Raw genomic sequence first — 72,089 nt, forward strand, 5'->3', positions numbered from 1 at the left:
CTCTTGATTTCAGTTCTGGTCATGATCTCATGGTTGTGGGATCGAGCCCTGATGGACTCTGTGCTGGGCATGGAGCCTACTTGGGATTCTCTCTCCCTCTCCCTCTGCCCCTCCCCTGCTCATGCATGGTCTCTCAAAAAAAAAAAAAAAAAAAAATTACAGGAAACCTATAGATCAATATCTCTCATGAATATAGATGCAAAAATCCTCAATAAAATATTAGCAAATGTATAAAAACAACTTTTACCAATGTAAAAGTTGTGTGTTATACACCACAACTCAAGAGGATTTATCCCAAGTATGCAAGGCTGATCCAACATTCAAAAATCAATTAATGTAATCAATCACATCAACAGGCTACAAAAGAAAATTCACATGATCATTATTAACAGATGCAAAAAAGCAATCTACAAAGTCTAACATCAATTCACGATTAAAAAAAAAACAACTAAGAATAAAGGGGAACTTCAACTTAATAAAGAATATCTATAAAAAAAACATACAGCTAACTAACATCATAGTTAATGCTATGAAACTTGAAGCTTTCCCACTAAGATCAGAAACAAGGCAAGGAAGTCCCTTCACCACTCCTTTCAATAGCATATTGGAAGTGCTAGCTAATGCAAGATAAGAAGGGAGCCTGGTTAGCTCAGGTAGATGAAGAGCATGTGACTCTTGATCTCGGGGTTCTAAGCTGCAGCTCCATACTGGGTATAGAAATTACTTTAAAAACCAAACCAAACCAAACCAAACCAAAACAAAAAGAAGAAACAAAGGTATGCATATTGGGAGGGAATAAATAAACAGTCTTGTTTGCAGATGATATGATCATCTATGTAGAAGACCCAAAAGAACCAAAAACTCCTGGAACTAATAAACAATTATAGAAAGGTTGCAGGATACAAGGTTAATATACAAAAGTCCATCATTGTCCTATATAATAGCAATAGACAAGTGGAATTTGAAATTAAAAAAACACAATACCATTTACATTAGCACCCTCAAAAATTAAATAATTGGGAATAAACCTCATAATATATATATGAGGTCTATATGAAAAAAACTACAAAACTCTGATGAAAAAAATCAAGGAAGAATAAATGGAGAAATATTCCAGTCATGGATAGGAAGACTCAATATTGTCAAAATGTCAGTTCTTCCCAACTTGATCTACTAACTGAATGTAATCCCAATCAAAATCGCAGCAAGTTTTCTTATGGTTATTGACAAACCAATTCTAAGGTTTATATGGAAAGGAAAAAATACCAAGAGTCAACACAGTATTGAAGAAGACAAAGTTGGAGAATTGATACTATCCAACTTTAAGACCTACTATAAAGTGACAGCAATCAAGACAGCATGGTATTGGTGAGGGGATAAACAAACTTTGTTAATTCTTCACAAAAATTAACTCAAAGTGGATCACAAATCTAAATGTAATGTAAACCGCAAAATGGTAAAACTCTAGAAGATAACACAGCAAGAAACAGATGACCTTGGGTGTGGTGATGACTTTTCAGCACGATCCATTTAAGAAATAATTGACAAGCTGGAGAACATTAAGATTAAAGACTTCTGCTCTGTGAGAGACAATATCAAGAAAATGAGAAGACAACTGAATGAGAAAAAAATATTTGCAAAGATATCTGATAAAGGACTGCTATCCAAAATACACAAAGAATTCTTAAAACTTAACCTTAAGAAAACAAACCACCCAATCTAAAAAATAAACCAAAGACATTTAACCAAAGATGGTATCAGTTGGCAAGTAAGCATATTAAAAGATGCTCCACATCATGTGTCAGCCGGAAAATGCAAAATAAAAAAACAATGAGATACCACTATTGGAATGGCCAAAATCTGGAATCCTGACAACACCAAATGCTGGCGAGGTCGTGGGGCAACAGGAACCCTCATTCACTGCTGGAAGGAATGCAAAATGGTACAGCCACTTTGGAAGACAGTTTGGCAGTTTCCTAACTGCCAAACTAAACATACTCTTTACATACAATCCATCAAACATGCTCCTTGGTATTTACACAAAAGAGTTGAAAACTTACGTCCACACAAAAACCTGCACACAGATTATAGCAGCTTTATTCGTAATTGTCAAAATTTGGAAGCAATCAAGATGACCTTCAGTAGCTGGATGGATGAACTGCAGTACATACACATAATGGAATATCATTAGGCACTGAAAAGACCTGGAAGAACCTTTTTTTTTTTTTATGTTTGTTTATTTTTGAGAGAGACTGAGCACAAGCGGGGAAGGGGCAGAGAAAGAGGGAGACACAGAATCCAAAGTGGGCTTCAGGCTCCGAGCTGTCTGCACAGAGCTAATGCGGGGCTCAAACTCACGAACTGTTCGATCATGACCTGAGCCAAAGTCGGACGCCCAACCGACTGAGACACCCAGGTGCCCCTGGAGGAACCTTTTCTAAGTGAAAGAAATTAATGTGAAAAGGTTACCAACTGTACAACTCCCAACTACATGGTGTTCTGGAAAAGGCAAAACTATCGACACAATAAAATCAGTGGTTGCCAAGGGATTATGGGGTAGGGGTGGGATGAATAGGAGGAGCACAGAGAATTTTTAGAGCCATGAAAATTCTCTGTATTCTCATTATACATTTGTCCAAATGCACAGAACGTACACCAGCAAGAATGAACTGTAATGTAAGCTACGGACTTCAGACAACTATTACGGTGTACCAATGTAGGTTCATTAAATTTAAGAAATGTACCAATCTGGTGGGGGATGTTGATAATAGGGGAGATGGTGCATGTGTGAAGGCAAAGGCTATATGGGAAATCTCTGCACCTTCCCCTCAATTTTTCTGTGAACCTAAAACTGATCTAAAAAAGATCTAAAAAAGTCTATTGAGGGGCACCTGGGTGGCTCAGTCCATTGAATGTCCAACTCTTGGTTTCAGCCCAGGTCATGATCTCACAGTTTGTGAGATCGAGCCCGAGTCAGGCTCTGCACTAACAGAGTCAGGCTCTGCACTGAGCCTGCTTGGGATTCTCTCCCTCTCTTTTTCTCTCTGCCCCTCCCCTGCTCACGCTCTCTCTCAAAACAAATAAACTTAAAAAAAAAAAAAAAAGTCTAATGAAATCTAAAAAAAGAAAAGATAAGATGGAGGGAGAATGTATTAGATTTAGTCCCAAAGATTCTAAGACTACATTGGTAATTACCAATTACCCAGCAAGTCATACACTGAGGGCACGCCCTATACAACTTATACCACAGAAGCCAGCATGATACTCTAAACACCAAAAACAATCAGTATTATGAAGAATCAAAGGGAGAATTAAAAGAACCAGTGCAGCTCTAAAACTCTGGACTGTATCAGTGCCATAAAGCAATCAGGAAATCTATTTTAGAATTCAAACCCTTTGGAATTTTCTTCTTGAAGACTCTTGTGTCTTCCCTTAACTCAATTTTTTTAAAGTGTTTTGCTGCCACACCAGCAGTGCATTATCTTAAAGAAAATAACCATACATTTTTTTACATTTTAGTGTCATTTTATGCTACAAAGCTTTATTTACATAGTTCTTCAGAATATATTTCAGTTGTCCATCCACTATTCTAAGTGTGGTATGATATCAAATAGAGTAGATTTGCAGGAAAGCATAAAAGAGAGAGAACAATTCTACAACTTAATATATATAGTATCATTAGTGGTTATTATTTTTACAGTTTTCTTTTGAGAATAATCCACTGAATTTTTCTGCCATTGACATTTCAGGATTAAGCTGTCCTTAAGAGCAGTTTCCACAGAGAATCAAGAGTATAACAGTCCAATATATTTTTACAGTTGATATTTGACAGTTTGTGAGTAGGTGCAAATCATTTTTTCTCCCATTTTTTTTCAAAAGTCTTGGATGATGAAGAGGAATCATGACCTTCACCATTACTATATCGGTCATATAAAGTCTGAAATTAAAAACACACACCTGTTTTGTAACTTTTTAAATTCAATGGATTATCAGATTAATAAAGATAACTAAACATATTCTGACATGAAATGAATTTCTCTCTTGTTCTTATAACTACAAAATTATTTTATAAACTATTGAAGATAATTAAGAATTGTAAATTCCTAGCTTGGCCTAAAAATCTATCATAAGATACAGCTCAATATTTCTGTAAAAGAAATGTACCATAGCTACTAATAAGCATACATATGCACCTTCAAGCCCTTTTTAGTCTCCCGTATTTTTTTTTAAATAAAGCTAGTCTTAGATAAATTGCTACACTTTAAAATAGCCTCATCAGGAAATAGACTATCAGATGATATTTCAACTAATAAACAGATGACATTAAAAAAAATAATACAAATTATTATATAAATAGGCATAATCAGCTATATTAAAATCTACATATTTCTTAAAGGATTCAAGACTAAACCAACATTTAATTTATGAAGATGACAGACATCTCTGTCTTGGAGAACACATAACCTTAGTGATAAAGGAAACTAATTCATCTCTATTTATAAAAGGCTCTAAATAATACACTGGTAGAAATTTAAAACATGAAGATGTTATTACTGAAATAAATAATTAGTAACTGCTTGGTTAACTAAACCAGTGGGCAATAAACATACATAGGGTTCTAGAAATGACAAGGTGTTTGATGGCAATGAGATCCAAAAAATGGTGGCATAGACATAAACCAACACTGGGAGGCTGAAAGGTTTGAGGCATTCACTTTGAGAAGTGGTCTGACTGCTGTACATAGCTGTAAGTCATTACATGTAACAAATACTGAGACTTCTCCAAGATGGTTTAAGAAAAAAATGGCTAGAAGAAATGAATTCAAAAGCTGTGTTAAGAATATTGTTGATTCAAAAGACAGGTTGCTTTTTAAATTTATCCAGTTGAGACCTGACTGCAATCTTAGGTATGCACCTTGTATGACAATTCACTTTCAATTGTGCTATCTGTACAATAAGAATGTAAATCAAGTAAGTCTATTTTGTCAAAAAGCACAAGTATCTAAATGTCGAAATATATTTCATAGTTGTCTTATGATTGGACCAAGTTTTCTTTGGAGTACCTGTTTAAGCATCTAATTCACTAAACTATACAAAACAATTAAAAGTAATGTAGATAGAGAACAGACATTCTTACTTTAGCAGCTTTCAAAATGGAGTTAGGAGAATTCAGACCAACGAGTTGGCCCAGAACATATTTCATTTCTTCAGTGGTGCCCTTAGCCATCTGATTACCTGTAATAAAAATATAATCAATAACCTACTGGTACCATTAAAAAAATATAAAATACACAAATGCATTCTGTTTAACAGCACAATGGCTGGCTTTATGTAATTTATCATTGATCAAAGCTACTTACCAAGGGTAAGTGAAAATGAATGCAAGTAAAAAAAAAAAGGCGATTTCATTTATTTTAGTATTTTAGAATAAAAGAAACTTCCTTAAGGAAGGAGGAAATCTGGAAGGAGCCCATTCAAATTCTGGTTTTGTTATAGCTAAAAGTCTGTTTATATTAGTAATTAGCATAATTACTTAGTATAATTAGTGTAATTACTTAGTAATGAATTAGTAATCTAATAAACTGATTTTCAAAGAAATACCTGGATGAGTTTGAATTTGAACATATGGATGCACCAGAAGCTCAGGAATGGATATCCTCTGTTTAGGGTCCCTTATTAAACAACACTATAAAAATAAGGATTAATTTTTTTAAAAATCAAGTTTTCTTATGTAATATTGATATAAAGTGTTTTTCAAGATTGCACCATACTACAAAAGTTGCTTTCTAGATAGCCCACTCAGAAATGACAAGATTCCATAAGTCATTCTTGCAAAATTCCCAAGTATTCATAAGCTTTTTAAAAATACCTTCAAAATAAACTTAACATGACTTAAAAAGCTAAGTCATTCAATAATTCCCTCCAATAGACTAGTTATATCTACCTAAGCCAGATTTCAATGATTTCTTCTAAGCAAACAATTTAAGTATATGAAATCATTTTTCTATATCCATATACTATTAATGTTACCTTTAACACATCTTGAAGATCTTTCTCTGGGATATCAGGAAATTCGATTTCATGATTAGGGTCAATTATGGCATGTAATTTAGAAATCTGATTAATTATATGTTGAAATGGTGTCTTCCCATAAGTCATATAGTACAAAATGCATCCTAAGGACCAAACGTCACTTTTGGGGCTTATCTAATTCAGAAGAAAAAAAAAAAAATTATTTTAACATAAAATTAAATGTAAGAGTATTTTATATACACACATGTAAACATATATTCCCTGCCATTTAAAATCATAACTAAACCTCAAGGAATGTGCAAGTACTAGATTAAGTTTACATAAAAAAAAATCTTTCTCTAGTTTTTGCTATATTTGGTTATTTTACCAAGAAATGAGCTTTAAGTCTCTCAACAAACTTGTAATTAAAATATTTCAACCAAAACATATATTACGTTCTTGTCAGCTTGCGACAATATAAACTAAAAAACATTAACTGCAAATTTTAAATTTATTTTTCTCCAAAATTATTTTATTATAATAAATTTGTATATAAAATTAATAATATGTAAATATGCATAGATTTCAAAAATGTTAAGTTGAACTATCCTAAACCCAAGAATACAAATTATAGAGCCAGGCTGGGCTGCATTTGAATCCTGGCCTTATCATTAGCTAATTCTATGTATCTCCATTTCCTCACCCCTAAAACAGAAATAATAAAAGTACATTGTCATGGGCATTAAATGATGTAACCATGAGATATGGGTAAGCATAAAGAATAATTTCCGGTTATAGTAAGTTCTCAAAAATATTACTTATCATAACATGTTCTTTGTATTAAACAATCTCATTAGAAACAATGCAGTATTATAACATAATTACCATTTTGACTTTAAGAGAGAGAAAGAAAAAAAGAAAGCAGAATAGCAGTGTTGACATTAGGAAAGGAGAACAAGAACATAACAAAATACTTTTAACAGAAGAAAGAAAGGCATTTTATAATGATAAGAGGTACAACCAACCAAGAAGATGGTCATGAACTTCTTTGCACTGAAACTACATTTAATAGAACTATATTGAGTAAAAACTACAATAAATTCTTTTGGTTGGAAGGGTAGAGAGATTTTAGCACACCTTTCAGAAAACGGCAGATAAAACAGACCCCATTGCTGAACACAAAGAAAACTAAAAATTAATGAAAATACTCCTCTTCCTCCAACTTAACCATCTGGAAATTAAATCCGTTTCTACATAAATCATGGATTAAAAAAGGATTTCAGATTCTAGAAAAATAGCAGTGGCTGTGGCAGCATAGTTTTTCTTATTTATTTTTTTAATTAATTTTTTTTCAACGTTTTTTATTTTATTTTTGGGACAGAGAGAGACAGAGCATGAACGGGGGAGGGACAGAGAGAGAGGGAGACACAGAATCGGAAACAGGCTCCAGGCTCCGAGCCATCAGCCCAGAGCCTGACGCGGGGCTCGAACTCACGGACCGCGAGATCGTGACCTGGCTCAAGTCGGACGCTTAACCGACTGCGCCACCCAGGCGCCCCTTTATTTATTTTTTTTTTAATTAAAGTATAGCTGACACAATGTTACATTAGTTTCAGGTGTGCAACATAGTGACTTGACAATTCAATACACTATGCTATGCTCACCACAAGTATAGCTACTGTCTGTCACTACACAACACTATTACAGTACCATTGACTAGATTCCCTATGCTGCACCTTCCATCCCATGACTTACTCATTCCAGAGCTGGAGGCCTGTACCTCCCACTCCTCTTTTGGAGATCTATTTTGCCAGATCTCTTACCCACCTCCCCCCACTCTGGCAACCATCAGTTTGTTCTCTGTATTTAGGAGTCTGTTTCTGCTTTTTATTTGTTTTGCATTTTAGATTGCAGCACAGTTTTTCAGTCTGTCCAAATCCCCAGATAAGACAGACAGAGAAGCCTGTAGCAAAACCATAGACATATGGAGAAGATTTACAACAAAACAAAGTGAAAAGCCATACCCCAAAACCCCAGAATACGAAGGGACACAAACTACCAACAGCCACAAGTCGTGTATAGTAGAGGCATTTGAAACAGAAAGCAGAGGGAAATAGTGAATGTGCCCAATAGACCTCAGAATAGAAACTCCAAATAGCCAACAGATGTTCATTGGAAAGTAATTTGCAAACAGAGCTAGACTGGGAAGGGTTTGAGCTTTTCACAAGCAGGGATTATCTCACATGGTGGGATAAAAAATTTGTCTTCTGTTCAGAATCATGAAGGCCACTGTTTAGCAGGTGATTACATCGAATGGAGATTTACCCATAATATTAAAGCACTGAGTTGAAAACTGAAAAAATCTGAACTCTACAAGCAATTCAAAATAAATCTTATTTCAAAGTATTTTAAAACTGCAACTGAAAACTTTAGAGTTAACGAAAATTAATACTACAAAAAAGTGGAAGTAGAAGTTAAAGTAAAACTCAGTGAAATTCAGTTTTAATGTTTTCATTAAGAAAGAATACAAAAATTAAATTGGCAATTATCTAAATCCAGAAACTAGAAAAAAAAGAAACCTAAAGGAAATACAATTAATAAAGATAAAAGCAGAAATTAGAGAGCAAATGAAAACAGAATTAATAAATGAAGACTTGGTTCTTTAAAATTAACAAAACCTTGGAAAGTCTAACCAAGAAAAAGAAAAAAGACAACAAATCTAAGTATTAAAAGAAAAGGGGAAGCTAAACAAATAATAAAAAGAATTTTATAAGAGACTATTTGACATAATGTTATGTCAGTTATTTGAGAAGAAATTTAGAAGCCACAATTTTCTAGGAAGGAAAATATAATTAGTAAATAAGCACATATTTATCAAGCAATTATTTAGGGCTAGACAATGTATTAAGTGATTTATATTCTTTATCATTTAATCCTCACCTTTAAAACAGGTACTGTTTATAAGCTGAATTTATAGATGAAGAAACCAGGCAAGTTAATTCATAAAGATGGTTGTTAACAAAGAGGCAGGTCTATTACTTGAATGCAGGTCCCTGGACAACAATGTAATGCTTGCATGCACTTGGTTACACTGCTATAGAGCAACGAAGGATTAGCTTGGGAGCCAGAGGCATCCAGGCAAGCAAAATGAGCCCAAGAAGAGACACCAATGAGGCTAACACAAAGTTCACTGAGGTGGTAAAATAAGGCAAGTGGGAAAGTAGCTGTGGCAGGCTGGGAAAAAACTGCCTATTAGAATTGTACTTGGAAATGTAGAATTCACAAATGAATAAATGGTAAGAGATAAAATGTAAGAACCAAAGAGGAAACAAAAGACTTCAAAGATCATTTTAATGTGCTTAACTCTGAGCTAATTTAGTCTTAATTTCTACCTTTCATTTTGAAACTGAAAAAAAATACCCTGGTTACGTTTTTTGTTAGAGCACATTGTTGAGACATCCCGTATTAAAAGAACAATATTAAAAGAACAGTCTCAAATCAATAACTGTAAAACTGAATCCCATGACCATTTGCCAAAGAAAGCAAGGTCTCTAAAATGGCCTAAAAAGTTTTAGAACTTAAGCAACTTTCAGTTATCTGTTAGGTTTAATCAGAGAATAGTCCATTCCCTTCTGATGCCAGATAAATGGGATCTAAATAACCTTCATAATACCTTTGACTTGGATTTCCCATTCTCTCTTGAGGAAGACATATCTTTGATTGCTTCTGGTGGCATATAATTAACTGTACCAACCTGTATGCCAAAGCACAGAAAACACTAATCAATGAAAATATTTTATTCTGCTTTAGATTTTTTAAAACACAAATGTCAGATTCTTAGAAACTTGAATAATTACATATTTCAGTAATATATTTTAAAAAATCAAGTAACTGACAATGATATTAGGACATAAGTTTCTTCACAACTCCAGAAAAATAAATTGGGTCCATAATCAGAAAAGTTATTCCTTTCAGAATGCTAAGCTTTTTCTATGATTATGATGGGCAACTACCATAAAACTGTAGAGGCTAAAATTATATTAATGGCCATAAACTTGAGGAATTGATATCACTCATTTCTCTGTGCTGGAACAGGCCTAGAATGCTTTAAAAAAAAAAAAAAAAAAAATCAACCAACCAACCAACCAATCAAAAATCTAGCTATGTCTCCAAGTATTCCCTGGGCCCATGTCCAGAGTGAGATGGGGCAGGAATCTAAATCATGCAAGAGTTTTCACAGTCAGATTATGCCAACCTTAAAAGGCATTTATTTTAGTCTAAAATTAGTGGTTCTGTTTTCAAACACTGAATACCTGTACTTTAGGGCCTTGCCATAGAGGGAATCTTCAAGTTGATTTACAATTACATGTTCAGCCATATTTTTGATACAAAGAGAAGTTATTATCAAATAGAATTATTTCAAAGGCATGCTGTTCATCTATTCCTCCTAAAAATAGTCTAGTTTTACTTCTAGGATTACGGCACATCCACACCAAAAATCTGCATACATAGAACACATCATCTTGACTTCAAGCAGGATTATTTTTAGTTATTCTTTGGTGTTATCACCTCAGTTTTTATGGAGACAAATTTATTGTTTGTAACTGCATATCCTATTAGAAAAAGGCAGTAGAGTACAATATTATGGTTGTTTCCAATATGAAGGCCCACTTAATTTTTTTTCAAATGCAAGTGATAGGAAAAGCTTTACTTCTCCAGAAGAATGAAATAATCTTACCTCATGGACAATAAAAAAAACATGTAACTGCAATTCCCTCTTTGGTTGCTACCAGGAATCTCTGAGACAAAGTTTCAGGTGAACTCAAGATCATGACAAAGGTGATTTCCAAGACAGGCATTATGCTTCTCTACCTCAGCTATAGGAAAATCATTTAAAAGTGCCAGATTTATTTCTACCTGATCTTGACTCTCTAAAGTGTATTAAATATGGTTTTTATTCTTATAGTATCTATTCTTAATACAAAGGTTTCAAATCCTTTGAAGAATGAGGTAGGAAAAATAAAATCCCCATTAGCAAAATACTTTACAGGTGAAATGGAACTGAACCGTAGTGGGTAGTAACCAACCATTCGTTAAGTCTTACCTGAGAGTCTTTAACAATACTTGTTGTATCTGGTTGCATTTGATTTGCAATCCCAAAATCAATTAGTTTTAGCATTCCATCAACTATCAGAAAGTTAGCAGGTTTCAGATCACTGTGAACGATGCCTTCAAAATAAAAATCCATTGTAATATCAGACAATGTAAAACATTCTAAGTATAAAAGAAATTTCACAATGGGCTACCTAGGTGGCTCAGTCGGTTGAGTGTCCGACTTCTGCTCATGTCATGATCTCACGGCTCGTGAGTTAGAGCCCTGCATCGGGCTCTGTACTGACAGCTCGGAGCCTGGAGCCTGCTTTGGATTCTGTGTCTCCTCTCTCTGCCCCTCCCCCACTCACTCTGTCTCTCTCTCTCTCTCTCAAAAATCAATAAATGTTAAAAAAAAAAAAGAAATTTCACAATCTACTGGCCTAGTTGATTCCTTTGGTCAAAGTAAATGCTCATGTATAATATTTTTTTAATGTTTATTTATCTTGAGAGCGAGAAGAGAGCATGTGAGTTGGGGAGGGGCAGAAAGAGAATCCCAAGCAGGCTCCATACTGTCAGCTCAGAGCCCGACGCAAGGCTCATCTCAACCAACCGTGAGATCATGACCTGAGCCGAAACCAAGAGTCAAACACTTAACCAACTGAGCCACTCAGGAGCCCCTCATTTTTAATATTTTCTAAAAAGATATAGTACCGGCAATGTACCAAGCACTATTCTAAGTTTGCTGCTTATCTTGAATCATTTAATCCTCACACCAGAACTGGGGTAATTACTATACTAATATTATCCTTTTAAGTGAAAAAACTAAGGCACAGAGATTAAGTAATTTGCTCAAGGTCATAAAACCTAAGTGACAGGGCCACGACTTGACCCAGGCACTCTGGCTTCAGAGTTTATGATCTTCACCACCCACTAGATAACATCATAAATTATATTGTCAGATGGAAGACCCTAATGCTCCTGACACCTCTATCCCTACAGCCCTGATCTTAATCACTGAATTATCTTTTAACTTGTAGGGAGACATGAGGAGAAAAATTACAATTGATCTAGGTTAGCAGTTATTTTTTAAAAAGGATAAGGTAAAGGCAGAGAAGCCCTAAAAGAACCAAGTCCAAGTAACAAAAAAAAACAACCTAGGGCTAACAATTGAAAAAGAATAAAACCAACTCCCACACAAGGGACACAATACAAAACGACTATCATAATGAGCACAATAAACATCTCAGATCTTTGGGATGCCTGAACCCCTAAGTCTCAGATCTGCTATAACTGAACTATTTGGAGACACAGGATAATGGACTATGTTAATACTAATAAAGATATGGTATATTTTGCACTATGGATGCATTATGGCTGTGGGGACTTGAGTTCATGCACTATATCCTTTGGTTAACGGTGTTTTAAAGAAATGTTTTTTGTGCCTTCATCTTTAAATGAGCGTCCAAATATTTAGTTTATCTAGTCTAGAGGTGCCAATAACAAATACCTAAAAATCGTAAGATGACACTATTAATGATTATTGTAACTCAGCATATAATGAGTTTTAAAATACCATGTTGATGAATTGTGTAAACTGCCTCCAACATATTTTTCCAGTAACTTTTACGTTCCCATGGATTGATGGATTTTTTCTTTTTGAGCCAACTATTAAGATCTATATTTCCACATTCCATTACCATGTAAATGTACTGGTCCGTGATTTCACTGCCATTAAAAACAAAAACAACAACAAAAAAATACATGGTTAGCTTACACTATTAAGACTAAGTATTTATCTTCTTTATCTGTAGAATTATAGCAAAAATAGTGTTTTTTTTTTTTAATTTTTTTTTTTTAACGTTTATTTATTTTTGAGACAGAGAGAGACAGAGCATGAACAGGGGAGGGGCAGAGAGAGAGGGAGACACAGAATCGGAAACAGGCTCCAGGCTCGGAGCTGTCAGCACAGAGCCCGACGCGGGGCTCGAACTCAGGGACCACGAGATCGTGACCTGAGCCAAAGTCGGACGCTTAACTGACCGAGCCACCCAGGCGCCCCTGTTCTTTTTATATTAAAAAAAAATCCTTACTAATCATAAAGTCGGATGATCTTATCACTGTGTTGTTGTAGTTTATTCAAATAAGCAATTTCATTCCGATAACTATCGATTGTTTGATTATCTGCTTCTTCTAAGTTCACATACTTTATAGCATGTATCTGTTTCTTTTCATTCAATACCTGGAATACCTATATAGAACAAAAGAAAAAGTTTAGAATGCACTACTTTTACACTATCACAATATCTCTAAATTTATTAGAATTTTAGGTTGAGAAATACCGATATGAATAATTAAACGTGTCTGGGCTTATTTTGAGTATTGAAGGGAAAAAAAATATGTTAGGAGAGTTAACAGACCATTCTCAACTACCTATGACAATGGGCATTCAATAACACAAAGACATAAACATAAAAAGTTTTTATAACAACATATAAGAAAGATTATTTAAATTTCATATCTATTCATAACACTGTTGGGTTGCCCTGACCAAAAAAATAACCTAAAGCAAAAGACATTCAAAAATGTTAAGAGGGGTGCCTGGGTGGCTTAATTGGTTGAGTGTCTGACTCTTGATTTTGGCTCAGGTCGTGATCCCAAAGCCACGGGATGGAGCTCAGCAGGGAATGTGAAGCCTGCTTAAGATTTTCTCTCTCCCACCACTGCTGCCCCCTTCTCTGTTTGCACTCATGCACATGCTCTCTCTTTCATAAATAAATGAATTAAATAAATAAATAAATAAATAATTCAATAAAATGTTAAGAACTACTAAGGCTTTCATAAAGAGTCAATTCATTTCACAGATGGTGTTTTTTCCACTGTGACTGGAATTGGCATCTCATTCATGCGGTATTTTAAAATATGTAATAATTGTAAGCTATTTGTATATTCAGTTGTGAAAAGTAGATTAGATCAAAGTTTATGAATTTTTCTTTAAGTAGGCTTCACACCCAGCTCAGAGCACAATGTGGGGTTTGAACTCACACCCTGAGATCAAAACCTGAGCTCAGATCAAGAATCTGTAGCTTAACTGACTGAGCCACCCAGGCGCCCCAGATTAGGTCCCATTTTCAAAGTCAAGTTGACAAGAACAAGATGTTCCTATAAGCCCACTGTCAGGTATGGGTCAAACAGCTCTGGCTATAATGACAGTCAACTTCTAAGCAATAGGGCAGATAATAAATACATTTTGAAAAGTAGAAAATACTGTTAACGTGTCCAACTTTCAGAAAACATGCAAGAGGCATGAGGCTTCTAAAATGCAAGTATACAAATACAAATGCCATTATAAGCAAGAAAAATTACATTCATTCATCCCTTTTGACAAAATGAAGTAAAATATCATTTATTTAAAAACCATTTAACCTTGACCAGGTCGGGGCAAGGATAAGAAGAGAACGAATGTGTATATGAGATTCATGCATTTACAACTGTACTAATAAGGACAGTCTATCAAGCAGTCAGGTGTAGTTACTTTAAAATTTTAAATATAAAACTAACAAAGTATTACTGGTTTTATTTGCACACACAGCAAATTAGACAAAGAGGGGCAAGAGACCGCAGAAAAGAGCAAAGGATGATAAAAGGAATTTTAAAACAGTGTAAAGCCACTTTGTATATGGTAAACAGCCTTCTAAACCTCAGAGAATTGAGAGTACCTACCACTCTAGTAGAATTAAAATGTTGTTAGTAGTTCCTACCACACAGGGTTGGAAGGATGACCAAGATGGATGTGTCTGGAATGTAGCAAAGTTAGCTACCATCATTAAGGACAATTAGGACAGAATGGACATTTTAAAACCTATTAAAGTTGTCAGGTATACCAGAAAAAGAGATTTGCAAGATATTAAAACTATATATTAAGATCTCAAAGTTTTGAAGGAAATAAAAACTTTTCAATCAACTTTTTGCACGTATGTGCTTTTACTCCCCTACTGCCCCTCTTCTGGGGCAAAATTCTTGCAATAACTGATGATTAGATAGCCTCTACTTCCATCTCATAGAGATAGTATCAGAGTTATAATTTTCAGTTTCATGGGAAGTTGGTGAAAGAACTAGACAGGCTAGTATCATGACTATTCCTATTAGCCTCCATGACCTTCCTAAATGTTCTTAATACTTTATAAATTGGCCACTGCCTAAACTCTAGAATAGAGCATAAATGGTTAGTTTCACAAAGCATGTTACCCTCTTTCCTTGAGGTACATTGATTTTGTCAACTCCACCATAATAATTAAATTAAAAAATGATAATATAATCACACTAAAAAAAATATGGGCCAGTCGTGTCTTTATCATCTGACCCTTCACTTAAGCTAACATCTTCCATTATGCTCCAAGGAAAAAATGTATAAAACACCGTCAAGATTATTTTACATCCTCTGAAAACATGCCACTAAATAAGTATCTCACCTGGACACTATTCAACTATAGCTAAAGTAATAAAGGTTAACAAAAGAATTTCTATTAAAGCAACTAAATCAGATAATTCAAATATATTGATAAAAATCAATTGTCCCTTTATTCCCATGCCTGAAACCTGAGACAAGGGAAAGAAGAAAATGTATACAAAAAAGGAATGAATATTATTGAACTGCTACTCATAGTAATGTACACACCTTTTTATAATAAGTTAACAAGACCATCTTAAACAAATCTAGCTATTGTTAGTTGGCTTAGAAAATACAGTAAAACTTAAACCCAACAGGCTGTGCTTCATACATCATCCTTAACAACTTATAACAGCAAAGCAGTTGAGGAGGGACATTCATTCAACAAATAACTTCACTCTGTCATGTTCTAGGAGGTACTCTAGATAACAGAGCAAACACTATTGAGCAAATCAGACAAACATCCTTATCTTGATGCAACTATATTCAAGTTCAGGAAGACACAAACAACAAACCAAATAAGTAAATTACAAAGCACAGAGGATGGGCTACAGAGAAAAATAAAGAAGGAAATGGAGCTCACCAGTGACTGGAAGGTTAAGAGTTGTGGTACTAAAGAGCATGGCCAAGGAAGGCCTGATTGAGAAGATATTTGAGCAAAGACATGAGGAGATCTAGAGGAAAACGGACTCTTACGTTAAAATACACCAGGAAAGCAAGGATTAAATCAATGAAACTAGGGATACGGCTGTTATAATAATCCAGGTGAAAAGATGGCAGTTGTTTTGAACAAAATGATAGTAGTGGAGGTGGTGAGAAATAGGCAAATGTTAGATATGCTCTGAGGTAGAACCAACAAGATTTACCAACTGACTGGGTGTATGTGTGAGAGAAAGTGAGGTCAGTTATGATTTCAGAGTTTTTGGCCTAGTTAGTGGAAGAATGAAGTTGCCATTTACTGAACTGGAAAAGACTATGGAGCCAGAGTTATGTTTGGGACATATTAAGTTTTAAATATCTAGTAGACACCCAAGGAGAGATAGTGAACAATGAGACTGGATATACAAGTCTGGAATTCAAGTCGGAGGTCTAAGCTAGAAAGATGTTTAAGAACTGTCAGCATATACATGGTATCTAAAACCATGAGTCTGGACAACACCAAAGGAGTGAAGTGAGTTTAGAAAGAGAAGAAAAGAGGTCAAGGACTAAACCCTGGGGCACTGCACCATTAGGATGGGGGACAAGAACACTTAAAAGGAATGGCCAATTGGAGAAGAGGAAAACTGAGGGAGGCCAAGTGGGAATAAAAAAAAAGTTCCAATAAGAAAAGAACAATCAACTCTCCCAAATGCTAAGTAACCCAAATTAAAGCAAAGAATTAGATTTAATAAAAACATTGAGATCACTGGTGATCTTGATAGCAATTGTTTTGCTAAGTGATAAAGGTAAAAATCTGACTGAAGTGGATTTAAGAGAACCGAATGAGAAGAACTAAAGATGGTAAGTTTAGACAGATCTTTTGAGATGCCTTCCACCCAGAAAAGCAGAGCCATGTAAATTTAGAGCTCAAATACATTTAGAAAATGATCTAGTCTAATTCCAGAAACTCTCATTACTAAACTGTTTTGAAATGAAAAACTCAAAAAACTCAAAATATTAATCATATATCTTGCTGAATCATCCTAAAATATTATTTACAATATGCCCTACCTGATGTTTAGAAAGATTCTTTTATGATAAAACATAGCTTCATTTGCCACCCCAAATCCATGTTAATGTCATTTAGAGAAGAAATCTAGAGGCATAGGACATCAGAGGGAAGAACAGAGAATTAGAATTAGGAGATAGGTCTAAAGAGATATGTCATTTGTTGGAAAGAGGGAATGGGAGCAGGGGATAAGGATATTTTTGGCTCAAAAGCAATATGGGCCCCTAGATGTTAAGAAAAAAGAGCCCCAAAGGGTAAAAAGACAAAGAAAGGAAAGCTGAAAATATTTTTCTTTCTTAAATATTTAAGATACTTACCTTACTTGAGCCTCCACTTCCTATCTGCTTCAATATGGAATAAATTCTTCCTTTAACTGAAATGCATTCATTTGTTGAAGAGGATGCTGAAATCTAAATAATTAAAATATATAAAGATTCAAAGGTGCAAAGAATATGCCTGAGAAACTAGCTTGCATTTAGTACAGTGAAATGCTTCCAATTTTTAAATTATCTTAAATTTCAAGTAATTAGATATTAGTCACAATATTTTAAAGAGGAAGTTTACATATTTTAGTCAAATTAATAAACTTATTAATACATAGATAGACTTCCAAGGTCTCCCTCTAACTTGCCTTTACTTAATTTAAAAAAAAATTTTTTAATTTAAGTATAGTTGACATACAATGTTCACCTTTACTTCTTAACATAAATAAATAGAAGATACAGGGGAGAAAACACTTAATGCCAATACACAAACTCACAAGCTATTACTTTTCACCTTATTCTTTTTTCTTATATATCCCTCTTCACTTACATACATGCATAAATAATTATATCTAAATTCTTTTTCCTCATTTAGCACTACATTATAAGGGAAGCAGTATGCTAGCTCCAGAGTCAATCAGACAAATGCAAATTTCAGCAATGCCCCCTTTCTGCTGAGTGATGTTCAACAAGTTAGTTAATTTGAACTTCAGCATCTACCTTGGCAAACTTGTAGCTGATGTACTATTGCAACAGACCCCATTTCCCTTCCCTTATGCCAGAGCTCTCAGAGGATCTATAAATGCTTTGTACAGATGGAGTGCAGTGAGAGGACCCATTCCAAGCTGACAAGAAAGCTGAAGACACAAAGCGCATCTGATTAGCTGATTTACTAAGTTGAAACGGGTCTGTCTGAATAAACCTCAATTTAACCAAGTCCTGCTTTAAATCCCAAATGGTAGAACTCTCTCATGTAATCTCTTTCTTTACCTTTTAACCTCAGGGGTTAAAAAACACTATTGAGTCATGAAATATGTTTTCTGTAAGAAAGTATTAGGCTTTGAAATATGTACCTGTTATTTTTCATTCAGTTATAATTTCAGAAAGGCTTTTCACTACCTACTCCCACCCCTCTTCCTTTTGGAGCATCTTCTCGCACTTAAACTGAAAACTTCTGAGAGAGAAGAAAGCAGTTCAATGTTTTTGCCCCCTAACTGCTGACAGTTGTTAGAGTAAGTAATTCTGACTTATTTCTGACTCAATACTAGTGTGAAGTTCAGTTTCCTACATAGGACATTCCACATCCCCCTTAGCCCATCCTCCTCACTGTGGCCAGAGTAATTTATTTCAAAATGCAAATAAGATCACTTCACTTTCCTGCTCCAACCTGTTACACAGCTTCTTATCCCTCTTGGGGTAAAGTTCAAAGGGCCCAGAGGAACCCTAAGGATTACCTCGTCCCTCTTGGACTCTTTTTAGTTTCCTCCTGACACTGGCCTTTTCTAGAAGGCTCCTGGCCCATTCATGTGGTCATGACTTGACTTCTAGATATCAACTCAAACAGGGTCTGACATGAGGAAGAGTTCAACAAATGTTTTGAATCAATGTATGGACAAACCTGATCATCTTTTTCTCCTTAGTAATTTATTATTCTGCTTCAATCTTCAAAATACTATTTCTCTTTCCATAGGATAATCTATTGTCAGCTTTTCTTTGTTCTTTATTAATTGCAAAATATACATAACAAAAATTTGCATTTTACTCTACACCCATTAAACAGTAACTCCTCATTCCTCCCTCCCTCTAGACACTGGTGACCATTGTTCCACTTTTTGTTAGCTAATTTTTTTTTTAATCTCTCAATATGTAATAGCTAATTACCTGTTTGTGTGTGTGTGTGTGTGTGTTTTGCTGTTTTATTTAAATAACAATTGCTGCTATCTTTTCTCTACTAAGTAGCAGGCTCTGCTGTACAAGTTCCATATATGTTAACTAATTTAATCTTCACAATTATCCTCTATGGTAGGTATCTTTATTATCCCCACCTTATAGATGATGAAATGGCCACAGAAAATTTAAGTAACTTACAAAAGGTCACACAGTTGGTAAGTAGTGAGGCCAAGATTCATGGCCAGAAAGCCTCTCTTCAAAGTTCATGCTTTCCACCAGTATTTAGTGGCCACTCAGATAGTTATTAGAAACTAATTTTAATAGTATTGATATCAGGAGTATTTTTTCTCCAGATGACAATACAATTGCCTCACCAGCAAAAATTTTCCTATTTTTATAATTACTTTATATTTTAGTAGCATCTTATATTGCTATTCTGATATTCTTGAAAACTTAACTGCATATTAATCAGCCAGTGAAATGAGGCTGCACAGTTAATAGTAGGCTTAAGTAGTGAAACAGAATAAAAAGTTACCTAAATTACAAGACAAATTTTGCCTAGCTCTTCAAACTGGATCTTTTGGCCTAGTTCATGAAAAAGCTTCATTAGCTTCTTCAATAACTAACCTCTCAAAGTCACAAGGCACCCTTAATAGGTTTTCCCTATTAAGAGTTTTGCCTAAGAATGGACAAGTTCTTAAGGCCTTTCCTAACAACTAGATGCTATGAAAATAAAATCTTTGGATCATACCTTAAACATATACCATCATAAATAAAATTTATCAAACCTGTAAAGTTTGAAGTGGAGTAACAGGTATTTGCTGTTGCTGCTGCTGGAAACAGGCGAGTTGGCTATAAGGTGTTGACAACTGACAAGCAGGTGGAAAGTCATTCTTTACAACTGGAGTTCTAAAACTAGGAAAGAAATGGTTTTAATCTAAAACATGAAAAATGTAGAAACAAGATTCTGACTCAATGTTTGTGTGATTTTAAAAGATGCATATAAACTTAAATGTATTACATCAAACAGAATCCACATCAGTTTTCATAATATAGCTAAGTTATTTATTCTAGATATACTATCACCAGAAATTTCATTTTGAGGAAATTCTTTCTGAAAGTAATTTTTTGTCCCTAGACAAGAAATCCTTACTAGTAAAATTAAAAAGATGGCATTTAAAAGTGAAGTTGGGGTTATTTTAGAAGAATTTAGCCAATGCAAAGGTCAGCCTATGGCATACGAGTGCTTTTTAACAATAGCGCTCTACAACAGCATGCTAGAAATATCAGAAAGCCAATTACATTACAGGAGTTTGGACTTTTCAGATTAAAGCTGTTGAGTTCACATTTGTGTTTTGCTTATCTTATTCACTATCACATCCTCAACACCTAGAAGAGTGCCTGGCACAAAGGAGTTCAAATACTTGTTGACAATATATAACCTAACTTCACAAAAAATAACTATATCACTATTCTAGTTATCAACTTTCTTTAAAATATTCCACATATGGGGTGTCTAGGTGGCACAATAGGTCAAGTACCCAATTCTTGGCTTCAGCTCAGGTCATGATCTCGCAGCAGTTCATGAGTTCAAGCCCCACATCAGGCTCTGTAGAGAGCCTGCTTGGGATCCCCCTCTCTCCTTTTCTCTGTTCCTCCCCTGCTCTCTCTCTCTCTCTCTCTCAAAATAAATAAATAAACTTAAAAAAAAATTAAAATATTCCACATATAATAAAATGAAGTAATATATAGCAAAACTATATTAAATTGGTAAGAGCCCAGGTTATAAAACTTCTAAGGCCAGTTCTAATTAAAATCAAAGATTACATTATGAAAATTAAAAACAAAAGGCATCATGGACTTAAGTTATCCTCTAAGACATTAAAAACATAGCTACTAGTTGGATGATATGATATGCCACATTCCTTTTTCTTTCTTTGAAATGTCATTAATTTGCTTTTGCAATATCCCTGTGTTTCCTATCAATCAGCAATGACCATCCAATTTCTTTACTCATCCCTCATTCCCATACACTCAAGTCTTTTACCTTTGAACACTCCCAGAACTATGTGACCTATACAACCAACTTCTTTCAGAAACTATCACATTCCAATTAAAAACCCTCCTTTGCTATAAAATGTAGCTACCCTTTATCATGTATAAGAATGCTAACCTTTAAAATACCTCTCTCAGTTACACAAAGATATCCATGTAGCAATGTGTAACTACCAAGAAGTTTTACATATTTAGAGTATTTATAGATTGTAGGTACAAATTACAATAGGACAGACTTTCAAAACAATCCTTAAAAATGTATTGTAGCCACCTTCCCCTCCCCTTTCACAGGTGAAATAACTGATGCTCAGCAAAATAATATAAATTTGGAAACTCTTTAAAGTAACAGAGCAGGATTCAACTTCAGATCTATTTAACCCCGAAGCCCATGTTATTTCCACTGTGCCAAACTAGAATGCCAAAAGTAATTACCAGCTCATGTAATCATCCAAGGCACTGCTACTGGGTGTCTTACAAACAGATTTTGGGTCAATCCATTTAGGTGCTGATATTGGTGGTGACTGCTTTGAAACTGAAAAGGCAGGTTGCTCAAAAGCAGTTTGTTTCTGCTAAAAAAATAAAATAAAATAAATCATGATTTACAGTTTTTAGACACCTGTTCAATAGCTTTACATTTTAATTTCTAAAAGAAAAAATAATGTAATACACAAACATGCTAAAATAAGTAAACATATGTATTCCAGACTTCCAATAACTTTTTAGTATAGCTTTCACTCTAAGTTCTGAAGCCTATTATATTTTCTTCAAAAGGATTACAAGGAGAGGGAAGACTCATGGTATTGTTTAACAAAACAGGATCTAATATCCTCTGCCATCAGGACTACTATAACCATTACTGAACTTCTATAATCTAAATAAGTACTCTGTACTTCTGAAAACTTAGCTTCCTTTAATCAATAAAACCACAGTATATGGGATATAGGAATGGGTAGCTAAAGTGCAATTAAGGAAATGGTCAGAAGGGAGGAAGAAATTATTAATCAGAAGTAGGTGGAAGTTATCCAGAGCCTAATATCCTCAAGGAATGATGGGGAGTCACTAGGATGTCCAGAGATGATAGCAGTGAGCAAGGAACAGGATGGTATATCCAAAAAACAGGAGCCTCAAAAGGTCAGGGCTCTGTAAGAGAAGAAATGATCTGGATATAGCTACAGGGAGTTTTTAGCTATAAGGTAAGTGAGATGTGAAATAAAAACAATCTCTACTTGAGAGGGCTGCTGGAGAAGCAGTGACTTCAGGAAACCACCTAATTCCTTTTTCTTCTTTTCATAAGTATGCTATCCAGTGGATTTTAGTATGTTCACAAGAGTACACAATCAGCACTATTTAATTACAGAACCTTTTCATCATCCTAAGAAACTCCATATCCATTAGTGGTCACCCTCCGTTCTCCACTCTTCCCAGTCTCTGGCAGCCGCTAATCTACTTTCTGCCTCTATATGGATTTGCCTATTCTGGACATTTCTTATAAATGGGATCACATAATATGTGGCCTTTTGTGATAGATTTCTTTCACTTAGCATGTCTTTAAAGTTCATCCATGTTGTAGCATTTGTTAGTACTTCATTACCTTTCATTGTTGAATAATAAAATGAAATAATGAAATTAGAGTACCACATTTTGTTTATTCACTCACCAGCTGTTGGATATTTGGGATTATTTCCACTTTTGGCAATTATGAATAATGCTGCTATGAACATGCAAGTACAAGTTTTTGTGTGGATATAGATTTTCAGTTTTCTTGAGTATATACTTATAAGTAGAATTGCTAGATCATATGATAACTCTATATTTAGCCTTCTGAGAAACTGCCGTACCATTCTCCAAGTAACTACACCATTTTATATTCTTACCAGTAGTACATGAGGGTTCCAATTTATCCACTTCATCACCAACATTTGTTATTGTCTCTTTTAAATTATAGCCATCTTAGTGGGTATGCAGTGGTATCTCACTGTGGTTTTGATTTGCATTTCCCTAATGACAAATAAATGGTTTTGAGTCCTCTCACCCTGCTATTGACTTTCAAGTTTCAAAAAGAAAAAAGAAAAGATGCTGTTTCATATGATCCATGATTTAACCTATCAGGATTCTTCCCATCTAAAATTTATTATTTACTTCATTACTTAGATCTTTAATTAAATAAGATAAAGTCTCTTCAATAAATGGTGTTGGGAAAACTGGACAGCAACAAGCAGAAGAATGAAACTGGACCACTTTCTTGCACTATATACAAAAATTAAATCAAAATGGATTAAAGACTTGAATGTAAGACCCTACACCATAAAAGTTCTAGAAGAAAACACAGGCAGTAGGCTCCCTGACAGGAGTCTTAGCAAGGATTTTTTTGGATGTGATACCAAAAGCAAAGGCAACAAGGCAACAAAAGCAAAATAAGTAAGTGGGGCTATAATTGAACTTAAAGAGCTTCTGCACAGCAAAGGAAATCATTAACAGAATGAAAAGGCAAACTACTGAATGGGAGAAAATATATGCAAATCATGTATCTGATAAGGGGTTAATATCCAAGATATATAATGAACCCCTCCAATAGCAAAAAAGCAAACAATCCAATTAAAAATTGGGCAGAATATGTAAATATGTCTAAACATATAGACATATTTTTCCAAAGATATATAGATAACCGACAGGTAGAGAAAAAGACGTTCAACATCACTAATCATCAGGGAAATACAAATCAAAACCACATTGAGATACCACCTCATACCTGTTAGAATTTTGTCAAAAAGACAAAAACCTCATACCTGTTAGAATGTTGTCAAAAAGACAAAAACTAACAGTGTTGGCAAGGATGTGGAGAAAAGAGAATTCTTGTGTAATATTGGTAGGAATGTAAATCAGTGCAGCCACTATAGAAGACAGTAGGAAGGTTCCTCAAAAAATTAAAAATAGAACTATCATATGATCCAACAGTTCCACTTCTGGGTATTTATCCAAAGAAAATGAAAATACTAACTCAAAAAGATACAATCTTATGTTCACTGCAGCATTATTTACTATAGTCATGACATGGAAACAACCTAAGTGTCCACTGATGGATGAACGGATAAAGAAAATATGGTGTGTGTATATATACATAGTATACAGTGGAGTATTAGCCATAAAAGAGAATGAAATCTTGCCATTTGTGACATGGATGGACGCTGATGGCATTAAGTGAAATAAGCCAGATATAGACAAATACTGCATAATATCACTTACATATGAATTAAAACAAACAAACAAACAAACAAACAAAAAAACGACTTCATAGATTCAGAGGGCAAATTAATGGTTGACAGCGGTGGGGATGGGTGGTGGACAAAACAGGTGAAAGGGATCAAAAGATACAAAGATAGGGTACCAGGGTGGCTCAGTCTGTTAAGCATCTGACTTTGGCTCAGGTCATGATCTGGCGGTCCATGAGTTTGAGCCCCATGGCAGGCTCTGTGCTGACAGCTCAGAGCCTGGAGCCTGCTTCAGATTCTGTGTGCCTCTCTCTCTCTCTCTCTCTCTCTAATATAAATAAACATTAAATAAAGACATACAAAGGTATTTCCAGTTACAAAATAAGTTATGAGGATGCATGTGTAGCATGGTGGCTATATTTATTAATACTATATGCATATTTGAAAATTGCTAAGAGAGTAAATCTTATAAGTTTCACCATAAGAAAAAAAATTGTGTAGCTGTATGGGTACAGATGTTAATTGAACTTATTATGGTGATCACTTCATAATTCAAATATTGAGTTAGATTGTACACCTGAAACTGATGTTATATGTCAATTACACCTCAATAAAAAACAAAAATACTTATTTTTCATAAAATATCTATATTCACATGTGATGATTTATTATTGTTATTTTTAGTAAGTTAATAAATATTTTTAAAATGTCTGTTTTACTTTCTAATACAGTAAATACAGATAAATATAACTTACATAAACAAAGCTCTTTCGTGGTCTTGAAAATGAAGAGTGTAAAGAGGATCCCAACACAAAAACATGTGAGAACCCACTGAGTTAGAATATAACTGAAAGTAGTGAGGACAGTATAGCCATGGACTATATACAGTATGACTCTCTAGTAGCCAACCAGATCATTCCTTCTGAAATGACCTTTGACCATTGGGAATGATCATTCAACCTGTTATAAATTCACATACAGTGTCTAGTCTATATTTTTCTATTTTATCCATGGGATAATAGGAAATTATCAAATCTTTTGGTACAGCATTGCACTGGTTCAGGGGTCAGCATATTGTATTCTGTAAAGGGCAAGGTAGTAAACATATGGGGCTTTTTAAGGCAGAGTCTCTGTTGCAACTACTCAATTCTAATGTTACAGTTCAAAAGCAGCCCTAGACAGTAATAAATGGGGATGGTTGTCTTCCAGTAAAACATACTTTACAGACAGGCTGAGAACTAGATTTGACCGATAGGCTGTAGTTTGCTGACCCCTGCACCAGTCTACCAGAAATCCAAAAGCACCACTGAAAATAAAAAAAAAAACTTCAGCTTGACATATACTTTTACTGAATCTGTCACTAGTAGTGATCATTGTTTTGTGAATAATAAGAAACATCCTTTAAGTAAACTATTCCACTAAAAATGGTACATAAGGATTTAATAAAAGAAAAAAATTTAACATGACCATCACATTACAAATAATGGCAATGTTACACTTTAGAGGAAAAGAAAGTTACCTCTGTATCAACTTTTTGGGCTGTGTCTGGAATCTGCCACTGATTTGAAGATACAGCAGGATTCTGGTTTATACATTCTGACTTTCTCTTAGACTGCCATTGTTTCTGGTTACTCTCTGGAACCTTTGGTTCTTGATGTTCCTTAATCTCTGAAATTGCATTTGTTGTTGTTATCAACAAAAGGAAAGAATATTTGATAATAAAATTAAATCTGAAATACGAAACATGTTACAAACTATATTAGTACAAAGAGAGAAGGGGTGCTTTGGTTGCTCACTTGGTTAGGTGGCCGACTTAGGCTCAGGTCACGATCTAGCAGTTTGTGAGTTCGAGCCCCATATCAGGCTCTGTGCTGACAGCTCAGAGCCTGGAGCCTGCTTCAGATACTGTGTCTCCTCCTCTCTCTACCCCTCCCCTGCTCACGCTTTGTGTCTCTCTGTCTCTCAATAATAAACGTTAAAAAAAAAAAAAAATTAGGAAAAAAACAAAAACAAAAAACAAAGAGAGAAACTAAAAACATTAAGCCAGCTGCTGACAACCGGCTTTTAATAAGTCATTTTACTAAGGTATAACACAGTCATGTTCCTAAGTTGCTACCTAGAGCTTTATCAGAGACCATTCTGAATTTAAATACTTCTGGGTCTTCACCAGAAAACACCAAATAAATAAATAAAAATTCAAAAACACATATATATCATAAGGTCTTACTAATAAAGAGAAGCTAATTTATCACTTTACATAGACCTCTAGTATTTTAATTTTTTGCTAATGTTTATTCATTTTTGAGAGACAGAGACAGAGCATGAGCAGAGGAGGGGCTGAGAGACAGGGAGACACAGAATCTGAAGCAGGTTCCAGGCTCTGAGCTGTCAGCACAGAGCCCGACGTGGGGCTCAAACTCACGGACCGCAAGATCACAACCTGAGCCAAAGTCAGATGCTTAACCGATTGAGCCATCAAGGTATCCATAGATCTTTAGTTTTTTAACAAAAATTTTACATTAAACTAGCCTGTAATTTATTTTCTTAATGGTCTCCCAACAAAAAAGTCTCAACACTATAGTTACTATCCTATGAATATCAATATTCACTATCACCATAGTGCAAAAATCCTAAACAAGTATGTACAATGGATAGATAAAAGGGATAATGAATTATGACTAAGTTATGTTTATTCTTAAATGTGAAGTTTGCTTAACATGTGAAAATCAATTTAATTTGCCATAATAACAGGACTAAGAAGAAAAATACATGATCAACTCAATAAATGCAGAAAAAGCATTTGACAAGATTCAACAGTCACAAAAAATATCTAATGATAATCTAGGTATAAAGCAAAATTCACTCTTTTGGTATTTGATTAAGAGCAGATAAAAAATCTACAGCAATTATTTCATACAAAGGTAAAATATGGAAAGCTTCCCTCTAAAATAAGTAATAAGATTGCCCACCTATCATCTCTTCTATTCATTATGATGTTACATGCAATACAAAGAAAAAAATGAAGGTTAAAAGGATAAGGAAAAAATGTTAAATCATTTTCTTTCTATGAAAGAATTCATAGAAAAATGTTAGAATTATTCCGTGAATTTAGTAACTCACTGACTATATCTAAGATCAATAGCTAAAACCAGTTGTATTTTTATATACCAGCAACAAGGTAGAAGATGAAAAAATAGTTTAAAAATATTCCACTCACCATCACAGCATTGAAAATGCCAGGTATCTAGCAAGAACTCTAGCAAAAGAGAAGAAAAACCTCTAACAGAAAATAGTTCTCGATAACATCTTAAATACTACTTAAATGAATGAAGGGATATATGCCAGATTAGTGGATTAGAAAACCTATCTGCTAAATGCCAACCTGTCCCATTAGGATCTCAATAAAAAAATCCCATTTTAAAAAAAGAATCTGGTAGATTCTAATATTTATATGGAAACCCAAAAGCCCCAATAGCTGATACAGCCTTGAAGATGAATGAAGTTGGAAGATTTTCAATTGATTGCAGTAAATAAGATAGTATTGGCACAAAGGTCTATGGAACAGAGAAGAATCCAAAACCAGATACCACAGGATATCTAATTTATAATTCACTAAGGGACGGGCGCCTGGGTGGCTCAGTCAGTTAAGCATCAGACTCTTTTGGATCAGGTTATGATCTCATGGTTCATCAGTTTTGAGTCCTACGTCAGGCTCTGTGCTGACAACGTGGAGCCTGCTCAGGATTCTGTCTCCAGCTCACTCTGCCCCTCCCCTGCTCACTCTCTGTCTCTCTCTCAAAAATAAATAAATAAACATTATAATTCACTGACGGGAAAAGAGGGTCTTTTCAATAAATGATGCTGGACCCACTGGATATCCACATGAGGGAAAAAAACAACAGAATCTTGATACGTCATCTTACTTATACACAAATATTAAATTCAGTTAGAATGTAAGTCCATATGTGAAAGGCAAAATGATAAATCATCTAAAATATGCAGAAATATCATTACAATCTTGGAGCAGGCATAGATTTGTTAAAAGACATAGGAAATACCACAAAGGAAAAGACTGATAAATTAAAATGCATAATAATTAAGAATTTCTTTTCCTAAAAAGTCTTCAGTACATAATGGAGAAATTACTTGTAACACACATCTCCAACAAAGGATATGTATCTAGATGATATAAATATCTCCTAGAAATCAATGAGAAAAAGAAAGAAAACCCAATAGAAAAATTGGCAAGAGTTTCAAACAAGTACTTCACAAGAGAATATCCAAATGGCCAATAAACATAAAAAAAGATGTTCAACATCATAAGCCATCAGAGAAGCGCAAATTAAAACCACAGTAAGATATCACTTAGCAGCATCCAAATGTGTAAAATTAAAAACCAACAATAAAACAATTGGGACTAATATGGAGCAAGAGCAACATCCCTGCTGGTCAAAGGGACCACCATTCTAGAAAACTGGCACTATTTGCCAAAGTTGAACATACACACATTCTGTGACCCTACAACCCCACTCTTTGGATACACTCAAAAGAAATGCGTATGAATGGAATGATATTTCAACAGACTGTACTCTCATGATTTGGGTGATTTTGTAATTGGCAGTTTTACTATATAATAAAGTATTACTGGCACTGTATAGGTACTCAACTAGTATTTACTGAAAAACATTAAATTAGGTATAAGATTAGTATTATTAACAAGCATATTTGGTAAAGATGATTTTTCAGTAATACCAGTTTATGATAGATGCCATGAAAATATCCTTCAAATACTAGGAAAAGGAATCTATTCCAAATCAAAATAATGGCAAATAGACCATTCTAGGGTGAATAACAGTCTCAGTTTGCTGGGAACTGACAGTCATTCTGCTATATATAGAACTTTTCAGGGCTAACACCAGGGAAGTTCCAGTCTGGAAACCAAAGAGTCTCAACAAGCCTAGTATGTCCCAGTTTTCCTCTTCAGTCCAATTAAAGAAAAACATTAGTCAATCTGGTAAACTTTGTTTGGACAAGGATCATCCAATTCATGATCTTGTTCAAAAATCTCTAATGGTACTCTGATATCTACAAAAAAAAAATGTAAGCGTGGAGTTCAGTTTACCTAGTTTTACCTTCTACTTCTGTATGACCTGGTATAGTTTTCTGCACAGACTATCTTTTGTTCCTAAAATATTTTATTCTTTTGTTTTCATTATTTCCTCCATTTGAAATACTCTATCACTGCCATTTCTTCCTATTTAAACCCAAATAGTTCTTCACCTTTCTTCTCCATAAAACATGTTCTTATCCTAAACCAAATAGTTCCTCACATTTCTCCTTCTTCTGAATTCTCACAGCATTTTATTTATGTGCTTCTCAATATACCCTCTAAAATTCTACACAGCATTATATTTATCAGTCTGTCTCCCACACTGGATGGCAATCTCCTTGGGACTGTTTCATTCATTTATATCCCCTTAGAACATATCATACTACTCATATAGTAGAAAATCAAATATCCGATAAAAAGAGAATTATCATAAAGATACAGCTTGTGTTTTTTTCCAGAAAAGTATTTGTCAAGCCAACTGGAAAACCTAGCTCAGCCCCAATGTACTTTCCCTCCACTCTTGCTTTTACACAGCTTTTAGCCAAATAAACTTCCACTGCTACAGAATTCAACATTTTTCATAGACTCTATATAATTCAATTGACATACAAGATAAAGGGACATATAGTCTTACATTGTAATTTGTAGATGGCTGGTCAACTTTCACAAACACCAGAGTGCTATTCTTAATTAATAAAAGCCTATTTTGTCTCTCTTACCTTCTAATTTTGATACAAGAGTTGATTCAGTTTTATTCTTCAAGGTTACTGAATCTGTAATAAGTTCAGAACTCTTCTCATCTGACATCAGAGGTTCCTTGGAATGGATATTTTGAATAGACTACATGAAAAGAATAAGACATAAAAATAATAAAGTCTCATAAACAGTAATAGTACTAATTTGTCTTAGTGTTCAATAGACTAAAGTCTCATCTATGTGAAAAGATTGCTAAGAAAATTATCTACTATAATCAGATATAGACTCACAAACTGAGGAAAGATTAACTTCTTGAATTATTGACTAGAACAGTGGAACTGGCCATAACCATAAATTTGGCCAATGTGCTTTCAATGGACATAATCAACTCATAAAATATAATCACTTAAAAAGAGAGGTTGAAAATTTGAATATAACATAAGACATGCCTCATTATTTTGTGACTATGATGGTATTTTATCCCCAAAATAACATTAGTGAAAATTAAGATTTGCATAAGTCTAAAACAGTAGTTATTCTAAAATCCAAAAAGTAAACTTTTTAAACAACTATGCACTATTCTCTAAGGTAGCTATGATCAGTTAAAATAATAAGCATAGACCATGAAAAAGATGAATTACAAAAAATATAAACTTGAAAAGACCCACATTGTGAGGCCAGGGGTTGAACTCAAGTACATTAAGAACAGTATGAGACTAAAACTGTTTCCAGTCTTTGCATTTACAAAGACACATCACAATTTACTCTCATTGCTATATAAGATGTCCTGTCAGAACATATGATTAAACACACCAACCAAGAAACAGAATTTGGGGGGAATGACTCCCCTAGCTATTCCCAAACCCAACTAATCTGTTTAAATATAAGCATGATAAGTATTATGTCAAAGTTATCCCAGGAGATCATTGATCATTTCTCTACATGAAATGTACATGTTCGTTAACTTTGGAGGAACAGTTTAGGACTTCTGTACCACTTCCCACTAGTGGTCCTGTATCTCTTGGGGCTTCAGGAACACTGTTGGACCCCTTCCCCGGGAAAAACTCCATGGATCCTAATCAGGAAACCTTGCTCCATATAAAGATTTAAAAATTAAAATACCTTTAAATTTCTCAATTCACTGGAATCATTTCTACTTGATTTAGATCCAGGTACAATCATATCTTGGCGTTCTGATCCAGAGGTCTGTCTGCTACCCAGAAACCAAAATAGTTTTAATGCTTAATTTGAAATTAATCTTTTTAATGTGCTATTTTTTCCATTTTAAAATTGACTTCTTAACAATATATACACTTTTTAATTGGAAAGATCTTTGAAAAATTATTTTTAAAAATAACATGATTGTAGTACAAATCTAATGAAGTTAGGTGCTGGGCAATGACGAAAAGGACAGATAAGTGGTAGGTGATTATGTACTTCATAACATAATAAGTAACAATTGGGGCTAAGTAGGAATGTAGTAAAGAAGGGGACAGCAGTATGTAGGTGACACCACACTTCAAAATGCAAGCAGCTTAAGGAAAAGGACTAGAGTATAAACCTTTCCATAGGCCTCCACAGTGTCAACCATACAGTGTATCATGGCAAGCACCAAGAAAATGGCTGGTTTTGATTTATTTTTATTTTTTTATAATGGGAGAAAGTCTCCTTTTATTATTCGGAGAGGTATTTAAAACGGAGACAAGAAAAAAGTCATCTCATAAGATTCTGGACAACCAAAATACACTTAGTATCTATCTTTAGTCAAGTGCTAAGTATAACAGAATTTTAATGAAAGATGCCAACTAAAAACAATCAGGGGTGCCTGGGTGGCTTAGTCAGTTAAGCATCCAGTGACTCTTGATTTCAGCTCAGGTCATGATCTCACAGCTCGTGGGTTTGAGCCCTGCATTGAGCTCTGTGCTGACAGCATGAGCCAGCTTGGGATTTTCTGTCTCCCTCTCTCTCTGCCCCTCACCCTCTCCTGCTTGTGCACACACATGTGCTCGCTCTCTTTCTCAAAAATGAATAAACAAACATTTTATAAATAAATAAATAATAAAAACAACCTGTTGTGTTTCTGAAGTTTATTTGCAAAATGATTCTCTGGAATCCAAGGGGCTTTTTCTAATAGAAATAAGGTTATCAAGAATGGTTAGAGTTAAGAACAGACCAGAACAATTCCCTTAGCTAAGTTGGAAAACTAGATTCCCACTTCTTTTAAGGGGATAAATATCCAGGTTGAAGAAAGGAGAACACATTGGACGTGATGAACAATATTTCATCTCTACCTGCTCTGCCCCACCTCTTGATGCCCTGGGCTCTGTAGCAAATGAGTGAATTAATCATCTTTCCCACTGATAGCTATTCTTTTCCTTGAACTTGTTAGCAAAGAAATTGTTCCTAGACCTCCTTCCACCCCTGCTATGAAGACTTTCACAAACATAAGAAACGGATTCTTACCAGAGAAACTACCCATAAGCGAGAAATGCCCAGATACTAGGAGTTTTTACCTCAAAGATGTCTGCATATATCTTTTAAGCTTAATGTTGATTAAATATTTTTTCCTCCATGTTCCATAATGTGTTAACCATTCCGTTTTTTGTTTTTTTTTTTAAAGATTTTTACCTTTAAGTAATCTCTACACCTCACATGGGGCTCAAACTCACAACCCCTACCTAGATCAAGAGTCACATGTTCCACCAACAGAGCTAGCCAGGTGCCCCCATTTAATTTTTAATGAGTGAAAAGCAAAATAAAGTCACATTCCCCACTCATTCCTTTGTCCCTAACCTTTAATACTAAGTAAAAATACTTAATCATAATTACTATTATGCAATAAAAAACTTTGTGACTGTTCTGTCATCAATCTTTAAGTATTGAAAACAAATTAAAAAATTAAAATTCAAACATACCTTTTTGTAAAACTTGGTACAACTGAATCATCTGTCTTCCCATAATCCGGGCTACTTAGAAGGTTAACTGGGACTCTTCCAAAAGGGCATGACTAGAAATGTTTTGAAAGATTAAGTAACCAATTAGGAAATAAGTATAGACCTCACCACTATCACTTTAATCAAGGTACATTAGAAATAACTTACCCGTTTAGCTTTCTTTGTTTGTTTCAAGGGATTTCGATGACCTATTTCTGCATCTTGAGGGGGCAAGTTTTCTCTATACAGGAAGAAAATACCCCAATTTTTAAAAGAATAATATTAACATAGGAATTGCCATTAACTGCTAATGTTATTACTCTAACACTAAAATACAGATGTAGATGTATAAATAACATAAATGTATGGTGAACATTTAAAAAACAGATTCAGTTTCATTACCCATACAAAAACTTGGCTTTAGTAGTCTGTCCTCTGGAATCACAACTGATGTTCCTATTCTGTAAATGTCCAAGTGAATTGGGGAATGATTCTTGAGCAGTTAATATTGTAGATGCTATAAAAAAATTTAAATTGTAATTAAATTTATAAAGACATAAGAAATACACAAAAAGTAACCTCACAAATATGAATACTTAAAAAGATAATTCAGGGGTACCTCGGTGGCTCAGTCAGTTAAGAGTCTGACTTCAGCTCAGGTCACAATCTCGTGGTTCATGATTTTGAGCCCCACATCAAGCTCTATGCTGATAGCTCAGAGCCTGGAGCCTGCTTTGGATTCTGGGATTCTGTGTCCCCCTCTCTCCCTGCCCCTCCCCCATTATACTTTCTCTCTCAAAAAAAAAAAAAAAAAGATAATTCATAGTAAACATTTGTCCCCAAATAAGATATGCAGACATGAAGATGTTGTGAAGATAATTCTCTAAGTATACATGTAATAGTTTCAAAATTACATAATTGTTTCCCCAGAATAAAGGTATATTCCTTATTTCTAAAAAGTCATTCTCTTATGGATAAAGAAATTGTGGTTTATATACACAATGCAGTACTACATGGCAATGAGAAAGAACGAAATATGGCCCTTTGTAGCAACGTGGATAGAACTGGAGAGTGTGATGCTAAGTGAAATAAGCCATACAGAGAAAGACAGATACCATATGTTTTCACTCTTATGTGGATCCTAAGAAACTTAACAGAAACCCATGGGGGAGGGGAGGGGAAGGAAGAAAAAAAAAAAAAAAAGAGGTTAGAGTGGGAGAGAGCCAAAGCATAAGAGACTCTTAAAAACTGGGAACAAACTGAGGGTTGATGGCGGGTGGGAGGGAGGGGAGGGTGGGTGGTGGGTATTGAGGAGGGCACCTTTTGGGATGAGCACTGGGTGTTGTATGGAAACCAATTTGACAATAAATTTCATATAAAAAAAAGTCATTCTCTTGCTTAGACTGAATTTTTTAATTTACTAATGAGTTTGATTAGCAAAAAAAAAAAAAAAATTCCAACAGGGTTAATAAAGATTTTGGTACTTCTAAAAGCCCTACACCTCCTTTACATCTGAAATTTAATCTGAGATTTTGATCATTCTACACAGATGGTATTTTTCTTTAAAATGTTATCCTGAACTCTTTCTTGCCGGACAATCTACCACAGAAAAGTAGTAGCACACAGTAATACCCTTACCTGATAAACTCTTCTTTTCCTCCTCTGAAAGCAGCTGCTTTTTTTGAAGGTTTAAATTCCGAATGGCAATTTCTAGCATTTCCAGTGGTACTGCTCCACATTCTACAGCTTTATGAAGAAGTTGTTTACTTTTTTTGAAATTACCTAACAAAGTAAAAAAATTTTGTCATTTAAATGCAACAGTCTTAATTCCCCAGATACTTATTCATCAGGACCTAGGGAAAAAATTTAAAAGGCTTAGGTAAAAATATTTATTCCAAGATTCACATACCTTATTTCATAAGCAAATAAAAGCAATTTCTCTCTTCTGGTAAGAATTCTTGTCAAATAGCTTACTTATATAATAAGTAGTAAACATAATTATGCATTCATTTTAGCAACACTGCCCATTTTCAGAAAAGAAATATAACAAAGCAATATAAAGTGGAGGGCAGCAAAAACTAAATAAAACAGAAACTTAGGGGATGTAGTAAAAGGAAAACTAAGCTCTAGATGTTACCACAGTCCCAAGAGCATCAATCTGTTACAATGCAGTATAATAATCATTCATAACAACATTTAGTTATTAAGGATGACATATTTTGCTAAAGGGAATCCTCCATCAAAAGATTCATATTTTAAAAAATAGTACTAGGGACGCCTCGGTGGCTCAGTCGGTTGAGCGTCCGACTTCAGCTCAGGTCATAATCTCGCAGTTTGTGGGTTCGAGCCCCATGACAGGCTTTGTGCTGACAGCTCAGAGCTTGGAGCCTGCTTCAGATTGGGTCTCCCTCTCTCTCTGTCCCCCCCCACCACACTATCTCTCTCTCCTTCAAAAACAAGCATTAAAATAAATCAATAAATCAATCAGTAAATCAATAAATCAATAAAAAAAAAAAGATTAGTGTTTAGCTATCAGACTTAGCTATACCGCCCTCAAATGTAAAATAACTGACACCACCATAATTATTTTTCTGACTACAGATAAACCACCAAATTTTCTTTCAATTGCCAACTTACTCAATATATTTTGTCTAGAATTTGATTTAAAATGTCAAATGTGTACATCATGTATCAATGGAATGTGTTATCAGCATTTCTGGGAGCAACTCAGCTATGCTACACACTTGGGCACTTAGGATTTAAAAATGATTAGGAAATCTCTATCTTCTGACAGTTTACAAATTTTAAGAATTTAAACATATCTGATAGTGGCTAAGTATATGTTTATTCAGAGTAGTGGTATTTCACAATTTAAGCATTTTAGGGCAGCAAAAGAAGGTAGGCTTAGATAAAAACTAGTAATTAGGGAGCTTAATAAAGTAACAGACCCCTTTGAGAGTCTGATAAAAAAATACCAAATGTCCTCTAACCATACACACCAAACTGCACATAGAATTTCAGAGATGTGCATACTTCCTAAAAACCCATTCATAATCTTGTCCAAAATAACTGCAATTTTGACCTTGAGTGATAAAATTTATTTTTTTACAGATAACAAAATTTGAGGTTTTCAATATTTGTGTGTTCTAAAGATACAAAACTTGTAGTTGCTATTGATAGGCCACAATACTTCAACAAATGCTTTAAGTAGAATGACGAAAAGAGAGAGGGTACTAAAGGCCTTGCCAAACTTCCTCGAACAAGCAAGGAGGAATCAATGTTCCTAGGCAGAAAAGGAATGGTTTTTTTAAAAGTCACCTGACAGTGCACAGGATAGATTAGAGGTGATTCAGATAACTAGGACTCAGAAATCATGTAAACACGTAAAAGTTAACGGTTCTCAAACCACTTCCTGAGCTGTTACAGTGCTCTTCTCTCACCTCAATCCTGGGAAATACATGCCAGTGACTGAGCCCTGCTTTGGGCACCGTGATGGAAACTCTGGCTGAACCAAACCACTAGCGATAATGTGTGCATCACAGGTAACAAATGGGATTAGGGTTGGAGCAGAAACAAGACAGAGGGAAACAGTAACATGTGGCCAGAGGGCAGAATGAAACCCTCATGGATCCAAAAGCCCCAGAAAATTAGAAAAAGAAAAGACTAAGGAATGGGCAGGCTAAAAATGTGAGGAAGACATTGCCATAGTTCTATCCAAAAACTCAAGACTATGAAGAATCAAAAGAACAAGAAATAAAAGCTTCCACAGCAGTTTCCTTTTTTTTTTTTTTAATTAAAAAGAGGAACTACCAATTAATGCTACAATTTTATTTTGGTTTATATATTTTAGTACTATGAAACCATAGTATAAGGAAAGCTTATCTAAGCACTAACTTAAGTATCTTATATGCTTCTCTCGCACAAATACTCAATGAAAAAGCCACTTTCCTTTAGACACTTCCTGAATCTAATTAATGGCACAAACACGAAGTTCACTTACATCTCTGGATTATCTGTTACAAGTAGAAAAGCTAGTATAACAAACATTCTCTACATTTACACTTTGGTGGCATTCTTCCCCCATACTCTCACCTGATCAATTTTCATGCCTTTAGCCTCAAATTTTTACTTCATATGTATGATTTAATATTAGAATGTGAGTTACAGCGCGAAGTTAACATTTTTCAAATTTGGACTTGACATTTTCAAATTACCTTGTGATAATTCAAATTGTGCAAAAGATATATGCACAAAAGCAAATTTCTTGCAGTTTGCTCTGGCCATCTGAAAGTAGTCCCGTGCATCATCTGGCTCTTGAATACTGTAAAAAAGAAGATTTCAGAGTCAAATTTTAGAAAAAAGGGCACAGCTACCTAAGTTTGATAACTCCTTATTCAATTTTCCAAAGGACATGGGATTCTGGTTTTTTTCTGTGTAAAATTAAATACTAATAAGTTAATTTTTAACATCTTTCTAGGCAGAGTCCAGAATACATAACTGTTGTGGAAATATATACATAGTAAACAGAGTTTACAATATTCATTTGTTAATTATAAACAGAAGGATTTGGTTAAAAAATACTAATTTTCTTACAATTAATACTAACAACATGTCTTTTATAATGTAGTTGTGTACTATGTGATGTAGTTAGTTAAACATAATTCAAAAGTGAATACTTACGCTTTTAATTCAGCAAATCTCACTTGAATTTGAGCAAAACTCTCGTTTTGGCCATATTTATCTGGAGGAAGTGCTTCAATTGCTTGACTGTAACGACCAATTAATTTATTTAAAAGAGCATCATTCAGAGGGACACTGTTTTTCTCTAGTTTGAGCAACAAATTCAACCAGTCCTCCGGGTTGTTTGCCATCATCATAATTTGGTTGACAGTTCCTGAGTTATCTGAATTAGAGGAAGAAAATATGCCACAAGAAATGCCAAATTGTACTTTTTCTTCAAATTAAAGTTAGTAATTTATATTCTCAATATAAATATACATAAACTCCTTAAATTATTTTAAAAACCTTAACAATTCATATAAATGTAAGCAACATATTTCCTGCATATATGTCTTCATAAGAGTTTATTTTACTCCAAAAGATACATATTCTGAAGGAAAGAAAAACATTGGAAATAAGCTAGTTTTTTATAGCTTTTAAAAAACCATACGTAAGGGCACCTGGGTGGCTCAGTCAGTTAAGCGTCTGTTGATTTCAGCTCAGGTCATGATCTCACAGGTTTGTGAGACAGAGCCCTCATCATAGAGCAGGGCGTGCTTGGAATTCTCTCTCCCTCTCTCTCTATCCTTCCCCAACGTGCATGTGTTCTCTCTCTCTCAAAATAATAAACATTAAAAAAAAAAAAACCCTATGTAGTCTAAAAAAATTTTGTCTTGTAGCAGCATAATTCTATTTCGTCCACCTAACTACCCAAAGGAAACCTAAACCTCCCCCACTATAACCTATAACAACTTTGTCAGAAAATTCATCAATGACTTATTCGTTAAAAATTTTTAAACGTATCACCTTATTCCTCCTAACATAATCTTTACAACTTCATCCATCCAACATTATCTCCATAGACTTCAAACTTACCTTTAATCCAATTAAACAAAATCAATTTATAAAAGATAAGTAACTGGTATGGTTATTTTCTTCTCCCTCCAAGTTACCCATATTTCTCCATAAAGATTGTAATTTATTTTCTTACTTTCTTTACTGTCAATTGTTTTAAAAAGACGAATTGAATTAATGTCAGTCTCCTGTTCAGGATATTTTAGTCATTACTAAATATTATTAAACACAGATTTCCCAGAGAAACTATCATTCTTTCTGTAAGTTTTGGTTACCTTCAATAAGAGCCAAATCTATGCTTTTATAAACAAAATTACAGTTTCTGTTTTACTAAAACATAACTTTAACTCTGCTTTTTTATTTTAAATTTATTCTGGACTGGGGAACCTGGGTGGCTCAGTCAGTTAAGCGTCCAACTTTGACTTAGGTCATGATCTCATACTTTGTGAGTTCGAGCCCTGCATCACACTCTGTGCTGACAGCTCAGAGCTTGGAGCCTGCTTCAGATTCTTTGTCTCCCTCTCTCTCTCCACCCCTGCCATGCTCGCTCTCTCTCTCTCAAAAATAAACATTAGAAAAAAATTTTTTTTTAATTTACTTTGGACTGATATTAATTTCACTTTCCATTTTTTACTTCCCTTCCATTGTTGTCCTAGCAAATTAGTCTACAAGATGTCTAAAAACCACTGTGTTTGTAAATGTATTCCCCATGCCTCTGAGTACCATTCTCCTTCTATTCAGAACTTAAATTGTATCTTTATATTGTTAGTGTTCACTTGATGACAAACATATTTTACAATGCAGTGTAGTGGATGCATACTCTTCCTATCTATAAATCATGGTTTTAAGCATCTTTGATACTTATGATACTGTCTTATGTCCCAGTTACCCATATATGTTAAGTATTTACAAGTCTGGAGATCACCTGGGTGGCTCAGTCCATTGCGCATCCAACTCTTGATCTCGGCTCAGGTCATAATCTGTTTGTGGGATCGAGCTCCGAGTTGGGCTCTGCACTGACAGCATGGAGCCTGTCTGGGATTCTAATTCTCCCTCTCACCTTGCTCTTTCCCAGCTCACACGCACGCACACTCTTTCTCAAGATAAATGAACTTTAAAAAAAAAAAGTCTTGGAGCCCCTGACTCAGTGGCTCAGTTAGTTAAGCCACCAACTGTTGATTTCAGCTCAGGTCATGATCTCACAGTTCATGAGATCAAGCCCCATGTTGGGTTCTGTGCTGACAGTGTTAAATAAACTTAAAAAAAAAAAAAAAAAGTATTTACATGTTTGAGTGAGCTAAGGATATTTAAAAAAAAAATTTTTTTTTCATGTTTATTTTTGAGAGAGAGACAGAGCACAAGCTGGGGAGAGGCAGACAGAGGAGGGAGACACAGAATCCAAAGCAGGCTCCAGGCTCTGAGCTGTCAGCACAGAGCCCAACGTGGGGCTCAAAGTCACAATCCGCAAGATCATGACCTGAGCTGAAGTCTGATGCTTAACTGACTGAGGCACCCAGGCGCCCCATGACCGAAGGATTTTAAATAAAGACTCATCTTGGTGTTCAAGCTTTGTTAACATTATTTAAATACATTTAATAAAGTATGGTGATACTCTCCTAAGATTTTGTTTAACACCAAAACGATCAGTTTCTAGGTTGTTTCAAGTGAATATGATCTGCCATCTTGACTAGACTTCAGGTTCTTCCTTTTATTTTCAATCCTTCACTCATTTAATGGTCAGTATACATATAACAAACTTATCCAAAGGTCACTTTTCAAACAACCTCAACAGTGTGAAATATAGAAAGAGTTAGGCTTGTAAGCTAACTTTTCATAAAGCTAGGGTATTAAACTTTGGGCACATTCTACTCATTAATCATCCAATAAATATTTAAGTACATATTGCATGTCAGACAGCATTCCAAGCTCTATAGATATTAACAAAACAGATAAAAATCATGCCCTCATGGAGCTCGCATTCTAGTGGAAGAGACAGACAATAAACAAATTCATGAGTAAATTAGATACAAGATGATTAGTGCTATGGAGAAATATAATACAGAGAAGGAAGAGAGGTGTCACATGCCCACACCAGCAGGTTGCTATTTTAAATAGGTGGGTGAGGAAAGGCATCAATGAGAGGACCTTTGAACAGACCTGGAAAAGGAAAAGGTAGACAGTTATCTGGGGAGTGGCGTTTAAGGCAGAGAGCAAGAACAAAGGCATTGGGGTAGGAGCTGGTCTAGTATATAGTAGAGACAGCAAGGAAGCCATTGTGGCTGGAACAGAGTGAACAAGGAAGAAAAGGAGAAAAGGGGTAGTAGTAGGAAGATTCTCCCCTATCAAAAATTGAGTGTTTGACTTTAAGTTTATACACAATTTCATTGCAATTGGTGAGATCTTCTCAGTTTACAGAAAAAAAGGAATGGAAAAAAATGGCATATCTACTGCTGGCATGTGTATCAGCAGAAATAACGGCTGACAATAATGGAAGAGTTAAGAGCACACTGTAATAAATTATATTGTTTCCATTTTTAAGAAAGCAGAAAATTGTGGGAACGTTTCCAAACAGCAGGGTTAAATTATAAAGTGTCTGTAGTCTAACTGGTAAAGAACAATTACTGAGGAAATTACAATTGTGAATACACAAGGTTAACACTTCATTCCTTTACATTAGAGGGCACTCAAAGAAAAGGAACTCACCTGTAGTATCAGCAGAGACTTTATTCAAGCTTAGCTCATCAGTAAGGTCTTCATTTTTAAATTTATTTTTAATATCCCTCACTTTGTTCATTATAGAATCAATTGTCAATTCTCTGCCACTTAAATCTTCGGCCTCCATTTCTAAGGCATAAAAAAAGTAAACTGGTCATATCATTCCTTTTCACTAGCATTAAAGAAAAAAAAGATGTCTCAACTAGCCTTTTTTTTTACCCAGAAGACTATAGCATTAGTTATACGAACACATCTAAACAGATTAATTAGAGTATTTGTGAAGCTATGTGGATAAAAACAACAGCACATCCTTGTAATTTGTCCAGCAAGGTTTCCAATAGGCCACATATACCTTTTCTTCCCAAAAGAACTTCAACGAAGTCATTACACAACACAGACGTTGCTACCCTTCCTTGCTTTCAAACTTTCCATTTTTCTTCCACAATTTCCTTTCACTCTTTTTCCAGAATTATTTTCTCTGGGCCATCTGCAAATTCACTTATGATTATGTTTTTAATGTGAGGGAATGCTTGCTTGGATTCTGGTAATGACATACAGACATAATATTTTTGGTAATGAAAATAACCATTCTTTTATTCACTCTCTGTATGCCAGTAAACCTGCACACTGAAAGTGCTTCCAAAGCAGAACATGTACAACATCATAACCCTTTACTGATAAATGGGATATCAGCAGGCTTGTTCTTATGCATGTCTGGCATAATTATGCTTTGCTATCTCAATCGTTCTAAAACCAAGAATCTACTGTATTCTTACACTACTGAGCACTTGCTCATCTGCATGGTGGTGATGGTGCAAAGTGTCTGCAGTCGTTCTTCCTATCAATCTCAGGTTTGTGATTCTCAAGGTTAATACCTAGTAACCCAGGGTAACTGATATCAATGCCGCTCCTGACCTCGAGTTTGACAATGAAAAGGGGTGATAAAGTAGGCAGCTAGATACCACTATTTGAAGTCAGGTTTGAAAGGTAACTGTCAGAAAGGGGCCACCATCTCCTCGCTCTCTTCTAAAAAACCAGACGAGAGGGCGTGCCTTTTGGGAGAGGATTTCCTGTCCCCCAAACTCTCCCCAGGTGCCACACCCGATGCACACACCCACCTCCGGCTTCCAGGGTCAACAAAACCTCCCTCACCACCCACTGGATTGGCGGAAGCAGCGAGACCTCCCCTCCCCCTCCAGTTCGTTTAGCCGCGCCCCACGTCTCCTACCAGGCTCTGAGTCTTCCCTGCCTCGCCCTCACCACTCACCGACCCTCGCGGCTAAACAGCCTACACACGGGCCGCTGCCGTTCCTCGGTGTGCCCCCAAGGAAGAACTCACCGCCAGAAAGCGGAGAAGGGAAGAAAAGATGGAACCCAAATCCCTCTCCGCAAACACGTTTGAATTTCCCCGCCGCTATCTTCGCGTCTGCTTATTGCTCAGTTCTCGTCACGTGAAAACGTCTTCTCTGATTGGCTCGCGTGCGTAGGCAATGCCCCGCCCCCAGTGATCCGAGGAGTGCGTCTTGGGAGTGTCTCACATTCTAACCCTGGGCGGGGCGCCTGCGGTAGCGAGGTGCTCGATTTCCGTGCACGTTCGGGAGGTGTTTTTGAGCTGGCTTTCTTGCACTTCCCGGTTTAACCAGGCCAAATTTTTGCCGGGGAGCGAACCACCTCTGGGCGGAGCTACCTGATGAGAGGAAAATAGCGACGGGGACGTTGCTTGGGATCTAAAAGATGCCCTGTGAATCGGTCCATTCCGCCCCATTCCGCCCCTTTCCGCCGCACTGCCACGCGATTGTGTCCTTCACGCGCCTCACTGCCCGGCTTAGGGAGAAGATGGCAAGAAAGGGTCGTTTGGAGAGCTACTTTCAGCCCTGCGGCCAGCTCGAGAATCTCAGTGCTTATTGTCCTTGAGCTTCAACTAAACGCTTTTCCACTATCCTAAAATAAGTAACTCCGCACTTCCTCTTTAAGCCAAGGCCTTCCTCTTTGTCAGAATTCCGCACAGAATTCACCAGCTGACGGGATTGCTGCGTCTGAATTTGCCCAAACAGCCCCCTGCCTCCGAATTTGTCCCATTTAAGAGTTCAGGTGCCTTCAGGGAACGGGCACCTCCCTAGTAATCTACCCGTGCTAGGCCTCTGTGCTGAAGTGGGGTTGTGATCCAAGATAACACTTTTCTCTGCCAATGGGAGAAGTGTCTTTGTTGTACCAGCATTAGGACATATGTTGTATGGTCGAACAGGCTGGTTGATTTTGTGTGTGTGTAGAAACTAACTACAGCTGCACGTAACTCCAAAGCTGTCCTTAGAATCCTCACATTCGCGGGTCTGCTAACCACTTAGCCAGCAAGAAAGCCTTTCCTTGTTTAATGCATCTTTCCATATCTGCTGGCTGTGTGATTTTACTTCAGCTGAGCAAAATCATCTGTTGTAGCATGGTTGGCTAATCGTTACCTTTGCATCATTGCAAGGAATTTTTTAATTGCAAGGAATTGATTATTCCACCAATTCTTGTTGATCTCTTAGGGCCTGATTTCAAAATTTGCATTTTCCTAAAAATACAGCTGCTGAATAGCCTCACCCTAATACTTCTTTCTGTACACTTATTCCTTTCGTGATCTCTAGTCTTAATTTTTAAATATCAGCTATATGCTAAATGTATATGTCCAGCTGAACTGTGTTCCCTGAACTCCAGACTCCTATATTCATTGCCTACTTAACGTCTCCACTTAAATGTCTCACAGCCACCTAAGACTCAAAATTGCAAAACTGAGCCCCCGGTCTTCTCCTTTACCCCCCAAACCTGCTGCTTACAAAATCTCTGTAAAAGACAATCTCATTGTCCTAATTTTTAGGCCAAAATCATTGGCGTCATCCATGACCCCATATCCAATCTAAGAGCATATGGTGTTAGGTCCAACAAAGTACTCCTGGAATCCTACCACTTCTCCCCACCTTTACTGCTACCACCCTAGTCCATCACTCACCTGGATTTGTGCAATATCTTCCTGGCTGATCTCCTTGCTTCTGCCTTTGCCTCACTTCAATTTATTTTCCAGCACAGCAAAATATTCTTAAATTACATCGTATCACTCCTTTGTTCAAAACCCTTCAGAGCTCCCTGTCTCACTCAGAATAAAAGCCAAAGATCCTCACAGTGGTCTAGAGCTGCACTATTCAATATGGTAGCTGTTAGCTACATATATATGGCTATTGAACACTTGAAATGTGGCTAGTGCAGCTGAGGAACTGAATTTTTTAATTAATGAAACTAATTAATTTAAGTTTAAAAACTGTTATTCAGTGCAATTATTAGAAGACTTTTAAGTATGTTTAGAACCTGAGTATGTGAATCTACTTGTTCACCTGTAAATCTTGTGAGATCTAAATGCAGATTAAGTACTTTCAACGAAAGTGCTTATATGTGGTAAGTGTAAATACACACTGGGTTCTGAAGACTTATTATGAAAAATAATGTAAAACGTATTGTGGATAATGTAAAAAATATTGATCACTGTCTGAAGTGATATTTTTGATATATTGTATTAAATAAAATATATTATGAAAATTAGTATCCCTTGTAACAGACTAGAGGAGATTGACATGACAACTAAATGCAATATGGTAGCATGGATTGGATCCTGGAACAGAAAGTGGACATTAATGGACAAACTGATGAAATCCAAATAATAACTGTGATTTAGTTAATAGTAATGTATCTGTGTTGGTGTCTTAATTTCAAGAAATATACCACGGTAATATAAAATATTAACAATAGGGAAATTGAGTGAAACCTATACACCAACTTTCTGGATTACACGTGCAACCTTTGTAAACCAAAATTTTTTCCAAAATAAAAAATTTATTGAAATTTAATTTCACCTGCTTCTTTTTAAATATGGCTAATGGAAAATTGACAATTACATATGTGGTTTACACTGTATTTCCATCAGTGGTCTAAAAAAATCCTATAGTTTTACTTATCTGACCCACTTATTTAGCTTATTTTCTGACTCTCCACCCCTTACCCACTAGAATGTAAACTCCATAAGTGCAGGAATTTTTGTCTACTTTGTTCATTACAGTATCCTTAGTGCTTAGAATGGTATCTGGTACATTGTAGACACTCAATAAATGCTAGCTAAATAATAACAACCATTGGAGTGTCTCAGATTCCTATTTCTCCTACTATACTTGTAGACTTCTTGGGGACAGGAAAGTAACCATGTAAACTTCCTGTAAGTGCTTGAAGAACCTTTGTACTGTGTTCTACACAATTCTCAGCAACTATTCATTTACAGATTATCATAACAAGCTATTCAGAAATAAAAGTGGGTACCATTCTTGGCTAAATATTTTACTGATTGTTTTCATGGGAGGCATGTAACAATGTACCATTTGGGGATGAATAATTCCACTGCAGTATTTATACATTTACGTATGAGGGTGTCTGTGGCTCTCCTACCTTACCCAGATTCAATGTTTCTGACTCACGTATCCAAATAAATTTTGATCCTTAACTGTTGTTCATCCATTGGAATCACAGACCAATGAGGAGCCACCTCCAAAGATGAGTGAAGAAATGAGGTTTTTCCAGTCAAGATAACATACCACAATCACTAGTTTGTCTGAAAACCAACTTCATCTGACAGTGAATAAACTTGTTTATTTTCAGAGTCAAGCCTTCCACAAAACAATACAATTCACCGAGAGGCTATGACTTTAAGATGCAAAGCTTCAGTTTTTTGTTGGTTTTTTTTTTTTTTTTGACACAAATAAAAGTTTGGACCACATAACTTTGCCATTATCATCATGTCACTTTTCTGCTAATCTGATGATTTTCTGTTAGCACAGTTCCTTTTATTTGTTGTTTTAATGTTTATTGTTTACATTAGAGAGAGAGAGCACACGCGCATGAGTGGGAGAGGGGCAGAGAGAGAAGGAGACAGACTCAGAAGGAGGCTCCAGGCCCATGCTGTTAGCGCAGAGCCTGGCGACTTTTTTTTCTTTCAGTTATTGAAGTCATTGTTATGTGAGTTCACTAAGTCCCAAACTTTGGTTCCAGAAACCGTTTCCCATAGTTGGATTTACTTTGTGCATGTGCAGAAGCTAAATTTCTAATCAATTGTAAGTTTTTACAGAACGTAGTCGGCTATGAACTGCTTTACAGTGATTTATTCTGGGATAAAAAACTCATTAGTATACCTGATTTGGGTGCATATAGGAATGGTGTGAAGCTATAAGGACGGTGAGAACCTGTACAAATAACAGCAGGAAAGCTACATATCACAGAATGGACCAACCCTTTTCCAAAAGAAAAAGAAAAAAAGGGGGGGGGGCAAGGGCAGCCAACAAAGTGCTTCATGGTTATGAAGAAAAATGGCAATGACAGTTTAGATAATGTTCTAACAGGGAAAACAGCAGTCACAGTTTAGGATCACTGCTTGAATATCAGGTACTATTTAGTTATCCAGGCAACAGGTCATGTTAACAAATCACAGAAGAAAAATAAGATTCCTATTTTTCTTTTTTCTCCATCATGGATAATAGTGTTCAAACTGACACCTTAAAAACAAATATGGTCGGAACTCTTACCAGGTGAAGCTACATAAGAAAGGCATTTAGGGGTGCCTAGGTGGCTCAGTCGGTTAAGCATCAGGCTTCAGCTCAGGTCATTCTCCCATGCTTCGTGGATTTGAGCCCCGTGTCAGGCTCTGTGCTGACAGCTCAGAGCCTGGAGCCTGCTTCGGATTCTGTGTCTCCCTCTCTCTCTGCCCCTCCCCCACTTGTGCTCTGTCTCTCTCTGTCTCTCAAAAATGAATAAATGTAAAAAAAAAATTTTTTTTAAAGAAAGGCATTTTAATGTCATCAAAATTTTCTGACAATCATGTTTTAAAAATTTTAGCCATATGTTTTCAATCTCTGCTATATAGAAGGAACTTCACATAGCTGAGTAATATACTGGTGATTATCAGCAGAATATTGAAAAAAAATTTGCATTATACTCCCAAAAATATTTTTGGCAGTTTCTGAAAAGTCATGATAAACAAGACCAAGGATAGGAAATGAGAAATGGACAAATGGCTCTTTTTTAGAAAAGGTAAAATTTGGAAGCTATAGGTCTACTTAATCTTGTGGATTTTTAGCTCAATTCTGGAATAAATTATATAATTGTTTGGAAGTAGAGATCTGCAGATACCAACATGAATACATTAAGAAAAAAGTCATAGAGCATAAACTAAACTCTCATTGTGATAGTTTCTAAATTTAGGGAACGCAGTAAATATAGAATACCTTAACTTTTGCGAAGAAAGTGATAAAGACTCATTGTTTTTGTGGGTAGGAGATGGGTATGTAAGTTCCGTGCTTACATATATGAGATGATTCTGCAACTCATATATGGACCATTATTGTCAAAGAATACTGCCTAATGGTTTGAGGAGAATTTCAGGTTGATCCCTAGTGGAAGGCCTCAGAAATCTATCCTGGTCTTAATCTAAACTACATATTTTATCTGTGTGACAAGCATATAGAAATAATGATTATTAATTTTTCACATACTAATTAAAACAAAAAACCCACAAAATGTTACAAGAGAATTAAAAGGGACTAAATTAACAATACAAAATTTATAGGGATAAATGTAAAACCACACATTTAGATTTATAAAAATAAAATTCTGAAATACAAAGTTGAGTCCAGCCAAGATGGAGAAACACTGTCCAGATTTATTCTCTGGAAACAACAAAAACTGCATAAAGTAAATGATAAGCATTTTCAAGCGTTAGACACCAGACGGCACCAGACAAGGATCCATGAAGGCAAGGAAACAAACAAATGAGTCCTGACATTGTCTGTACATTAGTGTCTGGAGAGAGTTTCCAAGATGCAGTATAAGAAGGGGAAAGCCACGTATTCCCTGGCATTCTCCATAAGTTAAAGAAATGGAGTTTGGGGGGGGCCTGGGTGTCTCAGTCAGTTAAGTGTCCATCTTCAGCTCAGGTCATGATCTCACCGTTCATGAGTTCAAGCCCTGTGTGGGGCTCTGTGCTGACAGCTCAGAGCCTGGAGCTTGCTTCAGATTCTGTATCTCCCTCTCTCTCTGCCCCTCCCCAGCTCGCATTCTGCCTCTGTCTCTCTGTCTCTGTCTCTCTCTCTCAAAAATAAAATAAAAACATTAAAAAAATTAAATGAGGAGATGGAGTTTGGGATGGCCAAGGCACCTAACGTTCACAGGGCAGAGGAGAGAAGGACAGAAAGAGAATTCTGGAAATCTACAGAGAGGCCTCTTGAGGCTCTGGCTCAATACCAATGAGTACCTGTGTCTTATTTTCCTCCAAGGCCAGCGGAAAATAATAGCTGAAAATATCAGTGAGAATCTCTAGAGCCTATAAAAAGCAAGGGATAGTTCATGCTCACAGAGCATCAGGCAAAGGACATATATTGCCTTAGTACTGGAACAAAACTAGCCCTATACTAAAGACTGCACTGCTCCAGCTTAACAAGGCTTAAGAGCAAGCCTTAAAAGGATCCTATTGTTTCCACGTGATTTAACTGCATCCCCAAAGCTTGAGAATATGTATAGAAATTCACAATGTCTTGTATCTAATTAAAAACATTCCCAGTTATTCAAAGAATCAGGAAAATGAGTGGATTAAACAACAAAAATTTGTTTCCCCACAGTTCTGGAGGCTAGAAGTCCAAGATCAAGGCTCTAACAGTGTTGGTTTCCAGGAAGGTCTCCTTTGTTAGCTTGCAGATGGCCACCTTCTCAGTATGTCCTCAAATGGTCTCCTTTGGGATACAGATTGAGAAAGAGAGAGAGAGAGGCAAGTCTCGTCTTATAAGAACATATCACATTGGGGGTGTCCTAATGTGATGACCATATACATTTTTTATTTTAACGTATGAATTTTAGGGGGAAACAAACATTCAGTCCATATATAATATATACACATTAGCATATATAGTGACTAATATAGTTACAACTATATATAAAACCATATGTATATATATGTATATATATATATATAATTGTGCAACCATACATTTATATATATGCAAATACACGTGCGCACACACACACACAGATTCCTTTAATGGTGGGTGAATGGATGAAAGCAAAATAAACATCAATGAGTAATTCCATCAGGAAGTCCCAAATAGTTTGAAAATGTTTAGGAGATATTTTGAAAATGGAGTGGTGTTTCATATTTTAGCCTATTGGTGACTCCCTCTTTTCTACTAGCTAATTCAGCCTACTGTTCCTTTGAAAAATCCACGTTCCTCCACTATTTCTGACAGTCCCTTGGGTTTTGCACATGTGTTCATATATAAGAACAGGCAGCTACCATGTAGTATTTGAATTGTCTTCCTTTGGCTGCTTCAATCACTCTTCCCAAGGTCCTATCAGGTCTGCAGGACATCTCTGACATTACTATTATTAAGACTATTAAATCTCAAGTTTTATGTGTATGTTGCCAAATTTCTCAACACAGGGCTGTTGTAACGTGACAGGTAGGCCTAAAAAACTTTGACCTCCATGAACCTCCTGGAAGAGGTAGTTGCTAGATAGTTAATTTTGCTATGGAACTCCTCCAGCAGGGAGGAAGAAACCAAAGCCACTCTGGTGTCTCAGGGAGTGTCCCATCTTATGTCGCACAGAGTAAGCTGGAGTTCAGATATTTGAGTCAATGCAGAGACAGCACATATTAGTGTGAAGAGTGAGCTTCGTGGCAAGACACTGAACAGTGCCAGCTTACATTTTCTCAGGACCAGCTCTTAAGAATTTAAGTTTCTTGAGAATTGAGGGAGAGTACTGTGAGAAGATGGAAATGAAAAATCTCAGCACTTGTTACCGTAATTGCTAAGATCATGATTGTCCCCTGCTTATAACGTTCATAGCCTTCCTAGTAACTAAAGCAAGGAGTTGTGCTCCTGAGCAAAGTCAAAGGCCCTGCATTATTTGGCCCTTCCTAATTCTCCAAAATCATCTCATCATAATTTCTCCTCTCGCTAAGCTCCAGCTCACCTCAGTTCCTTGAACAAACACTTTCTTCTCGCCCCAGGGCCCTGCCTTTTATTGTTGCTTTTGCCTGGAACACTCATCTGTATGTAGATCGTCAGTGGTGGACTCTTTTCCATCTTTTAGGTCCCTGTTCAAATGTTATTTCTGCAGTGAGGCCTTTCAGTTGCTTGTCATCATATCACTATGCTTATTCCTTTCCCTGCACTTCACCCTATCTGCAGTTACTTATCTTGCATTAATGTTCGTGTTTATAATTTATTACCCTTGTGTTTATTATCTACTCCTACCAAGTTAGCATTTTGAAACGAAAATCCTTCCTTGCTTACTTGTTCATTATTATGTCAAAAACATTGAATGATATCCAGCATATTGTAGGTAGTTCAATAAGATTGTTATGAATGAACACATGAATCTGTGTTGCTCACTAGGCTACAAGGTCTGTAAGGGCTGGATTAAAATATGTTTTGCACATGGTGTACTATATCCCCCTATGCAAAAGATATACTTAATAATATGTGCTGAATAAAAAGGAAAGAAAAATACTAAGTCAAGGGGAACCCTTAAAAACCTAAGAGCCTATGCCATTTTGACAAGATCATAGTTAAACGTAGCAGCACCTTCCGTCTGTGGTTACTGTGAGCCACTATCTAGCTCCGAAGGGATCTCGCCAGCCTACAGGTGCATATAGCATCACTTGAAGACTACTCAGATCTCAGATATGATTACCCCTAGTTGCATAATGCTGGTTCTCAACCCCTAAGATGTTCCCTTTAGCATTTCTCAGAGTCATAAGTGATGTCTTACTTGTGATCAGAAACAAATCTAGCCTTACTAGATACCGCATTTCTCCTCCGACGGCCACCACTTCTTTTCCAGATCCTGTTCCTCCAAGCATCTCCTTCTTCAGCAAACCCTGTTGCTACTCCACTGAGCACAAAGGATGTTACAACATGCTGCAGTTCCTAAAAGTTCGCAGAACTAAAATTTGGTGACCTGTGGCAAATTGGGGTTGTCTGTCTCCAACTTGTAACGTTCAATCTGAGGCGTCAAAAACAATGCAGTACATATGTGTGTACACCTTCATGTTTTATGAAGTGTTCAGGAAATGTTCTTTCAGTTTTTACTTACAGTCCTCATTTGGCCTAGGACCCAGACATGAATGTATGGGACTGGGCTGAGAACAGATGTGACATTCACAAAGCTATAATCAAAATCTCTAACTCTGTTGACTCAGGGTTTGATGCTGGGGAGTTCATTAGGTCTCCCTCCTTCCAACCTTAGGATGAATTATTTTCCAGGTAACTATAGCCCCCTTTTAATTGGACTTCTGTCAGAGATCTCATAATTTACCCCAAATGCCGAGTAGTCCAAGCAGGAGACAAAACTCAAGATTTTTCCATAGGCTTTTCAGGCCCTGGGAAAGTAGGCTGCTCACAAATTTCCCAGACATGCTCAAACAGGTATAAGCCTATGGGAGCTGCACCCCAGATTTGCTATCCTGATGCACAAGAAGATCTTTAAATGAACTCAGCAGTGACAAGCTTTCATATCACATAAAGCCACCCACACTCTTGGTAAGAAAGCAGCCAGCAGCAACAGAGGCCACAGGCTGCAGCAAGAGCAATTTAAAGGCCACCAAAGGGAACGCAAAGGCCAATCACAGCAAAGGATATTCTATCAAGGGCAGGAAGGAATTTGGGCTTTCAACAATTTTGCTGAAATTCTTCCATGATACTCCTCAAATTGGAGACACAAGTTACTTGTTAATATATACGTATATTGACTGGAAGGATATACACAGCATTAAAACAGTTGCTTTATTTGCATGATGGAATTGTGGTGCTTTTTCAAAATAAAGTTTGGTTTTTATATTTTGTTACTGTGTTTCCACAATTAAAGGGCCAAAGAATAAGTGAAGATTATTGTCATATATCTGTAAGCCTAGTTACTCTAAGATCATCAACACAACAATAACTTCTTGTTCAAACCAGGAATTAATAATTAATTCTCTCTAATCCCTTGTTCAGTTCATGAATGTGTATGCTAAAAGCCATAACATAGGAATTGCAGAATCGTAGTTCACAAATTCAAAAGTGCAAGAACTATCATATTTGTTTATAATCTATAAATCACTTGAAATCCAACTCCATGTCCTATTCTTACAGGGTGGTGGGAAATTCAGCAACAATTGGGCTGTACCTGTGTCTCATGTATGACCAAGATTCTGGGAGGCTCCAGTCATCATCAATCATTTGCTCATAGTGATTACTGGAGAAGTGCTGGGATATTTTCAGGGAATCTGCTGCTTTGGTCCACATTCACGGCCCTGGAATCATGAGCAAGGCTTAAAGGATCTGTGCTGAAGATACAGCATTCTGTGTATCCCCAGAGAGACACCAGGTCCTCTAGAAATCTTGCTACCTCTTGCCTCTGAGGCAAGAAAATACTAAGGGACTGGTCACCTATTTGGAATAAATAATTCCAAAAAAGTCATCAACATGAATTACTACAGAACATTTATAACAACTAAAACACATATAATTAACTATGTAACACAGAGCTGTGACCATCAACATTATAAGCAGTATTCTGAAATTCTAAAATAACTTATTTTAAATTATTAAATCAGGCACAGAGTGGTTAAAGTCTTTTCTTATCTATCCATCTATCTACCCGTCCTATTTAAAATTATCTTCTAATTGAATTGCCTGGGAGGAGCCTGAATTAACTTATTACCTGAATACATAAAGTGACCAAGAGCTTTCCTCATTTAATAAAAGAATTAATACGTTATTTTATTCTAATATTTGGGTGCCTGAAGTTTTCTTACATAATTAAATGCTATTATCTATTAGTGATAGGAGTAATGCCTTAATATTTTCATAACATTCTCTTTTATTTCAAATCTTAAGAAAGGATTTCATGGACTCTGAGCACACAGAATCAGTGAGGCATTTATCTGGGGCGAGGAAAAAGTCACCCACCCATAGCCTCTTGCACAACCATGTGTACGCAGGGTCTGATTAGAGTGCCACTTTGCGCCATGGACACCCGGGATAGTGACAGCAGTACCTGTCAGAGGCTCACTCCCTGATTTATCTGATAGGGCAAGATTGCACAGGGAGTGTCCAACAGCCCAACTAGTCCTGTCAGAGTGGAACCCACAGATGGTTCAAGGGTGAAGAAGAGAGCCACAGGAGTCCCTTTCTGTAAAAACACTCAAGATGAGAAAATTAGGATACACCTTCCCCATCAACTGTAGATGAGTGCAGGAAGGAGAGACAGAAGAAAAGCAGACATTGGTAAATGGTAATTTTTTTTTGACAACATAAGTATCTTATAGGAAATAAGTCATCTGATTTTTTAAAATGAAATAAGAGGGAAAGAGAAATAGGAATTCAAGGGGGAAATATAGCACTCTTAGCGAAATTGATGAAGTTAAAAAAAAATAAGTTTCTTTGGAATAATACTTTAATAAAGTTTGGATATTTAATAATTGGTGATTTAGGGGCACCTGGGTGGCTTAGTTGGTTAAGTGTTCGACTTCGGGTCAGGTCATGATCTCATGGTTTGTGGGTTTGAGCCTGCGTCAGGCTGTGTGCTGACAGCTCAGAGCCTGGAGCCTGCTTCGGATTCTGTGTTTCCCTCACTCTCTGTCCCTCCCCCGCTCACGCTCTGCCTCTCCCTGTCTCTCAAAAATGAATAAACGTTAAAAAAAAATAATTGGTGATTTAGAGTTCTGAATTGTAGTCATTTGGGAAAAAATATATCCTACAATATAATCACATTAAATAAACTCATATCAATATGTAATGATAATAGCTATTATAGAAATCAGTCCCAATTCCTGAAGGAAATATCAAGAGTGAAACAAAAAATGATGTTTTCTGTTTGTAAATAACTTTACAGTTTTCAGAGTGTCTCATTTTGATCCTCATATCAGTTTATGAAAGAGGCATAACATAATTTTCATCATTTTTCAGGCAGGAGATTGAAGATTAGATCAGTTTAGTGACTTACCCTCAGTTATATGACTGGAAAATAGCAAAAGTAGGACTAGGACTCTGGATTTCTGCTTCCAAGTCCATTTTTACTCCTGCCGTAATGACCACTCATAATTCTACAGTTTTTGTTACTGAAAATAGTTACTAATTTTCAAAGTTGAGTAAAGCTTGTCCAGGGATAGATATAATTCATAGTTCTATTCGTATTGGATTGATGCATTTTGTGGTTGTCCCTTCTCATGTATTATTAAAATAATATGTGAATCAACTTAATAAACAACACCACTCACAATTTTCCTTTGTGTTCTCCAAGAACCTTACTCTTCAATCATAGCTTAGTTGGCAGACGGCTGAGTGTTCCATTTGAAGAACATCCCTTCCTCCTACTCCACCCTTTGACCCAGTTTCTACCAAAGTTGGCACCACGGCCATGATATAGCATATATTTCAGAAATACTGAATTGGCTTTAAACCTGTCTCAGCAATTGCCAACCAGGCTATTTAACTTAGTCTGGAAAAGGCAAAAGTAGGAAGACACATATGCAAAGACATCGTTAGGTTTATTCTCTTCCCCACCAATTTCTTAGATTCACCCCTTTCATCTAGGCCCAGGCGTAAATGTGCCGATGAGTTAGGCTGGACACCCTATTTGGGTCACAAAGACCTTGAGAAGGCCAAACGAATGTTCTCAGCTCTAAAGCTTCCCCGGAAACCATGGAAGCTTCACATGATGTGGTCCCATGGAGAATATCGTGCTTACTTAGAAATTCTTGGTTACCCTGGGATGATCAGAAAAGGTCCACCCCTAACATTTGCAAGCTCCACAGCAAGAGTACAAGTAGAGGTCCACATGACCATATATCTAAATACTTAAATGTTATGTATAGGTCAGGCTAACAAGTTATAAGATGAAATATGTTCTCTCCTCCTACTGAAACAGCAGTACACTCATAATAACAAAAATAAAATACATGTTTAAAGCTATGGCTGGTGTTACTGACAGTTGGCAAAACATAAAAGACATTTGAGTTTAATTATTACCCTACCTTTTAGGGATTTTTTTTGTTGATGGGTCATAGATGTTTATATTAATAATAACATAAAGCTATATAATTTATAAATCATTTATAAGTTGACCCATTCCATACATTTATTTTTCTTACTTTCATTAGAAAAAGGTAACTCACTATGTTACTCTAATTAAGATTTTTACATTATTTGTGTTCTATTGACAGTAAAGAGTGAAAAGATTAAAAATTACTTGCAACTATATTGAGTACAAAATTTGAATATATTTTCAGCAAAATTAAAATAAATATAAAAATTATGATTATGTTACATATATTTTCCTAAAAAGTCATCTTCTTCCAAAATATTCGAATTATATATATTAAAATTAAGTCAAAATACAAATTATTATCAATGAATATGAAAAATTTTAATCAAATTTATTAAATTAAGTTGATTTTTTAAATCATCTTTAAACATTAATTAAATCTTATTAAACATTTTTATAAAAATAAAACTATCCATTCATGGACCTTGAGGGCTTTATGCTAAATGAAATAGGTCAGACAGAGGAAAACAAATACTGTATTATCTCACTTATATGTGAAATGTTAAAACAAAACAGAAACCCTGAACACCAAACTCATAGATACAGAGAACAGACTAATGGTTGCAGGAGGTAGGGGAAGAGGGGTGGAAAAAATAGGTAAATGTGATCAAAAGGTATAAACTTCTAGTTAAAAAATAAGTTCTGGGCATGCAATTGTACAGTATAGTGACTACAGTTAATAACACTATATTGAATATTTAAAGGTTGCTAAGAGAGTAGATCTTAAAAGTTCTCTTCATAAAAAAAAAAATGTATAAGTATGTATGATGACAATTGTTAACCCTGAAAGCAATATGTATATTTCAGTTATATCTCAATTAAAACAAAAACAAAGCTATTTACGATACTAGCATTGCATATCCATTTAATTGTTAATAAAGAATCAGTATCACATTTTATAAATATTATGTCTAGATTAGCACCATCCAATAGAAATATTGTGCAAGCTATGTGCATAACTTCTACTTTTTTACATTAAAAAATTTAGAATTAACAAGTAAATATTTAAAGTAATTAAAATTAATTTTAATAATATATATTATTTAATTGAACATATTAAAATATTATTCCAACATGTAATCAATATAATAACAATTAATGAAGCTTTTTATATTCTTTTTTTCACATTGAATGTTCAAAATTCAATGTCTATGTTACACTTACAGCACTTCTCTGTTGGAGTAGCTACATTTCAGGTGCCCCAACAACCTCATGTGGTTAAGGCTACCATATTGGACAGCCATGTGTGCTGTTACAAATACCATATTAATTGGTGAGGGTCTTCTGACCCATACATTGAAACACAAAGAGAAGCAAGCAAATGGATGTTCCACACTACTGGGAATGATGTTAAGAGAAAGAACTTGACTAGTTAATTAGTCTTTCTCTAATCTAAGCACTTCTACCACTAACAGTCCTCTGAAGCATTGTCCGTTTCTGCTGTTGGCCATGGCACAACCCACGATCTCTCATGGGTGCAGGTGCCTTTTGTTTCCAAGGTCCTAGAATAAGAGGTTTGGGGAAGCATTTCCTTGGGGTGTGAATGGAGTGAGAAACAAGAGTGGATGTTTAGGGTTACAAATAACACTGTGCAAAGCCAAGCACTAGAGGAGTAACAGAGATAGAATGTGTTTATTAATAACTGTATTTCTTGGTGTGTTTTGTGAAAATTGGGATTCAGGAGAGGGGCTGCTCTTGCTCTGGTATGAGGGGGGTATTGGATCAGGGTAGCCCTAGAGCTAGCCGGGCTTCCTGGGGCTACAGCAGAATAGGAAGGGACAGAGACAGGCCAGGCCTCGCAGGACTATGCTAGACAGGGACTGTGAATCCAGGATCACACCAGTTTCTCAGTGTTGAGTTATTGAAGTCTTCAGCATAAAGATATTCACTGGTATATATTTTCCCCTTTGTTGGGCTTTTTGAAGCATTGGTTCCAATATCAAGGTTAAATTTGGAAAAAAAGAAAGAAAGAAAAGCAAGGAATGAAAGAGGGAGATACCTTCTGACAGATACATAACAAACAATGACTGATCCAACCTCCCTCACCACCCTCCCATCTCTCAAACACACAGATATAGCCCTTATCATATAACACAAACGTGAAATTCCAGGGCAAGAAGTATTGCATTGTATTGTTTTTATGCTTTTATTTTAAAAGTATATATGATAAAATATATGAGAAGACACAGAATCTCCCAGAAATACTTGCTGTAAATATATTTTGCTAAAACTGACTCCCAACAGTTTCATCTGCATCTCATATTATAACTGACACTGACAGCTTCCCTGAAAGCCTTGTGAAGAGGAGCCTGCTTGACCCTTTAGAGACATGGTACCACGTAGTGTTGCATACATGATAGCCTTTGCAGTGCCTCACCTCAGAAGATACATGCCATCACTTTGTCCCTTATTGGTCATATTACCTTGACTATGTCATTAAGATACTATCTGCCAATTATCCATTGTAAAACTTCCTTCTCCCCTTTGTAATTAATGTGAGCTGTGTTAAGTGATGTTTCAGGTTATATGACTATCCTGCATCTATTGATAGTTCTAGCCAGAATCAACTATTATTACAGCTGCTGAAAAATCGTGGCTTTTCTACTCTTATTATTCCTTCTATATTTACTGGTGAGCATTTGTGTCAAAAGATACAAAAATGTCCCTCATTTATGTTCATTTTATGGAAGCTGTAGGAATTTTACTATTCTACCTCTGATGTAAGCTCCTTCCACTCATCTCTTATCATTATTATAGTAATTTAATTAAAAGACTATGGAATAAGAAGTGCTATTTTGGGAATACCCAAACGGTAAGGATGGTGGTAGTAGCTTCTTCTTTTCTTATTACTCACCAGCAGTGTTACAGGATACATGCCCTTCTTGCTGCATAATATCAAAGAGAACAGATGCTGTAAATTCATATTCAGGCAGGACATAGAAAGGATCGTTCAGAATGTGTACATGACAAGAAATCATTGCTTGGTTCTAGATGTTCTGCTGTCACAGCGTTTTGGTTTTTGCCTTCTTCTTCTTTTTGACTTTGTTTATATTCAGCTTTACTCTTTTGCCCCACATTCCTACTCAGAAGAAATGTCTGCTCATTTACATTTGTAATGCTACAAAACTTTGAATAAAATGCTTAAGTATCAATTATAGTGAATAGAGATTTTTATAAATATTCATCACACACTATAATCTACTATTTCTTAGCGAGCAAATTAGTAAAGCTCAGTGCATTGTAAATAACAATCTTCACGGTACTTTGGTCACGGTACTTTGGTTTTATTTATTTTTGCCAAATGATTATTAGGAGAATGGAGACTGGCACTGGTAATTAGAGAAAGAGATAGGATGCCCAGTGTGCACATGTGTAGGTGCCTGACTGTTATTCCCACCCCTATCCTCAATCCTGCCAAGTTACAAGACTGAAAGAGATTATGATACACTGCTTTAGTCTATATTTTCTTTTTAAAAAGTGTTTAATTATTTATTTTGAGAGGGGAGGGGCAGAGAGAAGGAGAGAAAGAATCCCAAGCAGGTTCCGTGCTGTCAGCGTGGAGCCTAGTGGGGGGTGGGGGGGAGCTCAGTCTCACAAACCATGAGATCATGACCTGAGCCATAATTAAGAGTTGGATATTTAACCAGCTGAGCCACCCAGCATTCCTAACCTATATTTTCTAGGTAAGTCTATTATAACTACTTGTCCATCCACCCATCCATTCATCCATTCATCCATCCATCCATCCATCCATCCATCCACCCAACATTTGCCATCTATATTGAACATCTAGTCACTGTCAGGCACTGTTCATAGCATCACATATATAGAGATGAATAGGACATAGTCCCTACTCTTAAATAACTCCTATTACTATATAGGAATCAATCTACCTCTAAGGCCTTCTTTCTTTTCTGTCCAGTAATTTCCTCACAAATGTGAATACCTGCTGTGTTTCTCTCCTCCATGCTGATGCAGATAAAGCCTACTTTTGAGGACTGTTATCCACATCGGCTTCATCTAGGAAGCTAAAAATCACTGCACAACACCTCTAGAGTTGCCCTTTTTTTTTTTAATTTTTTTTTTCAACATTTATTTATTTTTGGGACAGAGAGAGACAGAGCATGAACGGGGGAGGGGCAGAGAGAGAGGGAGACACAGAATCGGAAACAGGCTCCAGGCTCTGAGCCATCAGCCCAGAGCCTGACGCAGGGCTCGAACTCACGGACCGCGAGATCGTGACCTGGCTGAAGTCGGACGCTTAACCGACTGCGCCACCCAGGCGCCCCTAGAGTTGCCCTTTTAAGACAACTTGTTAGGGGGGTGCCTGGGTGGTTCAGTCAGTTGGGCGTCTGACTTCTGCTCAGGTCATGATCTTGCGGTTTGTGAGTTCGAGCCCCGCGTCGGGCTCTGTGCTGACCGCTCAGAGCCTGGAGCCTGCTTCAGATTCTGTGTCTCTCTCTGCTCCTCCCCTATTCATGCTCTGTCTCTCAATAATAAATACACGATAAAAAAAAATTAAAAAAAAGAAAAGACAACTTGTTAGGAAAACTGTATATTTCTCTCACCTCCTATGAATTACTGAAAAGAAAACATGATAGAGAAAGAAGGGATGGAAGTATTTGTCATGAAGGGACAGAAAAAATCCTAAAGAAAACTTAAGTTCTCCTTTCCCAATATATCCTTCAATAACTCTAGGAGAGAGAAGAGAATATCTAATAAAATACTAGAGAATATAATTCATGCTATTCTTTTTAAGAACAATAAAAATAATTAAAAATTCCAAGTTATCTAGGGTGTGGGGTGCCTGGGTGGCTTAGTTGGTTAAGTAACTGACTCTTGATTTTGGCTCAGGTCATGATCTCATGGTTTGTGAGATTGAACCTCACATTGGGCTCTACATTGAAAGCACGTAGCCTGCTTGGGATTCTCTCTTTCCTTCTTTTTCTGCCTCTCTCTCTCTCTCTCTCTCTCTCTCAAAATAAATAAATAAAACTTAAAAAAATAAAGGTATGGGGGGAGGTTTTTTCATTATTCTTTTTAATTTTTTTAACGTTTATTTATTTTTGAGAGAGAGAAAGAGACAAAGTGCAAGCAGGGGAAGTGCACAGAGAGGGAGACACAGAATCTGAAGCAGGCTCCAAGCTCTGAGCTGTCAGCACAGAGAGCCTGATGTGGGGCTCAAACCCATGAACAGTGACATCATAACCTGAGCCAAAGTTGGATACTTAACTGACTGAGCCATCCAGGTGCCCTGGGGGGAGGTCTTTTTCAACATGAGAAAATATAATAGAATACCTAGAGGGCTATACTTTTTCCACATGGAAAGAGATAGTTATCAGTGCTTATTTCCTTTTTATACAAAGTAAATTTTTAGAATATTATTTATGGTTACTCAATTCAACTACTAATGAAGAGAGATATATCTCAATATCTTTTTAAAAATCTTTTCAATTTTCCATGAAGAACTTATTCTCTTTTAAGTACATTTATTAGTAACAATTTCAGTAGTAAAATGCTATGCTTTAAATATACTTTCATATTCATTATCTCATTTCACCCATATAACAATTTCATGAAGTAGATAGAGAATGAATTATCTTCATTTATCAGATACAGAGAACTATAAAGTGACTAGTGACTTGTTCATGCCCACACACCTTAGAGCCAGAGATAAAAATAGACGTAAGCTCTCCATGATTCCTGGTCCAGGATGCTTTCCATTATAACAATTATCTTCCTAGTTGCTCTTAATATCTATGATCTGTTGCAGACAAAATGCCAAAGGAAAATTCTTTCAGTAAAATAAGGAACATACTAGTTAGGATCTAATAAAATGTGTTTAAAAATGTGTTGCTTTCCTTCAGTCGTATCCTTATTTACCCTAGATCAGAAAAGGATGAATGCATACTACCAGAAATTTACCATGAGACTAATTATTTCATAGTTTTGTTAATTTTGTGGCCAACACTAATTCTTGTGTCAACCTTTACTTGGAAACCTTCTGTATCATTCTAGACCAAAATCTTACTAGTAATATAAGAAATGTTGCTGAATCTTTGCCAATTATAATTTGGGAGTTTGCTGATGAGTTGTTAGACCATATTACTTACAGATTTGATTTAGTTTATTGGTTTAATGATCTTCTCAGTAGAACATGAAAGCATAATATTTCTTTCACTTTCCACTTTGACTTTATAACTAGGGAGAATTTTATGATCACTAAGGTCCTATTCACATCCAAACCCATGCAATTTAATTCTATATATGTCTTGGCCAGGACAACACTTTCCAATTTACAGAGAAAGTTTTCTCCAAAGAATGCCCATTGGTTCCCGATATGATACTGACAGATATCATCTATTTTAAAGAAAAAGTACAAGTTATAGAAGGCATCAATATGATGGGGAAATCACTTTTGATTTCTCAAAAAAAAAAAATGATGGAGTAGTGACTGATATACAGAGCAGTGACTCAATGAATGTTTGCCGAATGAACACATGAACTGGTTAACATTTATGCATGACATATATCTTGGCTATTTACCTTTTCTAGAGAGGCACTGGCATTCCCAGTCTAAGTTAGGAGATCCTCTTGTTTCCATTGCATTCCATCATACTCTGGTCTTAAATTTGTCATCAAGGCTGTTGAGGTTAATACCATTGTTACTACTATATTTACTGGGTGCCAGAGCAGAGGCAGTAGATTATTAGCTCATTTACTTATCTCTCTATTACACTGTTAGCTCTTTAAGGATTGTGCCTGGGTCAGAGTCAAAACAGCAGCAACCAATATTTATTGAGTTCTCATGCTACTTGTATAGGTTGACCTCATTTAAGTTTCATAGCATGCTTATGCTGTAGGTACTACTGTAAAATCTACTTTACCATAAGATAACACAGTAGCTATTTCTTTAAGATATATTCCTAAAACTGAAATTACTGCAAAGGCTGTAACTATTTTTCCATGTTTTAATTATTTACTTAAAAAAATTTTAATGTTTATTTTTGAGAGAGAAAGTGAGAGAGAGAGACAGAGCACAAGTGGGGGAGGGACAGAGAGAGACACACACACACAGAATCTGAAGCAGGTTCCAGGCTCTAAGCTGTCAGCACAGAGGTCGTCGCAGGGCTTGAACCCACAAACTGCCAAATCATGACCTGAGCTGAAGTCAGACACTTAACTGATTGAGCCACCCAGGTGTCCCCCATATTTTAATTATTTATAATTTTAAAAAATCTTTATTTTTTAGAACAGTTTAGATTTAAATTAAAACTGAAAGTAGAGTCCCATATACCCTACACCCAGTTTCCCTTATTATTAACATCTTACATTAATATGATATCTTTGTCTCAATTATTGAACTAATGCTGAGATAGTACTTTACTCAGATTACTTTTTTTTTATTTAAAAAATTTTTTTTAACATTTATTTATTATTGAGAGACAGACCATGAGCAGGGGAGGGGCAGAGAGAGAGGGAGACACAGAATCTGAAGCAGGCTCCAGCCTCCGAGCTTGTCAGCACAGAGCCTGATGCAGGGCTCAAACTCACAAACCAAGAGATCATGACCTGAGCCCAAATCTGACGCTTAACAGACTGAGCCACCCAGGCGCCCCAGTACTTTACTCAGATTTCTTTAGTTTTTACCTAATGTGCTTTTTCTGTTCCAGGATCCCATCCAGAATAATGCATTATTTTTAGTTTTCATGCCTTCTTAGGCTCCTCTTGGCTATGACAGTTTTTTAAACTTTCTTTGCTTTTGATGACCCTGGCAGTTTTAAAGAGTACTAGTTAGATATTTTATATAATGGCCCTCAATTGGAATTTATTTGATGTTTTCCACATGATTCTACTTGGGTTATGAGTTTGGGGTAGAAAGACCATTTTCATTACATAGGGTAAAGCGCCACTTTCATTACATCAGAGCAAGGTATATACTATCAACATTTCTTATCATTGTTGATGTTGACCCTGATCACCTGGCTGAGGGAATGTTTGTCAGATTTATCCATTGTAAAATTTCTCTTTTTCTTCCCTTTCCATATTGTGCTCTTTGGAAATAAGTCACTATGTGTATCCCTTACTCAAGGAATTATTTGGAATTCGTCTACAAGAGATATTTCTCTCTTCTTCCCCATTTATCCAGTCATTTGTTTATATCAGTATGTACTCATAAATATTTATTTTAAACACTACTTTATCTATTTTTTTGCTCAAAGTGTTTCAACTTTGGGCATTGGGTGCTCTTCCAGTTGTCTCCTGTGTCCTTTTGCCGTACCCACACCAATTATTTTTTCCTCTTTGAACACATCTTTAATTTCTAGTACTAAAAGATGTTCTGAGATCCTCTTATGCATTTCCTGCCCCAGTCTTAGAATCAGTCATTTTTCCAAGGATCCCTGATTACTTTGATTGGAGAATAGTATTAGAAACCAAAATCTGGGTAATAAGTGTGCTTGTTGCTAGTAATGTATCAATACTTCTAAACCCTCTCAGTTGACAAAGCAAAAATATAGACATGCATATATTAACTTGTATATATACACATATTGATAAATACATCTATGTTTAACCATTTTCATCTATATTAAGCTAAACATGAGTTTACACTGGTGTCTCAAACTCTAATCTATTACCACATGGATCATTCTAGCCTCCTCCAGCTTACCTATAAACTTCCACTCCAACAGTGTGAAACCTAGCTCACATCATTTGCCATGTGTTTACTTAATTGTTTAATCCTACTATACACATACAGCAATATCAGAATTGTTGACTTGTACTCCTGTGGGAAACTACTTTACCAACTAGAGTACATTGCCTATGTGCAGTTCCATTTGCCTTTAGTCTTACAGATGCTACTCATTTCCAAATTTATTTACATCAGTAAATTTTACTCTGACCCCATTCTGTGAGGTCATAGCATACATTTTATAAAACGATTATATTCTTTTGTCACAGTCTGTATTCTATCTTGGGATTCCCCAACCTCTAAATGATTTAAAAAAATTTTTTTATATGTTAAGACTCACACTTTGCTGAGTGAGTTCTATGGATTGTGAGACACACATAGTGTTACTTATCTACCATTACACTACCATATAAAATAGTTTCGTTGCCCTATGAAATGTCCTGTACTACACAGGGTCAACCTCCTCCTATCTCCCTGGGCCCCTGGGAACCACAGGTCTTTTTACTGTCTCTGTAAGTTTTGCCTTTTCAGAAATTTCAAACAATTGGAATCATATAGTATATAGCCTTTTGACTAGTTTCTTTCAATTAGCAACATTCATTTAGGTTTCAACCATGTCTCTCATGGCTTAATAGACTATTTCTTTTTGTTGCTGAATAATATTTCACTGTATGAATGTACCACAATTTGTGTATCCATTCATCTATTAAAGAGCAGCTTGAGGGGTGCCTGGGTGGCTCAGTCAGTTAAATGTCTGACTGTTGATTTTGGCTGGGGTCATGATCCCAGAGTCATGGGATTAAGCCCCACTTCAGGCTCTGCACTGAGTGTGGAACCTGCTTGGGATTCTCTCTCTGTCTCTGTATCTCTCTCACTCTGCCCTTTCCTCCACTAGTGCTCTCTCTCTCTCTCTCTCTCTCTCTCTCTCAAATAAAAAAAATAATAAAGAACAGCCTGGTTGCTTTCAGTTTTTAGTGATTATGAATAAAGCTACTATATACATCAATTGCAACTTTTTATAAGTTTTTTAAAAACTATTTATTTAGAGAGAGAGAGAGAGAGAAAGAGAGGGAGGGGGAGGGGCAGAGAGAAAGGGGGACAGAGAATCTGGTGTAGAACCTGATTTGGGGCTCAAACTCATGAATTGTGAGATCATGACCTGAGCTTAAGTTGGGCACTTAACCGACTGAGCCATGCAGGCATCCCAATGTGAAACATTTTGTTGGACATAAGTTTTGAAATTGTTTGGGCAAATACCCAGGAGCACAATTTGTGGATTATATGATAAGACTATGTTTAGAAACTGCTAAACTGTGTTCCAAAATGGGTGTACCAGTTTTTTTTCTTTCCTTTTGCATTCTTATCAGTGAATGAAAACTCCTATTGCTCTGTAACTTTACCAGCAAATGGATTTGTCAGGCTCTTTTGGAATTTAGCCATTCTAATAGGCATGTAGTATATCATGGTTGTATTTATTTTTTATTTATTTATTATTTTTAAATGCTTATTTATTTTTGAGAGCGAGAAAGCCTGAGAACAGGTAGGGCGGAGAGAGAGAGAGGAGAGAGAGAGAGAGAGAGAGAGAGAGAGAGAGAGAGGATCCAAAGCAGGCTCCATGCTGACAGCAGAGAGCCTGATGTGGGGCTCCAACTCACAAGTTGTGAAATCATGGCCTGAGCTGAAGTCGGATGCTAAAACAACTGAGCCACCCAGGTGCCCCATCATTGTTGTTTTAATTTACAGTTCTCTAATGGAAAATGACATTGAGCATCTCATGTGTTTATTTGCCATCTGTATATTTTCTTTGGTGAGTTGTCCAGATCTCTTGCTCATTTTTAAATTGAGTTATATGTCTTATTACTGTTGAGTTGTAAGAATAGCCTGTATATTTTATTTTTTTCAATGTTTATTTATTTTTGAGAGAGAGCACAAGTGAGGGGGGAGCAGAGAGAGAGGGAGCCAAAGCCAGGGTCCAGGCTCTGAGCTGTCAGTACAGAGCCCAAAACGGGGCTCGAACTCTTGAATCCTGAGATCATGACCTGAGCCAAAGTCGGATGCTCAGCCAACTGAGCCACCCAGGTGACCCAAGAATACTCTGTATATTTTCAATACAAAGCTTTGTCAGATAAGTGTTCTGCAAATATTTTCTCCAAGTCTGTGGTTTGTTTCTTCATTCTCTAAACAATTTTTCACATAGCAGAAATTTTTATTTTAATGACATCAATTTTTTTCTTTCACAGATTGTGTTTTTGTGTTGTATCTAAAAAACTAATCACCAAAAGTCACCTAGATTATACTATCTTTTCACCTAGAAGTTTTATTATTTTACATTTACATTTAGGTCTATGATCCAATTTGAGTTCATTTTGATGAAAGATAGATGGTCTCTGTCTAGTTTTTATTGTTGTTGTTGTTTTGTTTTGCATATGGATGTACAATTTTTCTAATACCATTTGTTGAAAATCTATCCTTTTTTCATTGAATTGGCTTTGTTCCTTTGTCAAAGATCAGTTGACTATATATGTGTGAATCTATTTCTGGGCTTTATATTTCTTCCATTGTTCTATGAGTTCGTTCTTTCAATACCACACCATCTTGATTACTGTAGCTTGATAGGAAGCCTTGAAAGCAGTATAAGTTCTCCAATTGTGTTCTCCAGTATTGTGTTTGCTATTCTTTTGCATTCCATAAAAACTTTAGAATCAGTTTGTTGTTAACAGTTACAAAAGAGTTTGCTGGGATTTTGATTGGTACTGCATTGAATATCTAGATCAGATTGGGAAGCACTGACATCTTAACAACATTTAGTCTTCCAGTCAGTGAACATGGAATATCATTTCTCTCCCTTTACTTGTATATTTTAAAATTTATTTCATGAGGGTTTTGTAGTTTCCATACACAGATCTCGTATATAGATCATATACCTGAGTTAGATTTATACCTAAATATTTAATTTTCCTAGATACCATTGTAAGTGATACTATTTTTAGATTTCAAATTCCAATTGTTCATTACTGGTAAAGCAACTGACTTTTGTATATTATTCTTGTATGCTATGAACTTCCTCTATTCACTTAGTAGTTCCAAAAGTTTTTTGTTGTGGTTTATTCTTTGGGGTTTTCCATATAGTCAGTGTTATATCCTGTTTTCCAATCTGTATGCACTTACTTCCTTTTATTTTCTTATCGCACTAGCTAGGACTTACCGTACAATATTGAATAGGAGTAGTGAGAAGGGATATCCTCATCTTGTTCATTATTTTGAAAAGAAAGTGTCCAATTTTTCATTTTTAAATATGATATTAGCTATAGGTTGTAAAGATTCTTTATCAAGTTGAGGAAATCCCTCATATTTCTTGTTCAGTGAGAGTTTTTAATGTGAATAGATGTTGGATTTTGTCAAATGCCTTTTATGTATTAGTCGATAAGATCAATAAGAATTTCTCCTGTAGCTTGTTGATATGGTGGATTACATTGATTTTTGAACATTGAACCAGCCTTGCCTAGCTAGAATAAGTCCACTTTAGAATAAGTCTAATTATTTTTATACACTGTTGGATTTAATTTGGTAATATTTTCTTGAGGATTTTTACATCTATGTTGATGAGAGATTTTGATCTGTAGTTTTCCTTTATCATAATGTCTTGATCTGTTTTTGGTATTGGGATAATGGTGGCCTCATAGAATGAGTTAGAAAGTGTTCCCTCTGGTTCTATTTTCTGGAAGAAATTGTAAAGAATTGTTCTTTACAAATACAATTTTTACAAGAAATTGTAAAGAATCATTTTCTCCTTAAATGTTTGTTAGAATTTACTAGTGAAACCATCTGGGACTGGGGTTATGAGTTACTAATTGCAATTTTATAATAGATATAGTTCCATTTACATTTTCTGTTTCTCCTTGTATGAATTTTGGTGGATTTTTAAATTTATTTATTTTTATTTCTTATTTTACAGAGATGGGGGTGGGAGACAGAGGGAGAGAGAGAGAGAATCTTATGCAGGGCTCAATCCTATGACCCTGGGATCATGACCTGAGCTGAAATCAAGAGTCAGATGCTCAACTGACTGAGCCAACCAGGTGCCCCTGAAATTTGGTAGTTTGTGTCTTTCAAGAAATTGGTCTGTTTCATCTAAGCTATCAAATTTGTGGACATAGATTTGTTCAGAATCTTCATTTATTATCCTTTTAGTGTCCATGGAACCAGTAGTAATGACCACTTTTTCATTTCTGTCAATAATTTGTGTCTTCTTTCCTTTTTTCCTTAAAGTTGGTTTGGCTACAGGTGTATGAATTTTAGATCTTATTTGGCTTCACTAGGTCACTGGACCTTTATCAATTACATTTTTGTTTTCAAAGATGTAGCTTTTGGTTTTATTGGTTTTTTTCCTCTGTTTTCTTATTTTCAATTTCATTAATTTCTCCTCTAATTTTTCTTTTCTTCTGCTTGCTTTAAATTCACATTGATAATCTCCAGCTTCCTAAATTAAAAGCTTAATGATTTTAGATTTCTTTTTCTAATATACTCATTTAATGCAATAAAAACTCTCTAAGCACTATTTTTGCCACATTATACAAGTTTTAATGTTTTATTTTTATTTTAACTTAGTTCAGAGTATTTAAAAATTTTTCTTGAAACCTCTTCTTTGACCCATGTGTTATTTAGAAATATGCTGTTTAATCTCCAAATATTTGAGGTTTTTCAAGTTATTTTTCTGTTATTGATTTCTAGTTTGATTGTGTTATGGTCTGAGGACATATTGTATGACTTCTATGCCTTTTAACTTGTTAAAGTGTGTTTATGGCCTAGAATATAGTCTATCTTGGTGAATGTTCCATATAAGCTTGAGAAGAAGACATATACTGTTAGAGTATTTTATATCAGATCAGGTGATTGATAGTGTTGTTTAGGCCAACTATAGCCTTACTGATTTTCTGCCTGCTTCACCTATCAATTACTGGAAAGGGGTGTTGAGGTCTCCAACTATAATAATGGAGCTTTCAACTTCTCCTTGCAGTTCTATTAGTTTTTGCCTCATGTATTTTGACATGCTGTTATTTGGTGCATTAAAGATGTGTTATCCTCTTTATATTTTGCTGAATTTGATAGATTTTAAAAGGATTATTATATCTACGTTCATGAGGAATGTTACACTGTATTTTACATTTCTTGACAAGTCTTTTTTAGATTTTGGTATAAGAGTTACATTGACATCATAAAATAAGTTGGGAAGAGTTATCTTCTTTGTATTCTAAAAAATGTGTAAGATTGCCATTATTGCTTCCTTAAATGTTTCATAGAATTTGGCAATGATGCTATCGGTCTGGAGATTTTTGTTGGGACATTTTTAAATTACAAACTTAATTTCTTTCACGGTTTATGGCTATTCAGACTTCACATTTCTTCATTTCTTCTTGTTTTAGTTTTGATAAGCTACATTTTCTGAGGCACTAGTCTATTTTATCCAATTTATCAAATCTTCTAGCATAAAATTGCTCATAGTATTACATTATTATCATTTTTATGCCTGCAGTTTCTGTGATAATATCCTTCTTTCATTCTCCCTTTCTTTCTTTCTTTTTTTTTTTTATTATCTTACCTCAGGGTTTATCAACTTTCTTAACCTTTTCAAAGAGTCTGCTGTTGGTTCTGCTGATTTTCTCAACAGGCTATTTTCTGTTTCCTTTTACTTCTGCTCTTATCTTTATTATTTTATTTCTTTTAATTACTTTGATTTTACTTTCTTCCCAGCTCTTTAAGTTAGAAGCTTAGAGCACTGATTGTAAATCTTTCTTCTTGTCAAATAAAAGTGTTTTAAGTAATTTTTTTTTCTTCTCACAGCTGCTCTAGCTACATCCCACACATTTTAGTATGTTATGTTTTAATTATTATTCAGTTTGGAGCATTTTCTAGTTTCGTTTTTGCATTTTTTTGACCCATGTGTTATTTAAGATCATGTTGCTTAATATATAAGTGGTTAGCATTTTTTTAGTATTGTTATTGATTTTTTATCTAATTCCCTTGTGGTCAGAGAACATAGGGTATATTATTTCAATATTTTGAAATTTGTTGAGAATTATTTGATGGCCCGGAAAATCTTTGTGAATGTTCTGTGGGCACTAAAAAAGAATGTGTATTCTTTAGTAGTTGGATTTAGTATCCCATAAGCCTCAACGAGGTCAAATGATTTACATTGTAATATAAATCTATATTTTGTCCATTTATTCTATCAAATATAAGAGATGGTATTAAATTCCCTGACAATGATTTTGAATTTGTCTAGTTTTTTCCTTAGTCTGTAAAAATTACTTTACGTATTTTGAAGTTGTATAAAAGATGATTACCTTTTATTGATCTTTTTCTCTCTACTAGTTTTGGTCAGCCTACCTCCTGACTTCAAGTAAGTCATAGAAAAAAAACAACAACAACAACACTTCTATCATGTTTTAGGCACGCCTTAAAAAAATTTTTTTTAATGTTTATTTATTTTTGAGAGAGAGAGAGAGACAGAGCACCAGCGGGGGAGGGGCAAAGAGAGAGGGAGACACAGAGTCCAAAGCAGGCTCCAGGCTCTGAGCTATCAGCACAGAGCCTGGCACGGGGCTCAAACTCACAAACCATGAGATCATGACCTGAGCCAAAGTCAGACGCTTAGCTGACTGAGCCACCCAGGCGCCCCATTTTAGGCACTCTTATTTTCAGTTTTTCTGTAATATATATCCATACCTAATACTAAATGACATAAGTAGTATGATAGAAAAGTACAAGATACCATGAAGGTGTATAAAACTTAGCCATGGAAATCAGGAAGAGCTCTCCATGGAGGTGATATATTAATAGTAAGGTGGAAGTTAGCTCTAATAGCAGGTTGTGAAAGGAACATTCGAAGAAACAGAAAACTTGTGTGCATAAGCCTTGAGGCAAGGAGGAGCTTGGATCTTTGAAGAAACTCAAAGAAGTCAAGAATAGCTCCATTGCTTCATTGTAGAGTGAAGGCAGAGGTGGCAGAGGAATAGTGGGCAGGGAGGCATATGTAGAGGCTTGAAGCTTCCTGAGAACAGTGGAAGTATTAAGAGGTTTTAAGGCAAGAAGCGCCATGATCTGGTGTACAATTTGTAACAAGTACTTAAACTGTTGTGAGAATAAATTGCAGAAAGGAAGAAATGGATGCAGAGAGTTAAGAGGTGATTGAGGTGAGTAAGGTGCAGGAGACGAGGGAGGCTTAGGTTAAAGTGTATATAGGAGAGCTGAGGTAAGTGGAAGAAGTCAAAGATAAATTTTGCATCTAGAATGATAGTTGGTCATGGATTGGATGTCGGTGGTAAGAGAGAATGAAGTACCAGTGATGCTTTTTGGCATGTGTGGAAATAGAGAAATATGAAAGAATAGATGGGGGGGGCGGGGAATAGGTTCTAGTACACTGCAATTCAGATGTCTAAGGTACATCAAAGAGAAAGTATTACACAAGCTGTGAGATATATGAGCCTGAAGAAGGATCTAAGCTGGAGATATACATTTTGGGAGTTATAAACAGATGG

The 72,089-nt window shown here is 35.7% G+C and overlaps 1 protein-coding gene across 7 annotated transcripts; it reads right to left on the bottom strand.

The window, feature by feature from the left end:
- Window positions 1-2,081: 2,081 nt before the first annotated feature.
- On the bottom strand, window positions 2,082-43,366 carry TTK (TTK protein kinase). 7 transcript variants are annotated; one of them, XM_027057358.2, is made up of 23 exons: window positions 43,045-43,362; window positions 42,058-42,246; window positions 41,694-41,834; window positions 38,097-38,319; window positions 37,631-37,737; window positions 35,055-35,198; window positions 33,819-33,933; window positions 33,585-33,657; window positions 33,399-33,490; window positions 31,606-31,696; window positions 30,507-30,627; window positions 26,197-26,345; window positions 21,901-22,037; window positions 20,202-20,328; window positions 17,578-17,670; window positions 13,196-13,353; window positions 12,679-12,830; window positions 11,116-11,240; window positions 9,685-9,765; window positions 6,030-6,206; window positions 5,601-5,685; window positions 5,137-5,234; window positions 2,082-3,937 (listed from the first exon to the last, which is right to left on the bottom strand). In XM_027057358.2, the coding sequence occupies exons 3-23, from the start codon at window positions 41,830-41,832 to the stop codon at window positions 3,851-3,853; spliced, it is 2,574 nt and encodes an 857-aa protein (XP_026913159.2). In that variant the 5' UTR covers window positions 41,833-41,834; window positions 42,058-42,246; window positions 43,045-43,362; the 3' UTR covers window positions 2,082-3,850. The 7 variants fall into 7 exon arrangements, with proteins under 7 accessions (XP_026913159.2, XP_026913160.2, XP_053078512.1 ...); XM_027057359.2 differs by having other exon boundaries at window positions 42,973-43,096; XM_053222537.1 differs by lacking the exon at window positions 42,058-42,246 and having other exon boundaries at window positions 21,901-22,034; window positions 43,045-43,366.
- Window positions 43,367-72,089: the final 28,723 nt, after the last annotated feature.

Source organism: Acinonyx jubatus, chromosome B2 (assembly GCF_027475565.1).
Source record: "Acinonyx jubatus isolate Ajub_Pintada_27869175 chromosome B2, VMU_Ajub_asm_v1.0, whole genome shotgun sequence".
Lineage (NCBI taxonomy): Eukaryota > Metazoa > Chordata > Mammalia > Carnivora > Felidae > Acinonyx > Acinonyx jubatus.

Coding starts and splice junctions, on each gene's coding strand:
- TTK (XM_027057360.2), bottom strand. CDS start 41,832: ATGGAGGCCGAAGATTTAAGTGGCAGAGAATTGACAATTGATTCTATA. Junction 31,697..33,398: donor GTACCAAGTTTTACAAAAAG/GTATGTTTGAAT, acceptor GTTTCTGGGTAG/CAGACAGACCTCTGGATCAG. Junction 3,938..5,136: donor CCATTTTGAAAGCTGCTAAA/GTAAGAATGTCT, acceptor TTTTAATTTCAG/ACTTTATATGACCGATATAG.